Genomic DNA, 52,341 nt, shown 5'->3' with positions numbered 1-52,341 from the left:
TTGCCCGTGGAACTGGAACATAAGGCCTACTGGGCAACCAGATTCCTAAACTTAGATGCCAAATTAGCAGGAGAAAAACGATTGCTCCAGCTAAATGAGCTAGAGGAATTCAGATTCACAGCTTTCGAAAATGCCAAGCTTTATAAAGAAAAATAAAAAAAAATGGCATGACAGAAAGCTGTCATCTAGAATCTTTGAACCAGGACAGAAGGTCCTGTTGTTTAACTCTAGACTCAGGCTATTCCCCGGGAAACTGAAATCCCGGTGGAGGGGACCATACGTGATTACAAGTGTGTCACCATATGGTTACGTGGAGCTTCAAGATATTGATTCTGATAAGAAGTTCATTGTCAATGGACAAAGAATCAAGCATTATCTTGAAGGCAACATTGAGCAAGAATGCTCAAGGCTGAAGCTAGATTAAAAGCTCAGCAAGGTCCAGCTAAAGACAATAAAGAAGCGCTTTCTGGGAGGCAACCCAGCCATGGGGCATTAATCCTCTAAGCATTTTGCCCTATTTTTCTTTTTTATTTGTTTATATAAAGTTTACTGACACTAAGGTAAAGGATCAATTGTATAAGTTTACAGGGTTACAGAAGGAATTTGCACACAAAACAGAGATTGGAAGCTCAATGGCAAGAAAACGCCAGTAATGGCAGCAATTGGGCGTTCAACGCCAGAAATGGCCACCCACTGGGCGTTGAACGCCAGGAATGGCAGCAACTGGGCGCTGAACGCCCAGGAGATCAGCATTTGGGCGCTGAACGCCCAAAACAGGCAGTGTTTGGGCGTTCAAACGCCAGGAGGACAGGGAGGAGCCAAATCCAGTAATCCCACACGTATTTCCATTTTAATTTCAAATTTTATGCTTCAATGCATGATTTTTACATGAACATATCAAGAACCCTGGTTTCTAAAATCCCTAATTTCTAAAAATCCATCTTTCCAAATTCAATCCAACTCTTTTCAAAATCTTTTCTGAAAACAAATCTATCTTTTTCACTCAAAAATCTTTTCAACTAATCCATATCTTTTTCAAATATCCATATTATCTTTTTCAAAATTCAGAGTTATCTTTTTCAAAAATCTATCATATCTTTTCAAAATTAAACTCTATCTTCTATCTTATCTTTTTCAACTCAATCTTTTTATCTTATCTCTTCTTTTTTTTTTTCGAAAAGCCACCCCCCTACCCCTTTAAAATTGGGTTCGGCCTCCCCCCTCCTCCATCACCAAGTGCACCTCGATCTCCTTCTATCCCTCTCCTTTCTTTTCTTTTGCTTGAGGGCAAGCAAACCTCTAAGTTTGGTGTGTTTTTCCGAGATCACTAAGATCATGGCTCCCAAAGGGAAACAATACACTCCAAGAGGCAAGAAAGAGAGCGTTCCAAAACCACTTTGGAATCAAGGGAAGTTCTTATCTAAAGAACATTCAGACCATTATCTTAAAGTAATGGGTCTGAGATCAGTGATCCCGGAAGTTAGATTCGATCTGAAAGAAGACGAATATCCGGAGATCCAGGAGCAAATTCGAATCAGGAACTGGGAAGTCCTAGCTAATCCTGAAACGAAAGTAGGAAGGAACATGGTCCAGGAGTTCTATGCTAATATGTGGCAGACTGACAAGCAAAGACTATCTGGAACTGCCTGCTACGAATTTCGGACCATGGTCAGGGGAAAAATTGTTCATACCACCCCTGACAAGATCAGAGAGATACTAAAGCTACCTCAGCTAAAGGATGATCCAGACTCCTTCAACAGGAGGATGATGAGAGCAGACATTGGCCTGGATAAGATTCTAGAGGACATATGTATCCCTGGAGCCAGGTGGACCACCAACACAAAGGGCGTCCCAAATCAACTCAAGAGAGAGGATCTCAAGCCAGCTGCCAGAGGATGGCTGGACTTCATTGGGCGTTCTCTGTTGCCCACTAGCAACCGTTCTGAAGTCACAGTTAAAAGAGCAGTGATGATTCATTGCATCATGATGGGAAAGGAAGTGGAGGTTCATCAGCTGATTTCAACTGAGCTCTATAAGATTGCTAATAAAAATTCAAAAGAGGCCAGGTTGGCTTATCCAAGCGTGATTTCTCTGCTCTGCAAGGACGCTGGAGTCAAGATGGGAATAACTGAATATATCCTAATTGAAAAGTCAATCACCAAAGCATCAATGGAGAGACAACAGGCACAGGAGGATCCCATCAAGAAGAGAGCACAGGAATTCCTTCCAGAGATACCTCAAGCTGAATACTGGGAATATCTTGAGACATCCATCACCAAGATGCAGGAAGCTATGGAGCAAATAATAAAACAACAGAAGGAACACAGTCAAATGCTGACCCATATGCTTAAAGAACAAGAGGAGCAGGGACGTGACTTAAGGGAACTGAAGCGCCAAAAGTCTTCTGTAATACCAAGCCTCCCAAGGATCAGAGGAACCCCCATACCCCCAGAATAAAGGTTGTTAATTTCCAATTTCTGCCTTAACTCTGTGACAGTGTCCTTATAAAAAGTTTACCTTATAAGTCATATAATAGTAATTAGTATTTATTTGATTTTATCTCCAATTAAGCTATAGTTTATTTTTCTCATCATCATTAAACATGAATAAAATAGTAGATCTTTTGAATAAGAAGCAATAAAATTTCGAGTTTAATAAAAAAAATTCTAATTGGTTAAATGTGGTGGCAATGCTTTCTGTCTTCTGAATGAATGCTTGAACAGTGCATATGTCTTTTGAATTTGTTGTTTAAGACTGTTAAATATGTTGGCTCTTGAAAGAATGATGAACATGAGACATGTTATTGATAATCTGAAAATCATAAAAATGATTCTTGAAGCAAGAAAAAGCAGCAAAGAACAAAGCTTGCAGAAAAAAAAAAAAGCAAGCAGAAAAAGCCAAAAGCTCTTAAAACCAAAAGGCAAGGGCAAATAAAAAGGATCCCAAGGCTTTGAGCATCAGTGGATAGGAGGGCCTAAAGGACTAAAATCCTGGTCTAAGCGGCTAAACCAAGCTGTCCCTAACCATGTGCTTGTGGCGTGCAGGTGTCAAGTGAAAACTTGAGACTGAGCGGTTAAAGTCAAGATCCAAAGCAAAAAGAAGAGTGTGCTTAAGAACTCTGGACACCTCTAATTGGGGACTTTAGCAAAGCTGAGTCACAATCTGAAAAGGTTCACCCAGTTATGTGTCTGTGGCATTTATGTATCCGGTAGTAATACTGGAAAACAAAGTGCTTAGGGCCACGGCCAAGACTCATAAAGAAGCTGTGTTCAAGAATCATCACACTGAACTAAGAGAATCAATAACACTATCTAAATTCTGAGTTCCTATAGATGCCAATCACTCTGAGCTTCAATGGATAAAGTGAGATGCCAAAACTGTTCAGAAGCAAAAAGCTACTAGTCCCGCTCATCTAATTAGGATCTGAGCTTCAATCAAAAACTCTGAGATATTATTGCTTCTCAACCTATTAGTCTTCTATTTTATTTGTCTAGTTGCTTGAGGACAAGCAACAATTTAAGTTTGGTGTTGTGATGAGCGGATGTTTTATACGCTTTTTGGGGATAATTTCATATAGTTTTGAGTATGTTTTAGTTAGTTTTTAGTCTATTTCTAGTAGTTTTTAGGAAAAATTCATATTTCTGGACTTTACTATGAGTTGTGTGTTTTTCTGTAATTTCAGGTATTTTTCTGGCTGAAATTGAAGGAGCTGAGCAAAAATCTGATTCAGGCTGAAAAAGGACTGCTGATGCTGTTGGATTCTGACCTCCCTGCACTCAAATTGGATTTTCTGGAGCTACAGAACTCGAAATGGCATGATTCCAATTGAATTGGAAAGTGGACATCCAGGGCTTTCCAGCAATATATAATAGTCTATACTTTGCACAAGGATAGACGACGTAAACTGGCGTTCAACGCCAGTTCTCTGTCCAATTATGGCGTCCAGCGCCAGAAAAGGATAAAAAACTGGAGTTGAACGCCCAAACTGGCATAAAAACTGGCGTTCAACTCCACAAATGGCCTCTGCACATGACTCACTTAAATCTCAGCCCCAGCACACACCAAGTGGGCCCCAGAAGTGGACCTCTGCATCATCCATCATAGTCCACTCATATTTTGTAACCCTAGGCTACTAATTTATTATTTAAACAACTTTTAGAGACTTATTTTGTATCTCATGACATTTCAGATCTAAACTTTGTATTCTCTGACGGCATGAGTCTCTAAACCCCATTGTTGGGGGTGAGGAGCTCTGCTGTGTCTCGATGAATTAATGCAAGTATTTCTGTTTTCCATTCAAACACGCTTGTTCCTATCTAAGATGTTCATTCGCGCTTAACTGTGATGGAGGTGATGAGCTGTGACACTCATCACCTTCCTCAAATCATGAACGTGTGCCTCACAACCACCTCCGTTCTATATACGATTGAATGAGTATCTCTTAGATTCCTTAATCAGAATCTCCGTGGTATAAGCTAGAACTGATGGCAGCATTCATGAGAATCCGGAAAGTCTAAACCTTGTCTGTGGTATTCCGAGTAGGATTCAAGGATTGAATGACTGTGACGAGCTTCAAACTCTTGAAGGCTGGGCGTTAGTGACAGACGCAAAAGGATAGTAAATCCTATTCCAACCGGATCGAGAACCAACCGGTGATTAGCCGTGCTGTGACAGAGCGCGTGAGCGTAATTTTCACTGGGAGGACGGAAGGTAGCCATTGACAACGGTGATCCACCAACACACAGCTTGCCATAGGAGGACGTGCGTGCGTGAATCAGAAGACAGAGGAAAGCAGAGATTCAGAAGACAAAGCATCTCCAAAACTCCAACATATTCTCCATCACTGCACAACAAGTAACCTTTAATCTATGCTCTCTTGGTTATTCGTAATTCAACTGATAAAAATAATTGACTTCCTGACTAAGATTTACAAGATAACCATAGATTGCTTCAAACCAACAATCTCCGTGGGATTCGACCCTTACTCACGTGAGGTATTACTTGGACGACCCAGTGCACTTGCTGGTTAGTGGTACGCGTTGTGAAAAGTGTGATTCACAATTCGTGCACCAATCATTGTTGATGCATTTAGATCTTCGATCAAGGCAATGTGAACTAGAAGTTCAAAAGATTATACATTTGCAAAGAATAGCAAATAAATTGCCGGATGCATTTTCTGATACAAAGAGGATAACCAAGTCTTATATACCAGCAAAAAATACCCCAATTCAAATTGATGTCCGAGTTGGACAAATTACCACCGAAGCAATACACGCCAGAAGCGTGGCTGGCCTGTCGGTTCCAAAGACAAAAATCCTCGAAAAATAAAAGAGGTAAATATGATTACTGTTGGAAAAGACATAGTAGAGACACCTGCAGTTGTCCAAAATTCTAATATAGTTTTAACGCCAGAAGACTGTAAAATTCCTAAAATACCCTTACTTCTCTTTTTCCAAATCAGAAACCCTAGTTTCCTAATTGGGAAACCCTGACCTTAAAACCCTTTACCCAGCCACCAGCCACACACACACGAAGAACAGAGATTTCTGACGGGAGGGGGAAACCCCGCAGCTCGCTGCCGCCGCACTGCTCAGGGTTGTCGCATCGCCGTCGCCGGGATGAGGGGAGGCCAAGGCTGCTATCCGAGAAGTCGTCTTCATCACGGATCAGAACTGAGGCGAGAGAGAGGACCGCGATGGAGGAAGGAATCGCGCTGCCCAGTCGCCGTCCGTGGGTAGTCGTCACCGGCGTTGTCGCGAGAAGGAGAGAGCCCGCGTCGGAGAAGAGCCGTCGCGTTCAACCATCACTGAGGGACCAGTCTCTGTTAGAACTATCACTGCTGTTGTGTTCCGTCACTGCTACTATAGCTGCCATCATCTGTTACGTGTGCAAAAGGAGAGAGGGGCCATGAGAACAAGGAAAGGAGTCGTGTGAGGCTTGTGCTGAGAGGCAGAGGGCTGTTCAGCCGCCACTGCTGCTGCCATGATCACCGTTGCAGTTAAAAAAAAAGGGATGCCGTCGAAGTACCTCTGATATGGTCTAGATCCCTTCCTCTAATTTGCTCTGTTTTCATTCTTGCTCTGCTGCTATTTCATTTGTTACCCTATTCTTGTTTTATTTCATTTCAGCCCCTATAGCTATGATTATTGATAATGTTATTGCTGGTTTTAAAGTCGCTATTGTCATTGGAGTTACATGATTGGAGGAAACCGTCAATGATGGAACTGCTGCTGCCATGGCAGCCGTGCCTCTACCGCCAATAAATGCCTAGCCGCAGCCGTCAAAGCCAGCCTTGCCGCCGTTGTCGTAGTTGCAGATTTGGAGCTTCGAAGAGAGAGGAGTTCCCGGAGAGAGAGAAACGCCAAGGAGGAAGGACCATCCGCTGCTGCGCTGTTCCTGTCACCGTTCGGATGTACCTAAGCCAAGCCATCGTCCTTGCCGCCGGAGTTGTTGGTGTTGCTAGAGCTGAACCGCTCCTATCATTATCCCGGTCTAGCCTTTTCCCTTGATTCTGCTCTAGCTTTCATGTCCTATTATGCCAACATTTAATATATCTTGTCCTTGTTTTAATTCGATTTTAGTTTTGCCTGTTTTAGATTCTCAAAACTATCGCCAGCTCCATCATGTCGCTACCCCGGTCCAAATTCTGCACAGTTTTGTACCCTTTAATTCGACACTCCGGGTTTGGTCTCTTTGGTCCGTTAGGACCATGCTGTGAGTAGGCTTTACATTTATAACCGTTAAGTTTTTGGTTTATGCTATTATGAGTTTTTAATTATATTTATAGAACTATTATTGAAGAACTTTGATTTGATTAGAATAATTGATTTATTATAGCTGAATAATTATTTTTATGAAATTCATACTTTAGAAATTTTACATGAGACTATATATATGTTTGATAAAGTTTTATATTATTTTAGAATATTAATTTTTATTCGAATATATACTTTTGAAATATTAAAGTATTTGTTGGCACACACTTTGAAATTATGAAATATGTTTTTGATGAGTGAGAAAATATGATTTGAAAAGATTTCTGATATGAAGGTATTATCTGATTAATTTGATTCGATACCTTATATATTTGAGAGATTAAAGATTTATTGTATTTGAAACTATATGTTTTGAATTGGTTTGGGAGGCTCGTATTAGAAAACCGTAGTTAACGGCGGTTATGACGTTAACTTAGATGCATCTAACTCAGACTCCAGCTAGCAGGGGTGTTGCTAGCCTAACGTGTAGGCCACACGTTAGATCTGTTATTCTGTTAGGACACACAAGAGGAAAAGGCTACCCATAGAGGTGGAGCCGCCCATGTGTGGACTTTTGATTTGATTTCTGTATGAGAACTCCCTTGTTGATTCACCTATTATTATCAACTATTATTTTCTAATTAAAAATTACTTTAATAATGATGTTTATATGGTCTCATGTCGATTATAGATGTATTGTCTAGTCACTGAGTTGCAAAACTCACCCTATTTTCTAAAAATATTTTTCAGGATTAAATATTTGATTATGTGAGCCTTTCGATCCAAGAGTAATGATCTGCAATGGGTATCTGTTCTTTGTTGAGTTCTTAGACGTCATGTGTTCCATATGTCACAGGCAGGATTCATCCATATTTATTTTATTTATTTATTTTTTTAATATGTAATTATTCATTTTAGAAACTGTAAATTTATTTAAGATATTTGAAAAATTTTTTTATTCAACTTATATTTGAGTCGGTTAGGCTTGCTTAAGGATTATTTTCCCGAGCGCCAGTCATGGTTTGTTTTCGGCCATGACAAAGACGTTCAGGTACCTGAAAATTGGGAAAATAACGAGATCTCGATAAATTATGTCTTTACAGGAGAGAAATGGGACCGAAATAAGACAATTGTCAATGAAATATTTGCATATAATGTGGCATTAAATATCATGCATGAAAATAAGGATCTTGAGCTAAGATCAGTCGAAGAATGTCGACAAAGAAATGATTGGCTAGAATGGAAAGAAGCTATGAAGGCTGAATTAGACTCACTTGCAAAACGTGAAGTCTTTGGACCTGTAGTCCGTACACTAGAAGATGTAAAACCTGTTGGATACAAATGGGTATTTGTGAAAAAACGAAATGAGAAAAATAAAGTTGTGTGCTATAAAGTCTGACTTGTGGCACAAGGTTTTTCACAAAAGCCCGGTATAGATTATGAAGAAACGTATTCCCATGTAGTGGATGCGATAATATTGCGTTATTTGGTCAGTTTATCCGCATATCATAAACTACATATGCATTTAATGGATGTACTTATACGAATCATTAGATCGTGATATCTATATGAAAGTCCCTGAAGGACTGAAGATATCTAAACCATCTAATGAATATTTGCATGGATTATACTCAGTCAAATTGCAAAGATCTTTATATGGTCTGAAACAATCTGGACGAATGTGGTATAATCGTCTTACTGAGTATCTGGCCAAAAACGGATTCAAGAATGATGATATCTACCCGTGTGTTTTCATAAAGAAAACTGCATCTAGATTCATTATAATTGCTGTGTACGTTGATAATTTAAATATCATTGGGACTCCTGAAAAGATTCCAACAATTATAAAAATTCTAAAAGAAGAGTTTGAGATGAAAGATCTTGGAAGGAATAAATTTTGTCTCGGCCTGTAGATCGAGCATATAAAAAATGGGATCTTTATTCATCAAACAACATACACAGAAAAGATCTTTAAGAGATTTTATATGGATAAGTCACATCCATTAAGTACCCCCAATGATTGTAAGATCTTTGGATGTGGAAAAGGATCAATTCCTTCCTAAAGAAGAGTATGAAGATATCCTTGGTCATGAAGTATCATATCTTAGTGCCATTAGAGCGCTAATGTATCTTGCTAATAACACACGACCCACTATATCATTTGTTGTGAACTTACTAGCAAGGTATAGTTCCTCTCCAACCAGAAGACATTGAAGTGGAATCAAACAAATCTTTCGATATCTTCATGGAATGATTGATATGAGATTATTTTATCCCTATGGATCCAAGTCATTATTAGTTGGCTATGCAGATGCTGAGTACTTGTCTGATCCACATAAATGGAGATCTCAAATAGGATATCTGTTCACATATGGTGGTACAGCTATATCATGGAGGTCCACAAAACAGACGATAGTAGTAACCTCCTCTAATCATGCTGAAATACTAGCGATACATGAAGCAAGTTGCGAGTGTTTTTGGCTCAAGATTTTGATCCAATATATCATGTATTGATCATAAGATAGCTCTAACTGTCCTGTTTGAAGATAATATAGCATGCATTGCTCAACTTAAAGGCGGATACATCAAAGGTGATAGAACAAAGTATATTTCTCCCAAATTCTTCTTCACTCATGATCTTCAAAATCAAGGGACAATTGATATCCAACAGATCCGCTCATGTGACAATCTAGCAGATTTATTTATAAAGTCACTCCCAAAATCCTCCTTTGAAAGATTGGTATATGAAATTGGGATGCGCCGATTTCAAGACATTAAATGATGTCGACAAGAGGGGGAGACTGTACTCTTTTTTCCTTGGTCAGGTTTTTTTCCATTGGATTTTTCTTGACAAGGTTTTTAATGAGGCAGTCCTCATCACAAAGAATTTTGTACTCTTTTTCCTTCACTAAAATTTTTTTCCCATTGGATTTTTCTTTTGTAAGGTTTTAACGAGGCATAATCCTAAATGGTCATCCAAGGGAGAGTGTTGTGACGAGGATGGATAAGGATGATGGATGCCCATTTATGAGTGGCACATTTTCCCTATGTTGAAAGAAATAAATTTTTAGGATAAAGCAAACTTAATGAAGTTTGAAATATAAACTTTGTGTGCCTATAAATACATGTAACGAGGCAAAGGAGTTACACACACATGAATAATAAACTTCTCTCTCTTTATACAAAATTTTTCTCCTCTTTCTTTATATGTTCCTAATATATATAATAGTAGTAAATATATAAATTATTTCTATAGTGAGATTATTATATTGGTAAATATTAATACTAAGGCTATCTATTTATGTTTCTTTATTTTATATCTATTTCCTCTTCCTTATTTATTTATTTATTCTACAACAGGAATATATTTGTTAGCCTTCTATACAAATTGGACATTATTTCGTACTACTTTATTCTATAAAAGAAGGGTAAATTATTTTTTTATTCACAAATATCTAAAATACTAATAAATTTATGTAAAAAAATAAAATTAATATTGTATCTATAAAAAATGAAATTTAGATGACGACTCTATTAGAATCACAAAATTAATATTGTATTTATTTTTTGTCGGTACAATAATAATTTTATTTTTTATAGATAGATTTATCAGTATTTTAAATATCGGGGATGCTACACATCCATATAACCATGTAACCAAGTTGCCTCAACACCAAAAATACCCAATACCATTAAATAAAACGTGAAATACATGCGCCCAATAATCGCCCAACGCTTCTTCTCTTCTTCTTTTCTTTTCACGCTCGTTTACGCACGGAGCGTCTTCTTCTTCTTCGCCTTCTTCTTCGCGTTCCTCCTTCTCCTTTTTCGCGTTCCTTCTTCTTCACGTGTTTTCTCCTTATCGTCATTCTTTTGTTGTTGTTGCTGCTGCATTTTTTTGTCTTTTCCTCCTTCTCTCTAGTGAAGAAGCAGTAGAAGGTGAGGAAGAAGAGTTTTGAATAGTGCAGAATGAACCGAACACAGTACTCATGGTAAACCGAACACAGTACTCATGGTGAACCGAAACCAATACAATTGTATAGTACTGAGTGAACGAAACACAATCCATTATATAAAATCAAATTCAAACAGCTTTCTGCAGAATGAACCGAACACAGTACTCATGGTGAAGCGAACACAGTACTCATGATGAACCGAAAATAATACAATTGTATAGTACTGAGTGAACGAAACATAATCCATTATATACAATCAAATTCAAATAACTCTACCTACAATTTGCATATTATCAATTCAATTCGATTCAATTCAATACACCTTCGTCCATTTAATTCAATTCAAATCAGCAATTGCATTCCATTCAATTCGATTCAAAATTGAATAATCCAAACTTTGTCAGTTTGATTCGTTTCAGAAGAGTAATCCAAATTGCTCTCCAGTTTACCAAAAAATTATGAACCCCTAAACACTGAACCCTAAACCCTAAACCCTAAACACTAAAACCAGAACCCTGAACACTAAACCCTGAACCCATAAACCCTAAATCCTACACCCTAAATCCTAAACCCTAAACTCTGAACCCTAAATCCTAAACCCTACCGTAAACCCTAAACCCCTAAAACCCTGAACCCTGAACCCTAAATCCTAGACCATAAACCCTCAACCATGGACATGGTGAACCAAAATTAATACACGGGGCAAACCGAAAGTTTGAAACACACTGAACCCCTGTACACTGAACCCTGAACCCATAAACCCTAAACCCTAAAACCCTATCGTCATTCTTTTGTTGTTGTTGCTGCTGTATTTTTTTGTCTTTTCCTCCTTCTCTCTCTGGTGAAGAAGCAGTAGAAGGTGAGAAAAAAGAGTTTTGAATAATGCAGAATGAACCGAACACAGTACTCATGGTGAACCGAAATCTTAGTTATGGTGAATCAAAATCTTAATTACGGTGAAACAATTATATAGTGCTTAGGGAAGAAAACAGAACATATTGGTCTAATTTTTGTTAGACTCCATCTGCGAACCGAACCGAAAAGTTACTCACATTTACTCAGAGTTACTTACAATTACTCACAGTTACATATTATCAATATAATTAAATTCAATTCAGATGTAGATCACCTCAGTCCATTCAATTCACTTCAAATAAAATTAGAAATTTCATTCTATTAAATTCGTTTCAGAATTCAATAATCCAAACCTCATCAAATTGATGCGTTTGAGAAGAATCATCAAAATCGCACTCATTTAACTAATTTGAAGTTGATTCATTCATTGTTTCAATTCAAAAGTGCAGATCGAAGAAGAAAACGAAGAAGAAGATGAACGACGAAGATAATTGCGTTGAATCAATCCAGATCCATAATGCAGAGAAGAAAAACGCGAAAGAGGAGAACAACGAATTTAATTAGGTTGAAGAATAACATGAAGAAGAACGCGAAAGAGGTTTACGTTTTATGAAAAAGTTTACGTTGAGAAACGTTGATAACGCAAAATAAAGATTCGTTATCTAGGTTATAAGAGGCGCGTGTAAAACAAGCGAGGGTGTGAGGCGTGGAGTGAAAGTTACATAGATACCATCCATGTAATTTTTACATGGATGTAGAACTTTTCCCTTTAAATATTTATGTGTAAAAAATCCATCATAAAAGAATCATATTAAGATCAAAATTCTTTATGCGGCTATTTTGAAATGATTAAATGGACATTATTGATTCTTCTTGCGTTTAAAGTAATAACAATAGCAATTCAATAATGCTAGACTTATTATCTTGGTACATAAAAGTAATATATTCTTAAAATAAAGATAAATTTAGTGAGATAATTGATAATTTTATACGATATCGCTTTTTATACAAATAAATGTTAAAAATAGATTAATTTCCAATATATGTGCCAAGAAAAAAACTTTGTACTCAACATTTTATGATGTTAAAGAAAAATGTTAAAAAACTATTAAAATTTATATTTTGGCATTTTGGCCATCAGTTAACCATCAATATTTAAAAATAGAATTTATCTATCTTGCGTTCTAAAAGCATATATTAAAATTTCAAATTGAGTATATTTTTATTAAAAATACAAAAAATTTAAGTTTTCAATGTATTTATTTTGTATCTATTAAATAATAAAAATTAAAAACTTTTTACTAATAATAAATTTATCATGTACCTTTGGAACACATATTAGCCAAACCCTTGAAAGTATAGGATAAAGTATATTGTTAGAATTAATTGAGTTGAAAACTAAATTATGACAAAAACAATAAATTCTAATAATCCCCTAACATTTCTCAATGTTAAATAGTCTGAAATCAAATGTTGAAAATCCTATGTCAAAATCTATACTTCTTTTGGAGGACTATATGATAGAAATACTTTTTTGAAATACAAATTCTGGGTAAAGATTTTTTTGGTGTCAATGAATTAAAGAATGACATGGTTAAACTTTACAGAAGGACATAGCAAGCAAACAAATAAGTGAAATATATATCCCTTTAAAGGGCCAAGAAATAATAACTTTTCCTCTGAATCTTTAAATCCGAGCTGACTGTTCTTTTTTATGCCAAGAAAGTTGTGATGATGGACATGTTATTTTAACACCAAATCTGTGCAAGGAATTGTGGATATTTTAAATTAGTTGCAGCCTTGCAGGTCATACGTTACAGTGCCGTCCATAATTCTTATTGACATGAACATAATGGTATAGTACCATAATAAGAGCCTTTATAAGGCGTCACAAAATAGTTCCTCCTCCTCCATTCACTCGAACAAGGGAGAGCCTAAACATCAAACAAAATGTCATCGGAATCACAACCGAACCGTTCAATGAAATGCTTGCTCATAAATTGCTCATTTTTCGAAGCAAGCCAGGTGTTATGGGTTGTAAAGCCAGAACAGTTGGATATCACATACAGTGAAAAGACAGTCAAGAAACGTGGTAAGATACTGATGCCCAAAAAATGCTATATGCTTCATTCATACAGCTTCTTCAGATCATCTTTGAATTTAGCTTTCAGCTGTTCTCTCTTTATCTTGAGAGCAGCAGTGACTAATCCAGATTCTGGTGTCCATGGATCTGGAAGCAACTTTATCTTTGCTGGGATTTCAGATTTCTGCAGCTTTCCAGCTTTTGCAACCTGCAAAATAAATATAAATAAACAAAATGAAAGGGATTTAGTGATTTACGCAATGAAAAGATAAATAGAAGATAAGCCTTGTCACAGCAGCAACAGGCCAACCAAAACAATACAAACACGGCGACACCACTGGAATAGTTTGTCAACTCAACATGAAGCTATGGCAACTTAGGCATGAATGAACATTTAAATGGTTAATATTTTATTTATTTTTCATTTCTTTTATGCTTGAGCTAAAAAAGATAAAGAAAAAGAACAAGAAGACATGACAGAGAGAGAGAGACATGGCAAATGCAGACTTCATCTATCTAACAGTTGTCTGGAACTACTACTAACAAGCAATAATTCATAACTTATGAACGGATATTTTTGGGTTTTGAGAAAGAGAGACAAAGTGAGTTCTGGATTCTGAAATTTATTGAACCAATGAGTTATAGTGTATGTTCATGTATTTATATGCAGAGCATATAGCTTCTGCAACACGCGAGTCTAGCGGTAGTTTAGAGAATCATATTCTTATGTTAGTTACTGGCAGCTGTGGCAGTTAACCAAGCTGGCATAGATATGGTCAACTCAAACTATCTTAGTTTCACTCTATTAAATGGATAATCAGCTAATCTAGACAACTCCCTATAGCAGCAAAACAAGCAGTCATCAATTATTAGCTCACCTTGTTAATGGCCTGCAGGACTTCATTGGTACTTTCAGTTTTGCTACACAGTTCAGGAAAATCTTTGTATTCAGTACCAGCTTGCTGAGCCCAATTCTCCAGAGACTTGCGTGATGGAACAATAAGAGCAACACAGTAATTATGAAAGGGATCTGCATGAACCATGACACTGTCCACATAATTACAAGTAGATAGCACTGCTTCAACCTGCAATTGAGTGAAAGTGGAATATAATTTTAAAACCCAGCAAAATACTGTAAAACTTGTATCAGCACTTAATTTTGGAATCCAGAAGAATTAAGGTATAGCATTAGCTTAAGTCACCTTTCCAAGAGAGAGATATTCTCCATGTTGAAGTTTGACGATATCCTTCTTCCTATCTATGATTTCAAGACAACCATCTGGATGGAATTGCCCAATGTCGCCAGTATAAAACCAGCGTAAGCCATTTTCATCAACCTATTAGAAGTTAAAATTTGTGAAATGCAGTTTAAGCAACAGTAGGAGATCCAAAGCAGGAAATATTGAGAAAATGACATGCATATGTGCATGATTGAACATACCTTGTACACTTCATTAGTTTTCTCTTGATTCTTAAAGTAACCACCAGTAACACTGAATCCACCAACTACAACCTCTCCTCGTGGCATTGGTTTGTCTGAAGTCTTGTACCCTCCTTCTTCCCAAGAAACTAGCTATACAACCAAATTAATACAGATTAAAATTTCCCCATTTAAAGCTCTTTGCTGTCAATAGCAGGAAGTTCTATTGCAGCAAGACACTATAATAATTAATCAACATTACCATAATAGAAAGCAACATTTACAAATAGAAGTCGGTTGTTCAACACTAAAATTCTCATTGACAGGATAGATAGCATACCTTAATGTAAGCACAAGGAAGAGGTGGACCAACACGCCCCACACTGTCATCATCCCACTCAGAGAAGGCAGCCCCAGCAAATGTTTCGGTCAACCCATATCCTTGCCCAATAGGAGCTCTGTAGTGTTTCGACAAATACAAGTATAAATCAGAAAAAAGTATAAGCATGTTGACTATAACATGTTCAATGATAAGGTAGAGATTAAAATAGAACCACATTCCCCTAAAGGTACAGATGTATGGTAGAACACACATGGAAGCACATGTATAAAGATGACTAGTTGAATGAAGTATATAGTACAAAGAAAGGAATCATCACCCTATGCAGATATTGATAAAGTGCTGTGAATCTCCGGATAAAGGGGCTCCACCACAAAGCATAAATCGTATACGGCCTCCTAGTAAAAGGCGAATTTTTTTAAAGACAATGGTATCCCACACCAATTTCTCTATTCCCCAAGCCCCTAGCCAGCTTCCCTTAACTGCAGCCAGTCGGCGATTGTATGCTATCTGGAAAAGATTTTTCACAATTCCCCCCTTTTCCTCAACCTAAATTACAATATAAAGAAGAGTAAGGAAGAATAATAACTATTTACCTAGTAGTTTAAATCATTGAATATCCATGGGTGGATAGAGAAAATCAGAGTTAATGCAATTACTGACAGCTGTTAAAATCCATGATTAACAAGAAAAATAATAGATTAAAGAATAACTCAACAAATGAGAGAGAGAATATATTACTCTTATGTGATTTGTTATACGAGAGGAATTCTAACCTCTACTTATAATACTAATAGTAAAACTGTAATGCTATATAATTATATATTGGTGAATATTGAACAGCGAAGTTCTAGTTAGGAGCCAAAGCCAGTGTAATAGTGATGACAGATGAGACGGTCAAGATAAATAACATTATCAACAACGTTGTTTGTGGACAGAGTTTAAACTTGTTTAATAGTTTGCTTATGTGAGAACAATATAAACCAGAAAATAAAAGATAAACTAAAGGAAGATATTCACATTAAAAATGATGGACAGAGGTCTAAAAGTTGTTGGTAGAAATCATTAGGAAGACCATACATTAAGTGTAGTTATTGAAAAACTTAGTTTTAGTACAATTTCCTCCTCTATTATGAAAAACCTACCAAAACTCTTTGATTTTCGCACTATTAAATTGTAACAAAGAAACCAAATAACATAACCACTAAGTACAAAATATTCACTCGCATAAGAATCACCAATCGCACCATTATCTTGTCAAACTCAATTCCTGTTGTTGTTTATAGCCTTAAATGATCAAAAAAGGGAAATATGATTAAATGTTAACAAAGAAACAAATAACATCACAACTGAGTGCGAAATATTGACTAGCCTTAAATAATCATCAAACGAATCACTATCTCATCGTTCAGTGGCCAAAATCAATTTCTATTGTTGTTTAGCCTTTTATATTGAACAAAAAAAAATGTGAAAATCAAATTCATTTGGAGTTGCTAATAAAGAAAAAATAATAGGGGGATTTTGTGCAGTAAAGACAAATAGAATACAGAGGGAGGAGTAAATTGTTTAAAAAATTGTAAATTTACAAGCAAAAGATCTACCAGAATGAGTTTAGTTCAAACCTTTGAAACAACTCCTTCTCGAATACGATCAAGAATAGCTGGTACAGCTGTCAGAAGAGTGGGCTTCAATACACTAACATCTCCCTTGGTTCCTTTCTTGATTTTATTAGATGTGTCTGTGAGAGTCAAAGGAGAGCCATAACCAATTGCAATCCCGGTAGCCAGCATAACAGACTGGACAATCACTTTAACTTAGGGTTAACAACATCAATTATTGAGACAACTATAAGGTTAAGAAGATATTACCTCTGCAGCCATTTCAAAAACATGTGCAAGGGGCAAATAGGCTAAATATACATCCTTGGTACCCAGATTTGGAATCACCGTGATAACAGCCGCTGTAGTGGCTACGATGTTACCATGAGTAATCATAACACCCTACACAAGTGCAAATAATTAGCACATCATCAGATTACGGTGGAAGATATATTGAGCATATGGAGATCATATTGGCTCAACAATGTTAATATACAACAAATGTTCTACTGGAGACCCAGAGATTGATATTATGATATGCAAGAGGAATCAGGTAGATGAAGCAATGGACGTGGTGTCACAGCTGCACAGGCTAAAATGGATTATATAAGGTAAATCCCATTTCTAGTGCTGGCACATGCTTGGAGGAAAAGAAAGTTTACGATCAAGATATATGTGATCAAGCTGTTGTTTGCCAGAGAATTGTCAAAAATTAACTGACTCAAGAACAGGAAATATCTCCTTAGGAAGAAAGTGCACTCTTTAAGCAATGGAACCAACGTCAACATAGCTACACTATAAGAATTTTTTCCTCCCAAGTTTCATGGTTTGTCACCTAGGAGGAAATCTTTTCAGCAAAAACATTGGCTTTTCACTCCACACCTTGAGGACAAGGAGATATTTTAGGGAGGGAGGTGGAAGTATTGATCCCAAGTTTGATAGTAGTTATCAGTATGAGCAGAGGAACTAGATGGGTCTAATGGAGCAAGAAAGTGGGGAGAAGGAAGGGGGGGGGGGGGGGGGAGGGGGGCTAGTTTTGTTGACATGGCATACAAGAGAAAATGTGCAAAAGAATTTGCGGTTTGGGTAGGAAACAGTTACGGACTTTGGTATTATAAAATGTCCAAAGTACCACATCAGTAGCAGTATGGGATGCTTAATATTGTATTTAAGGAGGATGGTTCTTCTCCCTTTGCAGCTAGCTTTCAAAATGTGATTTTCCCACTTTCCTTACTTACTCAACAATGGTATCAGAGGCAGACTGTCAGTGGCACAGAGAGGGCTAAGGAGACAAGATGAGGCTTCTGATTGACAACAGGCTAAATAAAGTACCACAGATGCAGGGATGCTTGGTGTTGTATTTAAAAAGTGATTCTTCCCCGTTACTAGCTAGATTGGTATATGAATGAGGGAATGTATATTACATAAAGCAGGCCTAGGAAGGTGAAAGGCCCTTCTACCACCCAGGAGTATGTTTGTTTGAAGCATTTTTTATTTTCTATACCATACTTGTTAGTCCATTTGGACTGTATTTCACCTTGGGATCTTAGTATCATACCAATCTACAAGAAATGATTCAGCTGAACGATACAAATTAATAATGTTAAAAAGTAGAAGGTACATGAATGTTAAGGTCAAAGAACGGCCAAACTAGCTTACTGACTCAGCAGGGAGTGAAGGTCAAAGAGGGGTAGGCTTCATTTCGGTGACACTAGAAAGTGGGATTGCTTAGCTCCCTTAATTGTTTACACATTTTCTTGCATTTTTGTTTCTGTTCTTCTCTACCTAAGCTGATATCACTCTGATAAAACCAAAGAGAGTGATGATATACAGAGTTTTTCTTCATTTCTTGTGTAAATTCAGTGGCTTTTTCCCCAGTCAATATACAGAGCATATTTTTTATTTCTTCACTGATACCAGTTTTAACAATAGAGTTTTACCCCATGGTACAGATCTTGTGCATATTTACCACCTAAACCAGCATATAATAAGTCATAGCAAGACCCCAGTCAGAATACCAAGGTCTCTAGACTACATGCTTTAACAAGAACATGGTTTTTGAGAGTTGATACATTTATTAAGCATCATTCTGCAAATATAATAACATTTAGCACACCCACAGAAAACTAGAAAGAGAAATATAAGATTTTACATATGATATGCACACACACATACACACAAAAAGGAATAATAACATGCAAGAAAACTTGAAGAAGAAACCAACCTTTGGCAGCCCTGTACTACCACTTGTATACATCACAACAGCAATAGCATCCTTGGAAGGAAAGCTCGGTTCAACGGGACTTTCTTTCCCAAGTTTCTCAACTTCACTAAAAGATGCAGTTTTCCAGTTGCCCAAACTTCCCGAGGAAGCATCTTTGTCTTCATCTTCAAAGTAAATAATGTTCTGAATAGATGGTAGCTTAGAACTTATTGCATCCAACATCTTCAACTTCTTTGAGTCGCATATCAGGGTTGAAACTTGGGTCTGTGGATATTCCAAGCAAGGACATGCCATACCACTTATATTATTAGATCATATACTTTTCTTATGACTACTATAATCTAACTACACACTGTATAACTATGCAAGAGATAACTTTTCCTACCTCATTTAGTGAGTGAATTAGGGCATCCTCCCCTAAAGTAGCATAAATAGTAACAACTGTTATACTCTGTCGGAAGCAACCCTGCAATCAGCATGACTTCTGTTAAAAATTTATGAACAAAACCATTATTTATCCTCAAGGCTACAAATGAAATAACACACAGAAATGAAGCTGATAAAGCAAACTTACCTGAAGGGAAATGAGCCACTCAGATCGAGTATCAGCGAAAATTGCAACACGGCTATCTATATTATGGCCAAATCTAAGGATACCAGATGCAAAGTTGCACACACGAGCAAAAACCTGTCCATATGTTTCCCATTCATACTCTCCTAAGTGTACTTTCTCAAACTTCCGGCCATCACTAGATGTAACAAAATCCTTTCCGATTAGCTTTCTTGTTCCTAGACATTGATTGTTGGTATATTTCTTACAAGATTGTTCAAATAGATGAGCCATGGTTGTAGCTCCTTTCCAAGGAACTTCAACCAACTCCTTTTCCTGAGCATTACGCACTGCGTAACCTGCCTCACCACCAACCTTTACTGGAACACCTCGTACCTTTCCTCTTCTCTTTCCCAAGAAAAGAGTTGAAAACAAGATAGGAACTAGGATGCCTATGACTATAGCAGCTACAACTCCATATTCTCCATGATCTTTCATGAAATATATATTGTTGATATTAAGACTTTTTAACCAGGAGGGCATAGCATTTTGGTTGGCCATTTATTATTTTTGATGATTTACGGGTCCTTCTTAAGCAGCACACAAACTTACCTAAAAGCAGTAAAAGAAATTCAACATGAAGTGAGAAAAATGCAGAAGGATTGGCGGAAAAGGAATCCATTTCGGCAAGAGTATAAAACAGAATATAGCATTCAAATATAAATGAATCAATAAATAGATAAATAAAAAGAACATGATATGAAGTTTATGTACGGAATAAGGACAAAACATGCTCTCGTTACATGTATGAAATTCTTCAACTTCAATAACTGAAACACTTACAATTACAACAGCATAACCAGTCTGCCAAATTCTTTATGTTAAAGCTGTCAAGAAATTCAAATAATAGAAACTAGAAACCGGATGCACACAAATATCATAGGATGGGAAGATAAAAAAAATTAAGTTTCTAACTAAAACCCGATTCCCAAAAGGAAACATATTTTGTAAATGTAGATTAGGAATTAACGCAATCAAATTTCAGAAAATTGGTGACTTGATTTTCTGTTAAGTGTAGTCATAACTTCCTTTTACCCACAAAAGCTAGAGTTCTAGATTAGGGAATCCATATCGGTCTATGAAAAGAGCTACATATAGGTCGGATTAATTAAGGTGCAGCGGGGAATATAATACAGAATATTGAGAGATGACTGAATCTCCTGTAAGACTTGCGCTGCAATTTTTTTCCTTATTTAGAAGAATTTGAAGTTTTATTCACTTTTCATCATGCTTCACAAAAAATATTACAAGTTTTGAGGAATGTGGAAACCATTAAACGAATTTCAGGTTTCAAAATCCATTTTGAAATCGGATATCAGTTATATAACTTATATCTCACCGCAACTTTGAGATTAAAACAAAATAAACAGCAGTTTCAAGCGATATTGAGAACTAAATCCGCTCAAAGATAATAGGCACAAACCACTACACATAAAATAAGGCATATAGATAACAAGGGATCTAAGTTAAATAGAACAAGAATTAAACAAAAAATATACATGTCTCTCAATTCATCGCAGTAAAAATTAAGGTCAAGGCAGTAAACCCTTTTAGCAGGATAAGTTCAATCAGATAAAAATAAAATAAAATAAAATAATAAAAAAGTAATCTGATCAAAATCAACGATTCACCCATAAAATACAGAAAGCAAGGTTCATGTAACTTCAGCATTAGCTACAACAAGACCTAAGGCATTTTCCCCCAAATGAAATAAATCGACCCTTCTTCCCGTGAGGTGAAACTTTTCCCAATGAAAAAATATCAAAGCAGAACTCAACGCCTCAGTAACAAAATCACGGAATTAATTTTGGTATAGAATACAAAGCACTATGGACGATTTGACTATATCAACAATGGAACTGACAGAACTCGCGAGTGGCGATGACGTGGACAAGAAGTACCTGAACAACAGAATGGCAGACTTGCAACGTCAGCCTTCTGTGCAATGGCCAGGGAATCTCGCCGGCGATTGAGATTTCTGAGTCCAGCGGTGGTTGATCGATTCACGAGGTTCGGCGGTGGTGGGGGTAACGGAAAAGAAACGAAATGAAGAGAAGAGAAGAGAAGAAAGTGGGCAGTGGACAAATGGAAAAGAAGATGTTCGAATAATCAAATGTTGATTTCTTTATTCTGTTTCGTGTGTAGAGGAATCCACACTAAGGGGACGGGTGTCCCTAGTTACACGTAATCAATCACCTTGTCATTTTCACACAAGTGCAACTCCAGTTTTACTGTTTTAGTTTCAGTGTACGAGTGTAAGTACTATGTTTTCTATGAATAAAGGGTTTTTTCCGGAAAAATAAAGGATTTATGATATATATTCTATAATAATATATATTTATATTATAATGTAGAATATTATTCAAAAGAGTAAGGTTAAGTAATTAATTTTTTTAATTATTTTTATTTATTTTAATTTTTAGACTCTAAATTATAATTTTTTTTATTTTATATCTTAAATTATAAATACTAATTATTAAAATTGGTTAATATAAAATAACTAGAAATTGGGTTTTTAAACTTTCTCTACATAAAAACCACACATATTTATGTGGTATTTGGTGGGTAGTTGTATAGTATTTATGACTTTAAACTCTCATTTTTAGTATTTAATATTTAATTACAAAGCTAAACAATTTAGAATTTGGTTATTGATTTGGTAGTAGACCAAACTTGACCAAATTTAAGCCAAATTTTTTGTTGCATTAAATTTCATAAAAATTTGCATATTTTTGTCGTAATGGATACAAAATATATTAATTTAATATTTTTAGATATAATATATTTATCTATATCTCATTTATCAAATACGATTTTGTATTTTTATATCTCTGTCTTAGTGTCTCATGCCTAACTAAAAACGAAAAGTACATTCTAGGGTTAATCACTAAAAACGCTTTTGAAATATTCCTGCATTCACAAAAATAACCCAAATTTTTATTATCGATAAAAATACTCTTAATTAATTTAAAAACATGCCAAAATTGTTCATCCATAAAGAAAGAGTTTTTTCGTTAACAAAAATGAATAATGTGACAAACAGGATAGTTACGTGGAAAATTTTGGACATCTCTCTCCTAACTAACACTCTCTCTTTCACAAATCCTAATTCACACAAAACATACACTGAAACAGAGAGAAGATGAACGAACAGAAAGGAAAAAGTGGTTGAGAACGGAATGAAGAGAAAGAAAAAAAAGGAGGAGGAAGATGCGATGTCGGAAAGGCTAAGGACCGCCGTCAGAGAGAGAGAGAGAGAGAGAGAGAGAGAGAGAGAGAGAGAGAGAGAGAGAGAGAGAGAGAGAGAGAGAGAGAGAGAGAGAGAGAGAGAGAGAGACGCTTCAGGTGAAGAAGATGTGATGGAGGAGAGGAAGGAGGGGTTAGGTTGTTCCTGTCGTTGTCAAGCCTCGTTCATTGCTGGTGTCGATTGGACTACTTCCACTATTGGATTCCAAGGGAGAGAGGGCTCGCCGGAGGGAGGCCACTGGGAAGAGTGAGATGCAAGGCAAGAAGTCACAGTCATCTTTGCTGGTGTCATCGTCGTTGAGTCATGCATCCTCCATTACATCTTCTCTCTTCTTTATTCTCGAATCTTCTCTTCTTCTTTTTATGTGTTTTTCACTTTTTGTTGATGGTTATTGTGTTGTGGTGGTTGTTGGCCGTTGTACAATAGCTTCTGGCATTAGGAAGAGAAGAAGACGAAGCTCTGGCAGCGACGGTGGCTATGGCGCCACGAAAGTGGAGGGATGGAAGTTGAGAGAAAAGTAATTTCAAATCAGGTTATGTTTAATTTGGGAATAGAGTTCTATAATTGAGATAGTAGCGTTGGTTCTTTTTTTTTTTTTTTTGCAGCCCCAACGTCATTGTCGTCCTCTTCCTTTCCTCCGAGTATTCTATGCAAACACTCTAACGAAATATGATGACTTGGGATATGAGAAATTGATTACTTTTGGTTAAGAAGAAGGTTCTATAAGGTGAGGATAAGAGTGTTGATGGTCGTGTTAGTGGTTAGGATTTGAGAGAAGAAAAGTAAGTGTGGGAAAATGAAAGAAGAAGAAGAAGTGCTAGTTCGCCAACGACTCTGTCACGACTGACAAAAATGTTGCGGATGGTAAGTTAGAGGGTATGTGAGAAGAGAAGGAGGAGGGCGAGAGGAATTTGGGAAGAGATAGGAGAAGAGAGTATGGGCTACATCATTGTTCCGTTTGCCACATAAGTTACTTTGTTTGCCACATCACTCAAACGTTTACATGCCATGTCTATCTTAAGTAGTTTTGACATATTTTAAAATTATTTAAGAATATTTTTGTTGATAATAAAATTTGGAGACATTATAGTTGATTAATCCCTCCTAATAATAATATTTAAGATATCAAAGTCTACGTCTAATTTTATGTAACAAATTTTTAACAAAAGATATCAGAAGTAATTTTGTTAATAAATCTATCAAATTATCACTTGAGTAATTTGTTGAACATCAATTCCCATTTACGGGAATCAAAAAAATGTATTGCATTTGCATAAGTTGTTGAACATCAATTCCCATTTACGGGAATCAAAAAAATGTATTGCATTTGCATAACTATTTGTTACTGGGATTCATACAAGTGAAATAATTCTATATCAACTTTTTTAGGAAGATAATGAAAAACTTCCTTGATTTTATTACAATGTATTCTAGGGATTTTTTGTTTTAATAAATAAAATAAATATAATAATTACGAAAATAAATATTTTTTAGAGAATTTACCGATTTAAATTTTCTTGCCATATCTCGTTTACAGTGTAAACGAGATATGACACATCAGCGTGACACGTGTATATCTCGTTTACAGTGTAAACGAAATATACGCATTGTCATCTTATTTACACTGTAAACGATATATGACCTGTGTACGCCTCTATATAGTTGTTTACAGCTGACTTGCGGGCTCCAATTTGACTTTGTCAACATCTTTCTCCCCTCTTTTAACCCTTTTTGACTATACATTTGACCCAAACGGTGATGGCGCGCCAAGTGGAGAATGACGTGGACATAAACAGGCTGAACGAGACGACACATTACGCCGGAGCGGCCGACTTCGAGGTTAGTTTCGTCATGGTTGTTAAATTTAATGATGTTGCCATTGTTAGGCTAGTCATGAAGATCTGGAACGTTGGTATATGAGTTAGGAGTTAGGTCTGTAGGCTTAATTTAGAACTCTATCCGCTTGTGCTAGGTTGGTATGACATAAATATTATTAGTTTGGAACTCTGTTATTCATGTGCTATGTTGTTAGTATTTATAAATTTAATGCCATTATAGTATAACACTGTTTACATTAATAAATTTTGATATTTTTATTTTATTAGAAATTTAAGATTTTATTTTGTTGTATTATATTATTTAATTTGTAATAAAAGTAATAATAAAAATAATTAATCTTGAGACTTTTGAGAGATAAATATTATCAAAAGTAAAATTAATTTTTTAAAATGTTAAAAAATAATTTATAAGTTATAATTGATTTTATATAATTTAAATATTATTTTTGGTTGTCATTATTTAGAGGCCTCGCCTCCTACTGCCTCGGCGAGTGAGCCATACTTTACCTCCACCGGACGCCATCGTCCCGTATCTGGTTGAGGCCGGATTCGGCGACACCGTGCCCCTCAGGAATTTTATTTTTGACAATTCCTTGATTTCAGCACTGGTGGAGCGATGGCGTCCAGAGACGCACATGTTTCATCTCCCGTGGGGTGAGGTCACTATCACCCTGTAGGATGTGGCGTACCACCTAGGCCTACGCGCACACGGTATCTCCGTCAGGGGTGCCTCCGTGACTTTGGTAGGTGGTACCATACAGAGACGTAGGCATTGGTGGAGCAGCTCCTCGGTGTCAGGCCTCCCGTGGCAGCACAGGAGGTGGCATAGAGGAAGGAGTCGTTCACGCTGAAGCTTGTGTGGCTACGGGATCGTGTCCACCAGATGCCCCAGACAGAGGATCCCGAGTCCTTCCGACAGTACGCTAGGTGTTATATCATGTTACTGATCGGAGGGTATCTGATAACCGACAAGTCCAACAAATCTGGTGCACCTTCGTTGGCTACCGTTGCTTTAGGACTTTGCGGAGTGTAGAGCGTTTTTCTGGGGCTCGGCTGTGCTGGTCTGGATGTATCAATCCCTTTCTTTGGCGGCTCAGCGGGACGTCACGGATATCAATGGCTGCACTCCGTTGTTGATGTCTTGGATTTATCAGAGATTCCCCCAGTGGTGTCCACCAGATAGAGGCGTCTACCAGTATCCGTTGGCTACGAGGTGAGAAATGTCTTTGTATGTATTTGAGTTAAATAATGTTGTTAAATCTTTTGTTATGTTACTTAACGAGCCCTTTATGCTCTCCTTCGATGTGTTAGGTTGGTTAGATTGCCGCAACAGAGTAGGGATCAGCATGAGGCCAGGGTCCTGCGTTGGAGGGTTTCCCTCGACCGGCTACGTTTCGACGAGGTTAGTTGTAAAATACATATGTTTTTATTTTGGATAATTAGATAGATATCGTATGCTTGTTATATGGATAATTCGAGAGATTTCGTATAATAATTGTATTTGTGTTATGTTGAAAACTTTCTTTCTTCAGTTTGCATGGAAAGTCTACGATGACCCTGCCCTGCAGGCTTTGTGTCCGCCCTGGTTTCGTGAGGAGGAGGAGTGGGGGACATGGTTGTCAGCCGTTCCCCTATTGTGCTTCAATATCGTCCGATTTCACCATGTAGATCGGGTGAAACAGCAGTTCATTGGAGAGTAGCAGGTACCAGGGACTCCGATAAATCTTGATAGGTGAGATTGATGCTATATTTCTACTTACTTATCTGTTAAAAGATTTCAGTTATTATGACTTAAAGGAGGTATTTAACACACCATCTTCATTGACAGGTACCTGACTACTATTGGTCGAGGTGAGGATGTATGGTGGCCGCTCAAGGTGAAGGAGTGGTACGATAGATGGCACCATGAGGTGTCCTTCGTAGTACGGTTTAACGCGTATGTCACATATGGTGCTGGAGAAACAGCTCTACAGTGTCTGAAGCAGTTTCGGCACCTTGTTGTACGACTCTTTCCAATCACCGTAGATCCGTTCAATTGCCTTCTGCTTTGCCATCCACACCTTTCTGTATGACGGTTTGAAGTGATAGCTTGCCTGGACCGCACCCTGCAACACCAGGATACTCACAGACGAGTTGGACTAAATCAAGGGCAATATGACTCTGCAGATGAGACTGCTATCTAACTGACGATGGTCTTGAGACATGGTGGGTACCAGACAACTGTGTGGTCCACCAAACATCCGAACCTCCCTAATCACAACAAAAAATTTATTCTTACACAACATCTATAACCAAAATAACATATCATACAAAACTACTCAAATTCACAATTAAAGTTGAAATTACCAGTATCCGAGATTCTGACAAAGGGCCACACGGAGGCTCCATTGACACCCACTGTCGGCTTGACAGCACTGCACATGGTACTTTAACCGGTCGGACTCGATCACCCGGTACTCAGCACTCCTGCGAATACTGTAGTTCTTCACACCTTGAAGCACCGCCTCTCGGCTTCTGAACCTGTGTCCGACCCGAAACTCCACACCACCGTCTAGGTTGTAATCCACTCCACAGGTGTCAGAAATTGGGATCCTCTCATGCATGGCATCCAGATCTAGACTGTGATAGTGACTTGGCACAACCGATAGCGCCGAAATCGGGTGAGGTGGAGGCAGCACATGGCGCGGCACAGCCCCTGCAGGTGTCTCCGGCACAAACTCATCTTCATCTCCACCATCGGAAGACTCTCTGTCTCCACTGTCTGCCACATAATCCGCATCCGACTCCTCCTTACCCTCCTTTGCCTCATGCTCCGGAATCGCGACATGAATGGGCGGTGGTGCAAGAGGTCGGTCGTCCTGCACATAGGTTTCGTGTGCAGAACCCCACTACCACCGTGACCCACCTCAGCGGACAGCTCCATTACCTGTTCACACATGATCCTCCTATGAATGTCGAACATTAGTCGCACATGCTCGTCCCCGTGCAGTCGGAATAGTCGAAACCGAAAGACTCCATTTCCCATGGGTGCCAGCAACCTATACGACACCCTTCTGATTTTCCTCGCTTGTGTCCCACCAACCTTGCTCAATATCAAACTCTTCAAATCCGATAACGTCTCCACACGCTGAGTGTGAAATAATATCGGATCCTGACACTCAAATGTCACCCCGTTGTCGCCATTTCTCATACGATAATTCAGACAAAGAAGTACAATTACGAATGGATTGTTACTGGTCATTCAGCTTTGTTTTTGAGACAAAGAGAAGATAGAAAAAGGATATAGATGTGTGTGAAGAATACCAATGGTTACATATCTTTTTATAGATGCTGAATATTTGTCTTATATATATATATATACATGTGCCAGCCTTACTTTCCGTATCTCGTTTACACTGTAAACGAGATACGTGAAAAATCATCTCGTTTACAGTGTAAACGAGATACGGCAAGAAAATTTAAATCGATAAATTCTCTAAAAAAATATTTATTTTCGTAAATATTACATTTATTTTATTTATTAAAATAAAAAATCATGTATTCTAGTAGGAGAGAAATTATAGTAAGCTAATAAATTTATAACAATGATATATTGGGTTGTGTATTATTAGCAAGATATATTAGTTCTCTTATGATGCCAAAATATTAAGATGCATTTGGATTGAATTTTTATTTTCAATGTTTTCTATTTTTTAAATTTTGTAAAAATAACAATAATAAAATTCTATTTTCTATTTTTTATTTTCACTTCTTGTTTTCTCTTTTCGCACAAAATTCTAAAAATAATAAAAATAAAAACAGAAAATAAAAACAGTTCTTATATTTTAAGACCAAAGACATCTTCATTTTCTTTAAAGAATATTTTTCTTTCACACAAAAAAAAATCTAACAACTATTGTCCATGTATAAATTGAGATAAAATGTAATTTTTCAATGCCTTTCATCTCAAATTTTTCTTTTCTTTCAAGACATTTGTACTTTTGTGATTGTGAGATCATTTTAGACTTTCAGAAATTTCAGCGATATTCAAATTATTGACATACACAACAATTACGATGAATTCATATCTAAATTCTTTATATTAAGTTATTAGCATACCAACTACTATCATTTTTTAATTTTTTTAAGTAAGATACTCAATTAGACAATTATACCATATTTGCCTAAATTGTTGTACAAAAATATTTACAATTTAACTTAATATAATTCCTAAGACAATTCATTATATGATTTATATATCTTTTAATCGCTTGAAATTTTTTTATACAGATATTACAATCTAATGATTTATATAAATAAATTTTAACTATATTTATTAATCAACTAATATAATAATTAAAGCTTTTATCATAGAATAACCAAACTTTTTTTATAACAAAAATGTGCTGCATCTAAGTGATTTCACTAACCAAGTCCAACCAAGTGATTTAAAATTACGCGCTACTTATAACAGACTTTTAATGTAAACCTCCCCTTATTTGTTCTTCTTCAACGTAAACGTTCCATTTTTTTCTGATTTCTCTATGTTTTCGTTTGATTATCATCTCTTTCTCTTCAGATTTTCGTTTTTTTCTTCGATTTTCTTGTGTTCTCCTTGGATTTTATTCTCTTTTTCTCTTCAGATTTTCGATATGCGTTTGTTTTTTTTTTAATCGAATAGTATAATTAAAATCGTTTTGTTTTTGCGTGTTCTAAAATAATGAATTATTCAAGTTCAAATCAGTTGAATGAGGGCGATTTGGATTATTCTTCTGAATCGAATTAAGTGGACGAGGTTTGGATCGTTTTTAATTTTATCTAATTTCATTCTTCAACAATTTTGAATTGAACAGAATGTAATGGAATCTAATGTAATTGAATAAAGTGATAATGAATAATTTTATTCTTCTTTGCTAAAATCAGTGTTGTTTATGAATTTGAATTTGGATAGAATGCAGGAGTTTTTGAATTTATAAAATGCACAATTTTTTGTTCATTTGTTATTACATAATGGTGTGTTATAATCATATGTCAGTTTATTTGCAGTCCAGGTGTGTTGTCGATGAACAATTTGTTCCAAAGGTTGGGATGACTTTCAAGACAAATTGAATGGAATATTATAATGGAATGGAATTTAATGCAATTAAATAAAGTGATAACGAATAATTTCATTTTTCTTTGCTGAAATCTGTGTTGTTTATGAATTTGAATTTGGATAGAATGTAGGAGTTTCTGAATTTATAGAATGCACAATTTCCGATTCATTTGTTATTAGACAATGGTGTTGCTATAATCATATTTTGGTTCATTGGTGCGTTATCGATGAACAATTTGTCCCAAAGGTAGAATGCACAATTTTCGGTTCATTTGTTATTAGACAATGGCGTTATTATAAACTTATAATCATATTTCGGTTCATTTACAGTCTAGGTGTGTTGTCGATGAATAATTTATCCCAAAGGTTGGGATGACTTTCAAGACAAATTAAGTTGGAATTTAGTTCATTTGAGTTTTACTCATATAATGTGTTTCCTTTACTGAAAATGAGGATTAATTTCTGATTTGTGTTATATTTTATTGAATAGTTACTTTTTGGTTTTTCAAATTAGTTTCTGTAATTGTGTTGTGGTAAACAGTTTAGGTGTTTATTAGAATAAATTTCGGTTCATTTGTGTCTGAATTTCGGTTCATTTGTATTTTTGTCGCTGTTAAAGTTTGATAAATACATTCAATCTATTTAGTGTGAATCTAGATTCATTCAAATGAATGTAATCTCAATACATCCAAACATTTTTAACAAATAAATCAAAAGGAACTTAAGAAACAATTTTCAAATATATATATTGATGAGTTTGGAAAACTCTAAATTAATATTTGTGATGACTAAACATTATTAAAATTAATTAATTGCAAAATTAACTGATCTGAATTTTTATTCAATACATTGATGTTATAATTTTGCTGCAGGTTTTATCATGGGCCGAAAACAAACTTATCATGCTAGCCCAATTTGCATTCAGCCTTGGTTTTGATAATAAATAATGAAAGTGGCTGATTTAATGTTACTTGGGCCCAAATGATTTTGATTACTCTAAGCCCAAATGGGTTACATGCTTTCCATTTGTTTTATGCATGCTCCAAATTTTATCAAGAAAGCAAATGTTATCAATGGGTCAAGAAACTTATTTATTATTGCAACCAAGCCCATATTTTATAAGAGTTCCTCATACATGATCCGAAACCAAAGAAGGAAGAAAGCAAAATTGCTTTCAACGGATCCAAAGATTCAAACATTAGATGGATTCCAAAATTCATTTAATTGCAATGTGTTGCATGGGAACTATGAGAGAGAACATGAGTGACTTTGATTTGATGGACATTATTGAGGCTACACGTTACTCAGTAAAGGGAAGTAAACATTTACTTTGCTTTATCAAACCACTTTAGTTAATGTCCATATTCTCTTTCTTCTCTCTCACAACTCTTTCTCTCTTCGGTCATTACTCAGGAAATATTGGCAGCCATGGAAGCAAAAGTAAGCTACCGAGATGAAGAGAAAGCAAGCCTAAAGACCATCACAATGATGGCAAGAAAACATACTAAAATAAAAATGAGCTGTGGCTAAGATATTCACCAAATGTGGTTAGATTTGGTGAGGTTATCTTGAGTCTTTCATGCTCAAAATGGAAGAAGAAGATTCGGCCAGCTGGAAGAGATTCTTGAAGCATGGCTTGTCTTCGATTCTGCTCAACCACCACAGGAAGTAGCTAGAGTGGCGAAGTGATGGTTGAAGGCAGAGATTGAAGCAGATGAAGTCATCATCATCATGAAGCATCAAGGGCCAGAATTTCATCTTGGAGAGCAAGCCAAGGATGGAGAGCTCGGATTGATGAAGGGTGATGATCAAGAAAGGACTAGAGGTAATTGCATGTTGGTTATTGCATGGTTATCTCTTCTCTCTCTATGTGGCCGAACCAGTTTTGTTGAAGGAAGAAGAAGTTGGTTCAGTTTTGGCTTCAATAAGTGGAGGCTCCCCTCTTCTATATTAAGGGTGGACAGCCACTGTTTGAAGCAAGGAGAAAAATTGAGAGTGCAAGGCACAGTGTTCTCAGAGCTACCTGAGCTAACAGTTTTCTCTTCTCCTTCAATGTATTCTGTTTTGTATTTTTCTGTTTAATTTTGTCATGTCTTGAGTCTCATGGTAAAAGGCAAACAGTGAGGTTTGTAATGAAAAAGCCATAGAGCGGAAAAAGGCAGAGAGTGCAAAATTAAAAGAAAAAGCCATAGATGTCTTAGAGTTCCTTTGTTCATCTATGTTGTGTTTCATGATTCTGTGGGAATCCCCTTGTAAGTTGGGTTAGCACTTTACAAGTTGTAATCTGTTCGATTATAGTGAAATTCCATCATTGTTGTGATGGAGACTGGATGTAGGCTGCACTGCACTTAGCAGCCGAACCAGGATATATCTTGGTGTAATTTTCTTCCTCTCCTACTCCATTTTTGTTTTCTACTGCACAGGAGCAAAAACAAAAATGTCTCGTGCCAAGTGACGAGACAAAATGAAAATGTCTCGTGGCTAGGGACGAGCTAAAAACAGAAAAGTCTCCTCTGAATCCAGCAAGTGTTAGCAAGCAAAAAAGGGGCTAAGATTCAACCCCCCCTTCTCTTAGCCACTGAAACCATCAATTGGTATCAGAGCTTGGTCTCAAAGAGATCAAGCTTTGCAGCTTGGAGTAAAGATCCTCATGGCAGAAAACAGTGGCGCAAATGTGGTGTCTTATAATCTAACTGAAGGACAATCAAGCAACAGACCCCCTCTTTTCAATGGGAAAAATTATACCTATTGGAAGGAGAGGATGAAAATATTCGTACAAGCAGTGGATTACAGACTTTGGAAGATTATTCTCGAAGGGCCTCAATATCCAACTACCACAAGTGCAGAAGGAGTTGTTTCTCTCAAACCAGAAGCAAGATGGACCGAGGAAGATAGGAAGAAGGTGGAGTTAAATGCCAAGGCAATAAATCTGCTCAATTGTGCTATCAGCTTTGAGGAGTACCGACGGGTATCAAGATGCACAACGGCAAAGGAAATCTGGGACAAATTGCAAATCACCCATGAAGGAACCACCATTGTCAAGAAGACTCGGACAGATATGCTAAATAGAGAATATGAAATGTTTGCAATGAAGGAAGGAGAGTCCATTGATGAACTGTTCGAACGGTTCAATGCTATCATTGTTGGCTTAGATGCTCTGGGAATTACACATTCTGATTCTGTGCTAGTGAGAAGAGTGTTGAGATGTCTCACAAAAGAGTGGGAAACTAAAGCCTTAATTATTTCTGAGAGCAGTAGCTTAGACTCTATGACTCTTGATGATTTGAGAGGAAATCTTCTTGCTTTTGAAAATACCTATTTAAAAAAAGATACAAAAAAGAAAGGAATTGCATTTTCTTCTGTGACTAACCCTCTGGATGATGAATCCAGTGATAACTCTTCTGAAAATGAGTTTGTTTTATTTGCAAAAAAATTCAGGAAAATGGCTAAGCTCAGAGGCAAAGGCAGCAGCACAAGGAAAATAAAGAAAGACCTTAGCAAGGTAACTTGCTATAATTGCAAGGAAATGGGGCATTTCAAATCTGATTGTCCCAAGCTGAAAAAGGAGGAAAAGCCGAAAAGAGGAAAGAAGAAAGGATTGATGGCCACATGGGAAGACTTGGAGAATGACTCTGATGATGATGATGATGAAGAAACCGAGACCAAGTCACAAACATGTCTCATGGCAGACCACATAGATCAGGTAGTCTTTCATAACCCTAACACTGAAGATCTCCATCTTATGATAGACCACCTTTCTGAAAAAATAAGATATTTTCTGCTGGAAAATCAAGAACTTGAACAGCAAATTACCATTCTTAAGGCCGAAAACAGTTTTCTAAAAGAAAAAGTGAGAGAGGCCGAAACTGCTTGTGATCTTGTTGAAGAAAATAAGCAGTTAAGAGCCCAAGTTAGGAGCTGTGAAAGTAACCATTGTGTTCTTGCATATGTGGACTGTTTTAAACAAAATGAAGAGTTGCTTAAAAAGGTTAAAAGACTTGAGGAAGACTTGGCCAAATTTACACAAAGTTCTGAAAGTTTAAATCACATCTTGGCTAGTCAAAAACCTCTTTATGATAAGGCTGGGTTGGGATTTCATAAATCTGAAAATTCACATTTTGAAAATATTGCTTCATCTTCTAATGACACAAGATTTCAAGATCCCACCTACTTTAACAAAAAGGCAACTCCAAGGTTTTGTAGACTATGCAATCGGAATGGACACTTTCCCATTCAATGCTTTTTCGGTGAAAGAATGGTTGGTGACAAAGTTTATAAAATTGTTTTTGATTACAATGGCTTAGGACATAGAAGATGGTTTAACGTAAAAGGATCCAAAATGATTTGGATACCTAAGGTTACTTAAGCATTGTTTTGTAGGTGTGCCTAGCATCCAAAAGGAAGGAAAATGTGTGGTATATGGACAGCGGATGCTCTAGGCATATGACCGGAAAGGCAACCTTCTTCATAAAGCTTGATGACTATGATGGAGGACTTGTCACTTTCGGTGATGATGCAAAAGGAAAAATTGTGGCTGTTGGGAAAGTTGGTAAAAACTTTTCTTCTTGTATAAATGATGTTCTCCTTGTACATGGCTTGAAACATAATTTGCTTAGTGTTAGTCAACTTTGTGATTTGGGTTTTGAAGTTATTTTTAAGAAATCTGTTTGTTTAGTTGTGTGTGAAAAAACTGGGAATGTTCTTCTTGAAGCTAAAAGATGCAACAATGTGTATGGATTAACTCTTGAGGATTTAAAGGAACAAAATGTAACATGCTTCACATCTTTTGAATCTGAAAAATGGCTTTGGCATAGAAAGTTGGGACATGCTAGCATGTATCAAATTTCTAAGCTAGTTAAAAGAAATTTGGTTAGAGGGATCCCAAACATCAAGTTTGATAAGGATCTTACTTGTGACGCTTATCAATTAGGCAAACAAGTAAAATCCTCTTTTAAATCAAAAGATGGAATCTCAACCAAACGGCCATTGGAAATGTTACATATTGATCTTTTTGGTCCTACTAGAACTCAAAGTTTAGGAGGTAAACATTATGGTCTTGTGGTGGTAGATGATTACTCTAGATTTGGTTGGGTACTTTTCCTTGCTCATAAGAATGATGCCTTTCATGCTCTTTCCACCCTTTGTAAGAAAATTCAAAATGAAAAGGATTTAAAAATTGCCCATTTAAGAAGTGATCATGGAAGAGAATTTGAAAATCAAGATTTTAAAAAATTCTGTGATGACTTAGGTATTTCTCATAATTTCTCATGTCCTAGAACCCCCCAACAAAATGGGGTGGTTGAAAGAAGGAATAGAAGCCTTCAAGAAATGACTAGGGCTATGTTATGTGAAAGTGAAATTCCTAAATTCTTATGGGCTGAAGCTGTGAACACAGCATGTTATATTTTGAATAGAACAATCATTAGAAAAGGGTTAAAGAAAACACCTTATGAGCTATGGAAAGGAACCCCTCCAAATCTTAAGTATTTTCATGTTTTTGGATGCAAATGTTTTGTGCTTAATAATAAAGAAAACCTTGGAAAGTTTGATCCAAAATCCTATGAAGGAATGTTTGTTGGATATTCCACCACAAGCAAGGCCTATAGAGTTTATCTCAAGGAGCATAGGACAATAGAGGAATCCATACATGTTACTTTTTGTGATTCTAACTTAATTCCCAGTATTGTGAAGGATATTGATTCAGATTGTGAAGAGGCTGGAACAAGTAAAGAAAACCCCAAATCTGTTCAAAGTGAAGAATCTGTCAGCCCTGTTTTGTCTCGTCAGATTGGAGGAGACATTTCCATTTTGTCTCCTGAACAGACACGAGCAACTGAAACAGTGAGACCACCAGAAGATCATCAAAGTACTACACCCATCCGAAAGCCTAGAGAATGGAAATCTATGAGGGGTTATCCTCATGATTTCATCATTGGTGATCCCTCTCATGGTGTAACAACAAGATCATCCACCAAAAGGCAAGCCGAACCTAGCAATCTTGCTCTCTTGTCACAAATAGAGCCCAACAATGTCAAACAAGCTCTTGAGGATCCATCATGGGTTAAAGCAATGCAAGAAGAGCTTGCTCAATTTGACAAGAATGAGGTTTGGACACTAGTACCTCATCCGGATGGTAAGAAAGTTACCGGTACTAAGTGGGTATTTAAAAATAAACTTGGTGAGGATGGACAAGTTGTTCGTAACAAGGCTAGATTAGTGGCCCAAGGTTACGATCAAGAAGAGGGTATAGATTTTGATGAGTCTTTTGCTCCGGTAGCTAGAATGGAAGCAATTAGATTGCTTCTTGCCTATGCCGCCCATAAAGGTTTCAAAATGTTTCAAATGGATGTTAAGTGTGCTTTCCTTAATGGCTTTATTGATAGAGAAGTGTATGTGGCACAACCCCCCGGTTTTGAACAAAAGGAGTTTCCAAATCATGTTTTCAAATTAACTAAGGCTCTTTATGGTCTTAGACAAGCTCCAAGAGCTTGGTATGAAAGGCTTAGTGCCTTCTTGTTGGAAAATCAATTTCAAAGGGGTACCACCGACACTACTTTATTTATCAAAGCATCTAATGATGACATACTTCTTGTTCAAGTTTATGTTGATGACATTGTATTTGGATCGGCCAACATTTCCTTGTGTGAAGAGTTTGGAAAACTCATGACTAGTGAGTTTGAAATGAGTTTAATGGGAGAGCTTACCTTCTTTCTTGGCCTCCAAATTAAACAAACTCCTAGTGGTACTTTTATTTACCAAGGAAAGTATGCAAAAGAACTTATCAAAAAGTTTGGCCTAGAAAATTCCAAAGCAATGAGTACACCAATGCATCCCAACACAAAACTTGAAAAGGATGATGATGGTCAAGATGTGGATGAAACAAGGTATAGAGGAATGATAGGTTCACTCATGTACCTTACCTCCTCTAGACCGGATATTGTTCAAAGTGTGGGTGTATGTTCAAGATTTCAATCTCACCCAAAAGAATCCCATCTTACGGCTGTTAAACGCATCATTAGATACATTAAGGGAACTTGTGATTATGGCTTGTGGTATCCTAAATCTGATGAATTTTGTGCAGTAGGGTTTTGTGATGCAGATTATGCGGGAGATAGAGTGGATAGAAGAAGCACGTCCGGCATGTGTTGCTTCCTTGGAAGCTCACTCAATATGTGGTCAAGCAAGAAACAAGCCACAGTGGCTTTATCCACAGCTGAAGCAGAATACATTTCCGCATCTGCATGTTGCACTCAACTAATTTGGTTAAAAACACAATTAGAAGATTACAAATTAAAAATCAATAGTATACCCTTATTTTGTGACAATATGAGTGCTATAAACATCTCAAAAAATCCTGTTCTGCACTCAAGAACAAAGCACATTGAAATCAAATATCATTTCATTAGAGAACATGTGCAAAAGGGAACTATTGATATTCAATTTGTAAAATCTGAAGACCAAATTGCTGATATTTTTACAAAACCACTCTGTGAAGACAGATTTTGTACCTTGAGAAAAAGTTTGGGAATGTTTGATTTAAGTTTCATTGAAAATTTGTGAATTTTTAACTCTGTTCAGTTTTGTCTCGTAGGTTTGGACGAGATAAAAACGCAAGCTTGATAGAGGAGCTTTGTTCAAGGGGGAGGCAACACAGATTTAAATTCTCCTGGGCCCCACCTTATAAATTCTGACCCCACCATGGCAGTTTAGTTAGTTATTCCTTTCTTGAAAAATAAAATCACAAAATCTCTTAGATTGTCTTTTCAAATCTAGTTGGAAGATACATGTTGTCAAATCATATCTTTTCCTTCCAACTAAATCCCTTGATTCAAGGAAAAACTCCCTCTTTATCACTTTTTGAAACTCCCATTTGGATAATAACCGCGCCATTATGGTCATTAACCTCCCATCATCTCTCTCCAATCCTCATTTATTGCACCTCTAACCTCCTTCCATCCTCCTCTCATTCGGCCCTCACCCCTTCATATTCAACCCATCATTCATCCACCATGAAAAAGAAAACCGCTGTTAGGCGAAGTAGCCGAACCCCCATTCCAAAAAACCCACCTTTCTCATCACCTCCAACCCATACACATATCCATCTCCATTCTACCTCATCCTCTACTCAGTCACCTCCCTCCAAGAAAACCGAAACCATGCGCCGAAAGGTTATTGCTCAGAAAACCTCAGGGAGAGGCAAGACAGGGAAGAACAAGCAACCAAGTGTTGAAGAAGATGAAGAAGAATCACATACTACTCCACCTCCATCACCACCAAAAAGATCTACCCCTCATGCAAAAAGCTCTCAAAAGAAACAGAAAACCTTTGCTCTGCATGACACAAGCGAACCCCCCAATCTGGAATCTCTAGAGTTCAAAAACAAATTCCACAAAACTCATTCACATTTTGATCCTTCTCGCTTCCACTCATGTGCATTCTATGAATTTCACAAAGACGTTCTTCTGCAGCGCCATCTCTGCCCCTCTTACTTGGTGAACCTTCCAAATCTTGCCACCAAAGGAATAAACTTTTCGTCTCTGTTTGATGCTCTGAAATGGACTCCTCTGACTCACATTTAGAAATTGGTTTACCCGGGGCTGGTCCGGGAATTTTATGCAAACATGCGTTTGATTGGTGGGTCAATCCACTCTTACGTCAAGCGTGTTTACATAACCCTTACCCCTCAAACCATTGGTGCTGCTCTTGGGTATGAAGATGAGGGACCAAAGGTTTATATGGTTGATAAATGGGATGATCAAGTGGGAGTTACTCAACAAACTGTCATGCAACACATCTGTGCCAACCTCTCAGGGCTTGATGGATTAATCCCAACTCACAAATCCCTCGGCCCAGAGAACTCTCTGTTACACCGTATCATCACTCATATCATCACTCCTCAAAGTGGTTCTCATCATAGAGTAACAGTTTCTGATTCTATCATCCTCTTTGCTCTTATTACTTCCACTCCAATTTCCTTTGCTTATATTATGACACGTCATATGTGGGAAGCAGTAAGAAGCACAAAAAAGGCTAATCTTCCTTATGGCATGTTTCTTACATGTATATTTGAATATTTTAAGGTTGATTTGTCTAATGAATCTGTTGAGAACAAAGTGTCACAGATTAAAGGAGGAGGAGTTTCGAACAAGAAAAGCAAGCAGTCTGTTGCCTCCGAACCCTCTCTAAGCGATTTGGAAAGTCACCCTGAACCCTCAAAGGTCACGGCATCCATCAGAGAGGCTCTCAATGAATTCCGCAATATGTCCAAATTGATGCTTAAGTCAAGCAAGGCTGCCCGGAAACTGGCATATGCAAATGAGAAAGCCTGGAAGAAGTGCTATGAAAGGGTCGGTTTCATGATTCAAACTTTTGATGATGAAATGGGAACAGGAGATTATGAAGATGATTCTGGTTCTGAGTTCAATGTTTCTGATGATTAGCGACTATTTCTCACCTTCTATTTGATATTGGCAACAATAGGCTCAATCCTTCTTTTGTTTTTTGTAAAGGCATGACTTGATACTCCCTGCCGTATGATACTCTGAACAATTACTGCTTTGTTATAAATATTATGTATTGCTCATGTCTCTTGTTGCAGGTCTTTTATGCCCCTTGATGCCAAAAGGGGGAGGAAATTTAGATTCCAAAATTGAAATTGGAATGAAACAGGGGCTGGAAAAACAGGGGACAAGGGTTGAAATTTTCAAATTGAAAATTCATGATTATCCTTGTTCAAAGAAGGCATTTGGTTTATTATGATGTTTGATTTGTTGTGATAACTGGCTGATTCTGGCTGATTGGTTCATTTTTGATAAACCTGCTGAATTGAAAATTTATTTTTGGCAGTTCTTTTAAAACTGTGATATCTAAACATCTGCCATGTTTTGATGTGCTAATATATGTTTCAAAAATATTTTCCTTATTTTGAATGACATTGCTCTGATATCTGGACTGGAAAATATTTGGAAATTTTCTGAACAACACTGTTTTTATGTTTGAGCAGATAATCAATTTATTGATAACAAATGAGTTTTGATTATCATCACACTCTGCTCATAAATCAAGCATTCAACATTTCAAAATAAAATATGTTGAATAACATTGTTACTTGAAGCTTGATTAAATAGTTACAGGTTAAGTGCTTCCCTTGATAAAAATGGCACATATTAAGGGGGAGCCATGTGACAATTTGAAAGGGGGAGAAATTCAATCTTCAAAGGGAGTATTCTTTACTCTATCTTTAAATTTCTTTCCATTTCAATTTTAATATTGTTTGTCATCAAGGGGGAGATTGATGAGTTTGGAAAACTCTAAATTAATATTTGTGATGACTAAACATTATTAAAATTAATTAATTGCAAAATTAACTGATCTGAATTTTTATTCAATACATTGATGTTATAATTTTGCTGCAGGTTTTATCATGGGCCGAAAACAAACTTATCATGCTAGCCCAATTTGCATTCAGCCTTGGTTTTGATAATAAATAATGAAAGTGGCTGATTTAATGTTACTTGGGCCCAAATGATTTTGATTACTCTAAGCCCAAATGGGTTACATGCTTTCCATTTGTTTTATGCATGCTCCAAATTTTATCAAGAAAGCAAATGTTATCAATGGGTCAAGAAACTTATTTATTATTGCAACCAAGCCCATATTTTATAAGAGTTCCTCATACATGATCCGAAACCAAAGAAGGAAGAAAGCAAAATTGCTTTCAACGGATCCAAAGATTCAAACATTAGATGGATTCCAAAATTCATTTAATTGCAATGTGTTGCATGGGAACTATGAGAGAGAACATGAGTGACTTTGATTTGATGGACATTATTGAGGCTACACGTTACTCAGTAAAGGGAAGTAAACATTTACTTTGCTTTATCAAACCACTTTAGTTAATGTCCATATTCTCTTTCTTCTCTCTCACAACTCTTTCTCTCTTCGGTCATTACTCAGGAAATATTGGCAGCCATGGAAGCAAAAGTAAGCTACCGAGATGAAGAGAAAGCAAGCCTAAAGACCATCACAATGATGGCAAGAAAACATACTAAAATAAAAATGAGCTGTGGCTAAGATATTCACCAAATGTGGTTAGATTTGGTGAGGTTATCTTGAGTCTTTCATGCTCAAAATGGAAGAAGAAGATTCGGCCAGCTGGAAGAGATTCTTGAAGCATGGCTTGTCTTCGATTCTGCTCAACCACCACAGGAAGTAGCTAGAGTGGCGAAGTGATGGTTGAAGGCAGAGATTGAAGCAGATGAAGTCATCATCATCATGAAGCATCAAGGGCCAGAATTTCATCTTGGAGAGCAAGCCAAGGATGGAGAGCTCGGATTGATGAAGGGTGATGATCAAGAAAGGACTAGAGGTAATTGCATGTTGGTTATTGCATGGTTATCTCTTCTCTCTCTATGTGGCCGAACCGGTTTTGTTGAAGGAAGAAGAAGTTGGTTCAGTTTTGGCTTCAATAAGTGGAGGCTCCCCTCTTCTATATTAAGGGTGGACAGCCACTGTTTGAAGCAAGGAGAAAAATTGAGAGTGCAAGGCACAGTGTTCTCAGAGCTACCTGAGCTAACAGTTTTCTCTTCTCCTTCAATGTATTCTGTTTTGTATTTTTCTGTTTAATTTTGTCATGTCTTGAGTCTCATGGTAAAAGGCAAACAGTGAGGTTTGTAATGAAAAAGCCATAGAGCGGAAAAAGGCAGAGAGTGCAAAATTAAAAGAAAAAGCCATAGATGTCTTAGAGTTCCTTTGTTCATCTATGTTGTGTTTCATGATTCTGTGGGAATCCCCTTGTAAGTTGGGTTAGCACTTTACAAGTTGTAATCTGTTCGATTATAGTGAAATTCCATCATTGTTGTGATGGAGACTGGATGTAGGCTGCACTGCACTTAGCAGCCGAACCAGGATATATCTTGGTGTAATTTTCTTCCTCTCCTACTCCATTTCTGTTTTCTACTGCACAGGAGCAAAAACAAAAATGTCTCGTGCCAAGTGACGAGACAAAATGAAAATGTCTCGTGGCTAGGGACGAGCTAAAAACAGAAAAGTCTCCTCTGAATCCAGCAAGTGTTAGCAAGCAAAAAAGGGGCTAAGATTCAACCCCCCCTTCTCTTAGCCACTGAAACCATCATATATATATATATAATTTACAAAGAGTCAAAGAAGTGTTTGCCTCTTTACAATTCCTTACAAAATAGTATTCAAGAATGTTAATGAAAATTCATTACAATTTAGAAGATTGAACCTATTTACTTTCTATCTCCCCAAATGATAATCTACAGAAAGGACTTGAGAGGATAGCAGATGGCTTTGAGATTCTTATATCTTCAAATTACTCAATGACTTTTTCTCAGTATGTTTATCTTGTCCAAGAGAATGGTTGGACCATATTCAGGCTTGAAAGCATCAATTTGTTCATACAATTGAAAGAAATTTATTAATATGTATTAATTTATTTATTAAGAAATAAAACTTTGGTCAATATTTAACAGTAGCATCAAGTGAACTTCAGTTAATTCACAAATAAGCCGAAATTAGTTCAAATTTGAACAAGTAGTCAAAAAGACTCAATCATCAACAAAAACACATTAAATTTATTTTTGGATCCAAATGAACCTCAAATAAATTAAGAAATAAACCAAAATTATAGTAAAATGTAGCACAACTACTACAGTTTCATTCGATGCCCTAATTACAGAAAAAAAAAAAGAAAAAATTGAATAAGAGAAATTCACTCTACTAAATAAACGAATTTGATCCACTAAACTCTAAACCGAACTAGTAAAAATGCATGAAATGCAAAGGAAAAATCTGAACAAGTAGTTTTGTCAGTACCTTAAGGAATCTTTGTTTTTTTTTTTTTTTTTATTGATGATCTCAAATACAGAACCAAATTTTCCTATAATTTTCGCAGAAAATTTAAAAAATTTCTAAGAGAGATTTTAAATTCCTTTGTTACAGTTTTGAGTAGGAAATGTAAATAATTTTTTATATTAGAGTATAAAGCAAGAGGTAACATTTGTTTAGAATTTCGAATGCGTGTTACACACTCTTTTAATAAGAGTAGTTTTATTGATGTTGAGCCTACTAAGTTGAACTTAAATGGCAATAAAATTTGAATATGTAGCAGATCTGTTTTTCTAAATACCAAATCTATATCCCTATAGATAATTATTCATGTAACATTATTGATTTAACAATTTGGTGGCTATTCATTGTTATTGTTATTATTAATAATTATCAAATATACCAGAGAATCACCAGTTCTGTTAAAATTTCCAGATTTTATTTAACATTCATGTCAAATTTTTTTTTTTTTTGGGGGTCTTATACAACACACTATTTCAACTACTACATGCAGCTCCTAGTGAGACATGATGCTGCCATTTATCCAATACCTCGGCTGCACGTTCATGTCAATCTTTAACCGCATAAGTCAAACAATTAATACACAAATAAATAAAGCAAAAAGGCCTATCTATCGAAATTGTATGAAATATGAATGGCCTACAAGGGTATATATTATAAGGAGTAGGTAGTATTAATAACGTCATTACCATGACTAAACATATAACCGTTTAATGATTCTAACCAACATTATAGCATACTAGGACAATTTACAACCATCATCAAAACAAATAAAACATACAACTCAACATAACATGACTCTAACAAGCATTCATCAGTTCACTAAAAAACCTACAAAAGATCGCATTTATCCTATGCTCCACAAAGCGCTGGCCTAGGAAAATGCAGAGTTAGCTCTTTCTTCCAAAGTTTTTGTTTTCGTTTTTTTTTTTTTCTTTTGGGTATTATTTACAATACTACAAGTACCCTGGTCTATCTCCGAGTGCATTTCCGGCACCAGCTAAAAACTTGCTTGAGCTAAAATTTGGAGGTGCCTGAGAATTCATCTGCGCAAGCTCTCGTACTCGTAGCAGAATCGGTTCCGGGATTGGCGCTGTACCATGCTTCCGCACGTTCATCTATGTCAAGAAAACAAATTTAACAAGGAAAATAAAGTTGGAACTCAAATTCCTAATTTAAGAGTTATAATAGGTCGGATTTCTGCAGAGAACCACTCAGGAATTCAGTAAGCAGAAGAATTAGGTCGAATTTTTCCAATTGTAATCATCCTACTAAAGATAAGAGGAAAGAGGAAAGAGGAAAGAGGAAAGAGGCAATAAGTATAGGATAAGGAGAGTTGAGGGTAGTTTTGTAAAATCAATCTAGTTTATTAAAAAATCAAATGTTTCCAATTTCCTTAATTCCTATGCCTAATTAATTTTGGACAGGTAGTAAAATATTAAGCAACTTAAGTCACATGCATGCATGTTGAAACAGTTCCTGGAATGTTTGTAGGAACTAATTTCCAAATAGTTTTTAAGCACAAATCATGTTTATATAAACTCACTAATAAGCAAGATTAATTTTGCAAAATCACGACTCTTACCCCTTCATCTGCAGGTGCCTGAGCAAAGCTAGCCTTGAGCAAATTCCTCCACTTGTCCTGCAAAGCAAAATCTGTTTTCAGTGCAATTTAGTGACAACAAAATCGAGCCCATACTTTGCTAACTAGCCTTAACACGACCAGACCTCAAAACTGCTTACCTTAAGATCGACAGAGGTACGATACGAGTGTGATGAAAAGGAGAGCCGTTTGATCTCAGACCACCTCCCTGCGCCACACCGTGATACACCGTCAACCAACTTCATTACCTCAACAAGAGTCCACGCTCGATGATGTTTCCTTCTCATTCCACCTTTAGCGGTGGGAACAGTAACTATATTGTCCTCTGAGGTATGGCTGAATGGATCCACCCTTTTTGGTCTCAATTCCTGCTGTGGTTCGCTTGTGCTTACTCCTGGAAGCTGCTTCTCTTTTTCAGGTTCACAAGAAGGCTGTACAACAAACGTCAACAACACGATGAAAATAACAAAAATGTTTATATTATGGTAGATATTGAATCAAAAAAGAAACAACAGCATATCTGCAATTTCATGTTTGGGGGGCTTCAAATTTAATCAGGAGAGAGGACATGAGTACAAAAGTGGATAAAGCATCCTCACAATGAAACCAAAACTGAACTAAGTGAATAAACTGTGTATTAAAGAACATAAATAGCTTTGAGCATCTGATAAAGAAACCATATTAACATTAAAAACACCATGAGCAAAGCAGCAAAAGAAGGTAAAAGGTAAAAGGTAATCATATCCCAAACCCCCAAAGAAAATCTCTATAACTAATTATTTTCTAGTTACTTTTAAACTAGGGACGGCTAACAAATCTTCGCTTCTTACAATTCCGAAATCTCTGAATTCAGTGAGGATAAAATGATGAAATATATAGGCAAACCCAAGACCCTCCAAAAATTATAAAAGGCCAGTTCCAAAATATTTCACCCATATAAGGCAGCGCGGAAAGAGAAGTTCATGACTCTGCATCTATACCACACTTTATGCACATGCTTGAGGACAAAGCAGTTGTTTTGGTGTAAATATGGAAATTCTATATAAAAGGACCACACAATGAGTCAAGGAAGTGCACTTAAACTCTTCTCTGCCTCAACTCCAGAAGGCTTGCCTCCACTCCGCCTCATTAAGAAAAAGAAACCAAAGAAAACAGAAGAGAAAGAGGGGAAGTGCAGAACCCGAGGCAGTGACCCATTATACTTTTTTTTACAATGTGCAGGAGCATGCTTGGAATGAAAAGGAGGGACACGGGGTGGCATCTATGGTGGTCTAGTGTACCAAGAAGAGAAACGATTAGCAGTGCCAGTGAATGCATGCACTTCCAAGTATAGGAAATGTTTTTTATGATCCCCCCGGATGACTGGTGGCCACTTCAATCAGTGGTGTGTGTAGTTGGAATCAACTCAATCAATCTTACTCAATCACTTCTACTAAAACATGCGTTCAAAGAGAAGGGTGCGAGAGAGCATTTTCCAAATTTCAAGTTGAAAAAATGGCATATCAGCAGCAGATTAGCCATCTTCTATTCCCCTTTGCAAGTTAGGACCTTAAAAGTACCAAAGTGAAGGACTATGAGGAAAAATTTGCACAAATAGCGCAGTTTATTAAGCGAATACTTCCATTAGTTGTCATGAACAGAGATCCCATTAACATCATGATATTAAAGAAGCTCCACTTAAATTATCCCCCCCCCCCCCCCACACACACACACACACACAAAAAAGAAAGGGGGGGGGGGGTGCAACAAACATAAAATAAATAACTAAAATAAAATGTAGTGGAAAAGAAGAAACTACAATTTAGCATTACCAAAGTCTCAGTTGCTCTCACTGGCTGAAGCTTTCCAGGAGCGGATCTTGCCTTCAGGATTTTGTCTGGATTCTCACTAGCAGCACAAGAACCAGTTTCTGCAAGAACCTTATTATCTGATTTTGCAGTCTTGGCAATGTCAATTGGAAGGAATTTCTGAAATAAAGTTGTAACGGTTTATATTAGTCAGAAAATAAACAGTTTCCAGAACTATTAGGAGACTGCCAGTAAGACGCAAGAAGAGTACAATAATGCTGGAAAAAAGCACAGCAAGAAAGAGACATTTTCCTACAGGTGCAAGACTAATGTACTAAGTAGAAAGTACTAAGTTCCTAGGTGTATTACCTAGTTTATATTACAAAATATCATGATTGTCCTACAATAAAGCATGAACCATGCTATGGAGCAGATAAAGTTAAAACTAAGTGTCGCTTTATAATCAAGTACGAAACAGTGTCACTTACCGTAAGTGATGTAATATCTTTCCTTGGATGACTTCTTCGAACCCGAGAAACACAAGGAACTTGAACATCAGAACCTCCGAGTGAGTCTACCCTGGTGATAAATGTTCTCACCTCTGAAGAAGCATCCCCAGAAAGCCTCACATATGAAGTTGTAGAAAGTCCAGGTCCCATATTTCTACTTGAACTTAACGATGCCATGGGGTTGGGCTCTCTAGATTCATTTTCAGAGAGCTCTTCAATATATCTCTTGGTGGGCTTCCGAATTCTTTTTGCAGCTTTTTGGTGATCCTCACCTCCCAATCCATGTTCTATATTATGTTTTCCCATTTTTGTTTCAGAAACAACTTGATTATCTTCAGTTCCACAACCCTCCAAAGCAGATGAATCCTTCAAGTTAACATCTGCTTCTACAGGTGCATTTTCCATGGAGATTACATCTTCAGCATCTCCATTTCCAGAACTGTCTTCACATTTTCTTACTATTTTGTTATCTTTAATAATGAAAGTTGTTGCTGAAACATCACGCGAGTTTGTTAAACTCATGGCAATCCTCCTTTTCAGCCACTGCTTGTCTTTCACAGTAGTTTCCCGACCAAAAGTTACTTTAAACAGTTCATGTAGTTCTCTGATGGATAGCTTGTCCAAGCATATTTCTCCATCAAACATTGAAAAATTGGACTTCAAAGCGGAATAGACAGCAGAAGCAGATGATCCGCTCTCAATCACTCCTTCTGAAGGTCTGGAACACTGATCAACACTCCCAGATTGATTACTATGTGTATAATTTAAGCTTGATGCTAAAGAAGGAATTTCCTGGTGTGGGGCATCAGATTGATTATTCTCAACCGTGACAGCTTTATCATCAGAACACTGGCTGTCCTTTTTTACACGAGAAGGAACAGGTGATTCACAAGACAATCGAAGTCTCTCTTCTTGTTTGACCTTTTGCAACATCTGCTCAATGTACTACAAAAAATTTTTGAGGTCAAGAAGGATTCTAGAAACAGAATATAATACTAATGGGATTTGTAGACATACAGCAAAAAAGAGAGAAAGCCCAGACCAACTGGAGAATAAAGGAAAGGGAAAAAAATGAGGATCATACATGAGCCACTTTCTAAGATAAGTCCACCAACAATAAAACATTTGAAAGAGAGAAGTTGAAACTAAGAGACTTGAGTCCAACCTTTCACATAAATGGAAGAAAGATCATAGTTACAATATAGCTATTTTAAATTCTTTCTTGCAGTGTATGTAAAATGTAAATGCAAACAGAGTTTTCGCTCTCGTACCAGCACACTGATGCACCATCAATTAGTTAGTGCTACCATTCATAAAACTGTTTTTATAACAGGAAATAGCTTCCCTCAAATACTTTACAAATGTTTAAAATCAAGTAAGCTATTAAATAGCTTATCATTCGTTCCACATCTTATACGCATAGTTAAACAAAAGGAAGGTCTATACAGATAACTCCTTAAGTTAGCACCAAAGAATTCTATTGAAAAAGAGGCACACAGTGAATGGTTGAGAAAATCAAGTTAGATGCACCATGTTTTCCAAAATGCACAAACATAATTGCATTGTTGAAAAAATGTTGGAATCAAAGGAAAAACAAGCAATGAAGAGTAATCAAGATTTCAGAGAGAAAGAGAGAAGTAGAGAAGGAAACCAAAAGAGATCCCAATACCTGTAATTTTGCATTTAGTTTCCCAAAATCTGCATCTGCAGTGCCTAGTTGTGAAATGGAAATGGTATTAATCAAAGAAAATATGTAGAATGTATTGGTAAGGGAAGTTAATAAGTTCGTCCATGGCACTTGCCTATCATGTTAGAAAGGTTAAGACCATATAATAACAAATTAAGAACATCCGTCAGCAATTTAAATTAGAGAAGAAAAGGTAAAGTCAAAAACAAGCAAATAAAATAATTGCAGGAAGGAATAACAAGAATAACTGAGTGTCTCGGTAGGCACTATGTGTGAGAAGCATATCCAACCATATAGCATCTTTATACCAGAGAAAACCAATTGCAAATTAACGATGGGTGGAAACAGAGGCTATCTATAATACAAACATTACAACTAAAGGCACCAACATAAAAAATTTATTCTTTGAACTACTATAAGGAGCAGACTAAGGCAGGAAAAAAAACTCAAATCTGTGATTTTAGCAGAGTTAGGGCTATAGTAACAAGTAGCTAAGTTTATGTAACAGACTAACAGCTACTGAAATGCGTCAATATGCTGTTCAAACAACTGAGATTGAGAATATACCTTTTGGGCACTCCAATCGAAGTTTCCCAGAAGATGATCTTTCAATTGATATGCACTCCAAACTTTGCCCAGTGTCTGCAACAACACGCATTTCACTGTTTTCATGCTCAAGAAAATCCTCCATCTCCATTACTTCATCATCTGTTGCAGGCACTAACCTCCCATCACCTTCAACCTAAAGATTAAATTAGACATGAAGAAAATATTGAACAAAGCCTAGACAGAAGTATAAATTGCCGAAAATAAAGATGGCAACACATAATCAGTTATTGAAATTCAAACATACTTCTCCTTCTCCTTTAGTTGGGTGTGCATCAATGATGGATGCACCAAATGCTCAACAGCAATTAACAACATGACATTGACAACATTTTTACCCGACAAAACAAAACAGCACAGCATGAATTTGCAGTATCACTAGGACAAAAGAAATCTAGTGATGACAATGGCGTGAATGCGGCAAGACGTGGATGTGAACATGGTTTTTTGCTGAGCATGAAGAGCAGCAAAGTTGAAAATCACCGAGTTTTTCAAAACCAGATCAGATCAGGGCACACAGGTTGCCAGTTTGATGTGGTTAAGGTGATCGAATGGAAGTGTAATGGCCGAAGTGGATTTAGCATATGAATCAAACATATACAGCTAACCACTCAAATTTCTAAACATCTAATAAAACAGAATCCGAACACATTGTCACAATCCATTTTCAAATTTCAGCATTTAATTTCACTCATTGAAGAAAACTAGGGCAGGTTAAGGCAATGTAACCAAACCTCAGAGAAGCTTGGTTTAATTAACAAACAAAAGTAGGTAAGCAGAAATTGAAGATTGTGATTTGATAGAATAATAATTAGACCAGAAAAGGAAGATGGAAAATCATTTGGTTAAGTTAATTTGTTTAAGAGTTCCCAAGGCCTTTCTGTATATTAAAATGTATCAAGTCAACAAGTCATTAACAATTACAAAAGTGAAGCAGCTAATGTAACAAACAATCAAGGATGCCATGGAAGGAGTTTCCATAAAAAAAAATGAAACAAAATTAAGGAACATGCTAACAATCAAGGCTTTACTGTAGCAAACAGGTGCATTACAACGCTGAGGAACACACATACCCACACCCACACCTAAAAAGGCCTAGAAAAAATGCTTGAAAACTCATAAAAGGGTACTGGTATCCTGAAAAAAAAATACAAAAAAAAAGAACACCAGGTACCACCATGGCAACTCCGTTCATCTTGATCGTTTTCCCAAGAACTCATAAACTAAAAAGTTGCAAACTTTCCCCACACCTGAAAAATGCAAAGCTAACTATAATTTGCAAACCCAAACACATTCACAAATAAAACCTTGAAGCAGTAAAGAAAAGACACTGAAAGCATACCCGGACGAGCTTGTACACAACTGGGTTTGCAATCTGCTTTGGAGAAGACAAGGAAAAGCTACTTCTATCAACTCCAATGTCTTCAAGTTTTCCATCATCATCATTATGTTCAATTGCAACTACTGTTTCCATGGAATATCAACCACATGCACCTCAAGTCCACATTCTAAAAATAACAAGAAAGAGTGTAAATAAAGTAAAATCAGATTTCTTTTTCTTAGAAAAAAGCAATGAAGATAACAGCTAGCAAAAATAAAACTTGGATGAAACAAAATCCTCTATTATTTGTTCCCAAATAAAATAAGCAGCATGCATAACAAGAAACTAAAAATTAGCAGTGTCCAAGTCTTAGAACTTCAAAAATTGAAACTTTTCATAAAACAATCATAACCCAGAAGACTTACAAACAAAATTACCATAAAAAAATTATGAATATGATGCTATACAAACAGACATACCACAAAATCGTATCCCAAGTTCAAATGCTAAAACAGAAAGGAAAATATTACCCCCAAAAGGAATATGCAGTTTGGGATTGCTTAAAAGCTCAATTGAAAGCAACTTAGATGAAATATAAAAGAAAATAATAATAATAAAAAGGAAAATTTGGCTCACCATAGAGGAAATGAGCGAGTCGACTCAGTAGGTGAAGCAGTAAAACAGTATCACTGAGAGTGACCGATTCCAGCGAGTCAGAAGCGCCAGAGAGCACAAATCTTTTGAGTTTCAGTGTGTTGGGATACGAATCGTTAGAGAAGAAACTTCTCACCTAAGCAATAAAGCAAATGGAAGGAAATGAATTCGAACTTCAGTGACAGTGGATTTTTTTTTCTTAATTTTATTTATTTATTTTTACTTTAATTCAATTATTTTGGCAAGTTTGTGCGCAGCTGACAGTGGTTATAGACTTTTTAGGTCTGCTTTCCGGGTACGCTGAAGTGAGTTAAGCTTCGGACTTCAAATCCCTCTCAATTATATTTCAATTCCAGCCATTGATTCCGATTTTTAAAATTTTACTTCCAATTTTCTCAATCCATTTTTGTGTTGGTTTAGATTTATTTTTTTATTCAATTTAAAATTTATTTAAATATATCTTTTTAAAAAAAAGTCAATTATTTATTTGTTCTAAAAATTAATAATATCTTATTTTAAAAATAATTAGAAATAAAAGACATTTTTAATATTTAAATTTTTTTTAAAAAATTATACAAATGTAAAATAATTTATATCTATTAAAAAAATTTTAAAATAAAAAAATAAGTACTTTTTCAAAAGTCAATTTAAATTAATTCTTACTTCCTCTAATTTTAAAGTTGTGTTTGTTTACAAAGACAAAATATTGAGACAAAGATACAAAGACACAAAATTATATTTGACAGATGAAATATGAATAGAGATATTGTGTCTTGAAATACTGAATTAGAATATTTTGTATCTATCCTAACCGAAAAAAGACACATAAACATTAACAAAAGACACAACTTATTTTTAATTTTTTCTATCATTATTTTTGTTAATTTTTTATAATTATATTTATTATTATTATTATTATTTTAAATTTTTTTGAATAAAAAGAATAAATTAAATTTTTATAATTTATTCTATAGTATCACTAAACAGAATAAAAAACACTAAATATTGTATTTTTATTTTCTGTGTCTTATTTTTAATGTTTTGTTTTGTCTTTATCTTATTTTAAAAAAATAAATGCAATCTAAGCTTTGGATTTTTTCAATTTCTTCTCTCAATTACGGTTGTAAGTATATTTTTCATTATATATTCTTTAAATAAAATAAAAAATATATGAAAAAGTATTAAATAGTAAAAATTTATATTTAATAAAATAATTAAAAAATTTTGAAAAAATCTATTTTTCTAAGATGGCAACAAGGGATATCGCTCATGAATAAGTATTATGGCTTGTGTTTAGAGATGTA

General features: G+C 36.2%; 3 protein-coding genes across 8 annotated transcripts; all 3 read right to left on the bottom strand.

Moving 5' to 3' along the window:
• Nucleotides 1-13,327: 13,327 nt before the first annotated feature.
• Nucleotides 13,328-22,085, bottom strand: LACS8 (AMP-dependent synthetase and ligase family protein). The gene is made up of 12 exons (XM_016319697.3): nt 21,743-22,085; nt 19,806-20,393; nt 19,617-19,697; nt 19,232-19,495; nt 17,278-17,409; nt 17,032-17,205; nt 15,729-15,958; nt 15,410-15,527; nt 15,091-15,222; nt 14,852-14,986; nt 14,528-14,734; nt 13,328-13,857 (listed from the first exon to the last, which is right to left on the bottom strand). Exons 2-12 carry the CDS (start codon nt 20,340-20,342, stop codon nt 13,693-13,695), a joined length of 2,175 nt encoding a protein of 724 aa, XP_016175183.1. The 5' UTR covers nt 20,343-20,393; nt 21,743-22,085; the 3' UTR covers nt 13,328-13,692.
• Nucleotides 22,086-26,893: 4,808 nt separating this feature from the next.
• On the bottom strand, nt 26,894-28,116 carry LOC107615095 (uncharacterized). The gene is made up of 4 exons (XM_016317209.1): nt 27,853-28,116; nt 27,273-27,784; nt 27,140-27,176; nt 26,894-27,031 (listed from the first exon to the last, which is right to left on the bottom strand). The coding sequence occupies exons 1-4, from the start codon at nt 28,114-28,116 to the stop codon at nt 26,894-26,896; spliced, it is 951 nt and encodes a 316-aa protein (XP_016172695.1).
• A 15,406-nt stretch (nt 28,117-43,522) lies between these two features.
• On the bottom strand, nt 43,523-51,349 carry TRFL6 (TRF-like 6). 6 transcript variants are annotated; one of them, XM_088498153.1, is made up of 10 exons: nt 51,020-51,349; nt 50,405-50,570; nt 50,237-50,312; nt 49,024-49,198; nt 48,439-48,482; nt 46,749-47,714; nt 46,285-46,440; nt 44,614-44,904; nt 44,456-44,512; nt 43,523-43,988 (listed from the first exon to the last, which is right to left on the bottom strand). In XM_088498153.1, exons 3-10 carry the CDS (start codon nt 50,255-50,257, stop codon nt 43,827-43,829), a joined length of 1,872 nt encoding a protein of 623 aa, XP_088354279.1. In that variant the 5' UTR covers nt 50,258-50,312; nt 50,405-50,570; nt 51,020-51,349; the 3' UTR covers nt 43,523-43,826. The 6 variants fall into 6 exon arrangements, with proteins under 6 accessions (XP_088354279.1, XP_088354280.1, XP_088354281.1 ...); XM_088498154.1 differs by having other exon boundaries at nt 50,240-50,312; XM_088498155.1 differs by having other exon boundaries at nt 46,749-47,702; nt 51,020-51,306.
• Nucleotides 51,350-52,341: the final 992 nt, after the last annotated feature.

This window comes from Arachis ipaensis, chromosome B9, assembly GCF_059453495.1.
Source record: "Arachis ipaensis isolate K30076 ecotype BB chromosome B9, ASM5945349v1, whole genome shotgun sequence".
Taxonomy (NCBI): domain Eukaryota; kingdom Viridiplantae; phylum Streptophyta; class Magnoliopsida; order Fabales; family Fabaceae; genus Arachis; species Arachis ipaensis.
The sequence above is the reverse complement of the archived record's forward strand: the minus strand, read 5'-3'. Positions and strand labels throughout refer to the sequence as shown.

Coding starts and splice junctions, on each gene's coding strand:
- LACS8 (XM_016319697.3), bottom strand. CDS start 20,342: ATGGCCAACCAAAATGCTATGCCCTCCTGGTTAAAAAGTCTTAATATC. Junction 19,698..19,805: donor AGTGGCTCATTTCCCTTCAG/GTAAGTTTGCTT, acceptor TGCTGATTGCAG/GGTTGCTTCCGACAGAGTAT. Junction 15,223..15,409: donor TTCCTTGTGCTTACATTAAG/GTATGCTATCTA, acceptor TTGGTTGTATAG/CTAGTTTCTTGGGAAGAAGG.
- TRFL6 (XM_016319805.3), bottom strand. CDS start 50,536: ATGGAAACAGTAGTTGCAATTGAACATAATGATGATGATGGAAAACTT. Junction 47,715..48,438: donor AACTAAATGCAAAATTACAG/GTATTGGGATCT, acceptor AATTTTTTGTAG/TACATTGAGCAGATGTTGCA. Junction 44,513..44,613: donor GTACCTCTGTCGATCTTAAG/GTAAGCAGTTTT, acceptor TTTGCTTTGCAG/GACAAGTGGAGGAATTTGCT.
- LOC107615095 (XM_016317209.1), bottom strand. CDS start 28,116: ATGAGAAATGGCGACAACGGGGTGACATTTGAGTGTCAGGATCCGATA. Junction 27,177..27,272: donor TGTCAGAATCTCGGATACTG/GTAATTTCAACT, acceptor TGTTGTGATTAG/GGAGGTTCGGATGTTTGGTG. Junction 27,032..27,139: donor GTGGACCACACAGTTGTCTG/GTACCCACCATG, acceptor CTGGTGTTGCAG/GGTGCGGTCCAGGCAAGCTA.